At 40.5% G+C, this 72,089-nt stretch overlaps 2 protein-coding genes across 12 annotated transcripts in view; both read right to left on the reverse strand.

Annotated features, from left to right (window-relative positions):
* Nucleotides 1-28,258: 28,258 nt before the first annotated feature.
* olfml3.S (olfactomedin like 3 S homeolog) lies at nt 28,259-38,423 on the reverse strand. 2 transcript variants are annotated; one of them, XM_018249191.2, is made up of 4 exons: nt 38,066-38,423; nt 35,698-35,977; nt 33,715-33,798; nt 28,259-32,021 (listed from the first exon to the last, which is right to left on the reverse strand). In XM_018249191.2, exons 1-4 carry the CDS (start codon nt 38,171-38,173, stop codon nt 31,234-31,236), a joined length of 1,260 nt encoding a protein of 419 aa, XP_018104680.1. In that variant the 5' UTR covers nt 38,174-38,423; the 3' UTR covers nt 28,259-31,233. The 2 variants fall into 2 exon arrangements, with proteins under 2 accessions (XP_018104680.1, XP_018104681.1); XM_018249192.2 differs by lacking the exon at nt 33,715-33,798 and having other exon boundaries at nt 38,066-38,414.
* A 27,384-nt stretch (nt 38,424-65,807) lies between these two features.
* hipk1.S (homeodomain interacting protein kinase 1 S homeolog) overlaps nt 65,808-72,089 on the reverse strand; it is a 51,584-nt gene continuing 45,302 nt past the window's right edge. For 9 of the 10 annotated variants that reach the window (XM_018247956.2, XM_018247958.2, XM_018247955.2 and 6 more), the window contains 4 exons: nt 72,007-72,089; nt 70,872-71,116; nt 70,308-70,444; nt 65,808-69,828 (listed from right to left, as the gene is read on the reverse strand). The exon at nt 72,007-72,089 is cut by the window's right edge and continues 130 nt beyond it. In XM_018247956.2, the coding sequence (XP_018103445.1) occupies nt 69,328-69,828; nt 70,308-70,444; nt 70,872-71,116; nt 72,007-72,089 (966 nt within the window). In that variant the 3' untranslated portion in view covers nt 65,808-69,327. 10 annotated transcript variants of the gene reach the window in all.

Consider the following 72,089-nt stretch of genomic DNA (forward strand, 5'->3'; position numbering starts at 1 on the left):
GTCATTCCCTCCTCAGGCATAATATACAATACTATGTTTAGGACTCTGATCGTAGGCATTTATGTGGGGGGAAATCAAAATTTGGTGTGGCTTTTAATTTTGTAAAATGTAACCACTTGGCTTGTAGTGTTGTCCTTCATTATATTGAGAGGGGAGGCTCACAGGATTGCTGAGGCACGCAATGTGAGTATTGAAGCATTTTCAAAATCAACTCAATTTGTAATACCTATGGGATCATGCCACTGAATTAGCTGTGCAGTGAGGATGCTGTATAGTATTGAATTATACTGGAATGCCCTAGTCACATTGATACAGGAATCTAAAAGTCACTGTTAATTCTGTGTAATTTTATCTTTCCACAGGGTAACTGCAGCTGATTCATCAGCTTATGAAAAATCAAAACATGTGCAACAGAGACAACAAACCCAACACCACCCCCTGAGAGAAAGAAAACACAATATAGATCATCAGAGATTTAAAAAAAAAAAAAAAAAAGCAGTATGAAGCAAAAGAATGACTTGGAAAGCATTATCTCATTTACTTGATTACTTTAATTGATTTGACCTTCAGTCAAAACTAGGGGTTGGCAGCCGAGGCATGTGCCTAGGGGACCATTTGGAAAGGGGGGCTAGGACCCTACACACATATCTGCTGCCTTTTTTAATATGGTAAAGCTGCTTTCATTGCTTTGCTGGAGCATGAGTGGGTCAGCTGGAGTGGCAAGTGTGGAATCTAGTGATAAGGCTATGCTTGGTGACAGGCAGAGGTACAGGGGGTTGAAAACTGGCCATGATCGTCAGATGGAGGTGTGACTAGCAGTAAGCATTCAAATATATCTTGGCTCAGCTCTGGTAGAATACCAGATTAATTCCCAGATAAGCTATTTTGCATATACAAAGTGAGTGGCACTGTGCTCAGAGTTATGCACCTGTTTTCAGTAGGGTTGCCACCTGCCCATATTTCACCCGGATAGCCCGGTATTTGGAAGGGCTGTCCTTGTGAAACCTTCATGTCCAAATTAGGAAATCCGGACAGGACATTGAAAATAATCATTGATTGTCACGTCATCAGTCCCACCCCTGACGTCCCCGGCCCTGCCCCTTATCCGCCTCCAACATCATCTGCCCTGCCGATTTTCCGACGCCAGAAAAGGTGGCAACCCTAGTGTATAGCGTCCTTCAGGGCCACCATCAAGAATCACAGGGCCCCATACGAAAAAAATTTCCTGGGCCCCCTGGGCTGCACCCACCACAAGCCCCACCTACAGGTCGGCCCTCCCCACCCCACAGGTGCACCCCCACCACACACTAAAAAAAAAACATTGGTGCCTATGGTTCCCACATGTTAATAAAAAAAATAAAAAAATATTGGTGGTTAGGGTCCCCCATTAAAAAAAACATTTGTGGTCAGGGGCTCCCATTAAAAAATATTAGTGGATAGGACCCCACATGGGGAAAAACAATTCGTGGACAGGGCCCCCCTCACTTGTAAGAAAATTGGTGGTCAGGGCCCCCCTTAAACGTCCATGTAAAAAAAAGTGCCCCCCCAGAAGTTTAAAAAAAATTTGATGCCCAGGGCCCCACCACACAACAGGGACCACAAAGGGTTACCTTTAGGGGGGCCTTACCATGTTACTCTTACTTCATTAGTGTGGCCCACCTGCTGTCAGTGGGCCACACAGAAGGGAGGAGGGGAGCACAGGTGGCTGCATCTTCTTCCAGTGACAGCATTTTCTTCCCGTATTGGTCACAGAATTTCAAGTCCTGGTAAAGCTGCATGGTGATTGGATGAACTGGAAGAGAAGTTCAAACGTCAGCTATCCAATCTCTCTTGACTTAAACTCAATAAGGGAAAGGAATGGACAGAAGATACCTCCCCTTGTGCTTCCGCCCTGCCTTCCCGAAGTCAGCATCTCTCAGAAAGCAGGGGGGGCCCGGCTAATCAAGAAAGTGCGGCGTGGCTGGGCCCCCCTTTCCTTCTGGGCCCTATACAACTCTCCCCCCTGTCCCCCCCCTTGGCTGCCCTGGCGTCCTTCATACACAGCATGGTAAGATTAAAGTTAAGCTAATCAACAAAATGCAGGGTTGGACTGGGCTGGCCGGCCAGTGGTAAAAATCCAGTGGGTCTGGCCCAGGCCCAGGCCCGCTCCCCTGATCGACCTACAGAGTTAAAGAAAAGGATGGCAGTATAGGACCTGACACAACATCGACGTGACATTTTGCACATGTGCGTGCACTGGGATGTTGGGAGGAGGATCCTGGTGTTGCAGCCCAACTCCCCTGATCCAGCACTAGGCAATGGTGAAAGTATTTCCATCAAGGTAAACTTCAGAATACAATATTGAACAGGTAGGGACTAAAGTGAGAAATTAGGTTCAAATAACACTTGTAATCATCATAGCACAAAAACTAAAAAATTTCAATAAAAACTCAAATATTTAGACGATACATTTAAAATGTGATGCTTCTTTAAATAAATGACCACATTTACATTTTGAAGTAAGTTTGGCTAATGTTACAGCAATGGCTTGGGTATTTTTTCCTGGAACACTAGCCCTGGCTGACATTATTTAGACCACTTCCAAGATAAACTAAAAACAGCAGGGATTTCAGTTAACTAGAATGTGGGCACAGAGTGAAGTGCTAAATAACAAATAATATACAACAGTGCCACCTGCAGATTTTTTATTGATACCGTTTCTGACTGCCCACAAACATTTCCATCAGTGATTCCAATTAACTCCTTGTGCTGCACTTCCGTTTTTTTTCTTTGCTTTGTTTTCAAAGTTCCATTTTCTCCGTTATTTTAAGCCCATGGAGAAATTGCACAAGCAGAAGGGTAGGGCTTACTCACCTACACAACTTTGAGTTCTACACCAGTAAAGTGCCAGCAATACAGTACTTGTTTCTCAGTATGCTGAGCACGTAAATTACTGTAATTTGCCCTTTGCAGAAGTGCTTTTAAGTATTTAATTTTGGAGTTGAATATGTTAGCATATATAATACAGGACCATTGCAAACCTGTAAAGTATAAACATAACATTAGCTATGTTTATGCCAATATTGAATAACCCATTCACAGAATGGCAGCTTCTTTGTGTAGCAAAATGTTGTGATTATTGTAAAATGTATCATCAGGGCAGCCCCATTCTTGCAGACCCAGAAACAAACATTACAGGACTGATGTCAAGGCCACAGCTTTCATTTATCCAACAATAGTGAATAACAGTAAGGTATATAAAATGGTAACCAGCTCCCTAGAAAAGCTTGTCAACAAAAAACTCCACAGGAGTGACTGGGTGACCCACAGTGCCAGTCACTAGGAACAACAGTGCTTTAGTGGGCAAGTAAAAGCAGGTAAGTCTCCCCCTGCACCACTACCTTTTAGGATCACTTCCACTTGGGACCACTACCCAAGGAGCTACTAAAACACACTCCAATAAGCAGGGGAATACGAGTCCCTTCCCACCTCCCACCTAACAAGTATTCCTTTCCGAATACTTGTCAAGAGTCAAATTTATCAGGAGCCTATCAACCTGCCTGTATGTTTCTGGAGCTTTTAACAGGTTTTAAAAAGGTTTGTAGTGCTAAAGGTACAGAAAAATGTACAGATGTGACGAGAGAAAAATTAGGGGTGAGAGTTGAAGCAAAGGAAAAAATATAGCATTGCAGGAAAAACAACAAGGCAAAAGTTGAGAGCTTTTAAAAGGAGGAGGAAAGCAGAATGTGGATTTTTTTCTCTTCTTCTGTTACTGTCCCTTCTAATCTTCAGCTATGACTGATCTTGCATTTCTGCCTCTGTGACTTTTTAGTTAATCATCCCCTTTCTACATAGTGTCAACTGGCTATTTTCCATGACCAGTCTTTGCACGTCTCATTTATTTCACAACACTGAAATCCATCCTGTTTCCCTGTTTCATACTAACACAGGCTCAGTGTCCCTTCCACGAACTTTGCGTAATTCCAGCCAAGTGCCTGAAGGGTCATGTACCGAATCTATCTGAATTATTCAAATCTAAAATTTCCTATCCACTTTCTGAACCCTCTGTGAATGCTTAAAAGAAATGCTGTAAATGCTTAAGCTGTAAAGCTTAAAGCAACAGTAAATTATTCATTGTGTTTTAATATAACAAAGCTTTGTCTGAAAAGTATAGGCAGTAACAAAAATAACAGAAGATCTTAAAATGATGTGCTGCATACCAGTGTGCAAACATTGTGTGTTTGCTTTACAAGCTTTAGTATAATGTATAAAATTATAATCTTTGTAACAGTTTAGACTAACCTGTAAACATTTGTGATAATTACTCTCTTTTAAAAGTCGCAAGTGTGGGAGGAACTACAAGCGTATGAAACCATTGCTTAGGATACCTTAGATCATGGCAACCTCTCCCCTATAAATGCTGTGGCATGGGAGAGGATCAAGCCCCGGTAGACCAGTGCTTTGGTGGTGGTCTGGGCAATAACTTTTTTTTTTTATTTTAGGGAGGAAGGGCAAGCCTGTTAAAAATCATTGCTTTGGTATTAGCAACCTCTCCACTTCATGCTACTGGCATGGGGGAGAATCAAGCCCATTTAAGCCAAAGCTTTAGTCTGGAGCCACTGATCCCAAGACATGCTACTATGCAGGGAGGTGCCAATCCAGAAAAAACTTGACATAGTATCAACATGGTTATAAATATTATGATCACAATTTTGTTACTAAAAACCCCCTGTTTTGCAAAATACATGCATTAGCATAGCTATTAAATTACTTGTGAAACAGGGGACCAGGGACATCCCCATCAAAAACTGTGGGTGCTTGCTGCATTCCTCCTGACCTCCCCTGATTGTGGCCACAAAGGACAGAAAAGGTACATCAGTTGGAATGGAGGGGAAAGAGTTGCAGCCTCTGGATAAGCTCAAAACTGGGGTGGGACCCTGAGGGGTGTGGGGGCCCCTAAGTTGGCAGCCCTGATGGGCCCTGGACTCCCAAGTCAACCCTGAATTTAATTTCGTATATACAGTGCCCTCCATAATGTTTCGGACAATTGACTTCACAGGTGTTTGTGATTACTCAGGTATTTTGCATTACTTCATTCGTGCAGGGATAAGACAACCAGATTGCTGATGTTGCAAACTGGAGAGCTGCTGAATAAAAAGCTAAATAACGCAAAAAAACACAAATAATAAAACAAATTAAGACCAACCACAAATTGTCTCAGTTTTTACCCTCTACATCATGCTAAAATTTAACTGCAAAGCAAAAAGTAGTGTTCCGGCTATTATGTTAGACATCCAGTCACTCCAGCCTTTATAGATTACATTTTTGGCTCACTAACTATATTAGATTTTTTTTTTATTTTGCACAGCCTATTTACCCAGTTTTTATTTTTATCCTGAACTGTTCCTTTAAGATTTCCTCTTCTCAATCATTCCTTGCACTGAAATAACATTTGACCCAAAATGATAGACTAGAACTAGGATTAATTAAAATTTGATCAGGACACAGTTTTACCTAGAGACGTTTGCATTTGTTATTTTGGTAATAAAGTCTACACAATGTGATATAGACTAAGGCTCACATTTGTGGCAAGGCCAAAAAGACCCGGGCCAAGGGCAGCAAAGTTTCAGGGGTGGCATGCCGCCCACTTGCCATATTGATAGAATAGCACCGGGGACTGGACCAACTTTAAAAATCCCTGTATCTCCGTTGTGGCTCCTGTTTTTTAGGTGGGATGAGATGCCCAGTGCGTGAGCGCATGCATGCACCAGGTTGCACGCGATCACAGTCTTGCCTAGGGACACACTGATTTGAAATCCGGCGCGGTATAGACTGTAATAAGCATAAAATAGGTTAAGAGCCTCTGGGCTAAATTATGTTTTACAATTTATGGTAAGACAAGCAGACAGACAAAGCAAAGAGGAACAGAATAAAAGCAATAAGCACTTACCCTATCTACACAGATATTATAATTGTATAAATAAATGCTGTCTGGCTTTTAAATTAACAATAAGGAGGTACCCAGTGACACTGGCCTTTAAAGGAACAGTTCAGTGTAAAAATAAAAATTGGATAAATAGATAGGCTGTGCAAAATAAAAAATGTTTCTAATATAGGTAGTTAGCCAAAAACGTATTGTATAATCGCTGGAGTGCCTGGATGTCTAACATAATAGCCAGAACACTACTTCCTGCTTTTCAGCTAACTCCGAGTTAGTCTGTGACTTTACATAGTAACATAGTAAGTAAGGTTGAAAAAAGACACATGTCCATCAAGTTCAACCTTTTTTTTTTTTTTTATCTCTGCCTAACTGCCAGTTGATCCAGAGGAAGGCAAAAAAACCCATCTGAAGCCTCACCAATTTGCCTCAGAGGGGGAAAAAATTCCATCCTGACTCCAAAATGGCAATCGGACTAGTCCCTGGATCAACTTGTACTATGAGCTATCTTCCATAACCCTGTATACCCTCACTTGCTAAAAAGCCATCCAAACCCTTCTTAAAGCTATCTAATGTATCAGCCTGTACAACTGATTGAGGGAGAGAATTCCACATCTTCACAGCTCTCACTGTAAAAAACTCCTTCCGAATATTTAGACGGAACCTCTTTTCTTCTAATCGGAATAGGTGACCTTGTTTCAGCTGGAAAGACCTACTGGTAAATAAAGCATTAGAGAGATTATTATATGATCATCTTATATATTTATACATAGATATAACATCACCCCTTAAGCGCCTCTTCTCCAGTGTGAACATCCCCAATTTGGCCAGTCTTTCCTCATAGCTAAGATTTTCAATACTTTTCACCAGCTTAGTTGCCCTTCTCTGTACCCTCTCTAATACAATAATGTCCTGTTTGAGTGATGGAGACCAAAACTGTACGGCATATTCTAGATGGGGCCTTACAAGTGCTCAATACAGTGGAAGAATGACCCCCTCCTCCCGTGACTCTGTGCCCCTTTTAATACAGCTCAAGACCTTATTTGCCCTTGATGCTGCTGACTGGCATTGCTTGCTACAGCCAAGTTTATCATCTACAAGGAATCCAAGGTCCTTTTCCATAATGGATTTGCCTAGTGCAGTCCCATTAAGGGTATAAGTGGCTTGGATATTTTTTCATTCCAGGTGCATGACTTTACATTTATCAACATTGAATCTCATTTGCCACTTAGCTGCCCAGATTGCCAGTTTATCAAGATCATGTTGCAAGGATGCCACATCCTGGATGGAATTAATTGGGCTGGATAGTTTTGTATCATCTGCAAAAACTGATACATTACTTACAACACCCTCCCCTAAGTCATTAATGAACAAGTTAAGTAAAAGTGGACCTAATACCGAGCTCTGGGGGACCCCACTAAGAACCTTACTCCAAATAGAGAAGGTACCATTAACAACCACCCTCTGTATCTGATCCTGTAGCCAGTTTCCAATCCATGTGCAAACGACTTCATTAAGTCCAACAGACCTTAGTTTAGAAAGCAGTCATTTGTGGGGCACAGTATCAAATGCTTTGGCAAAATCCAAATAGATCACATCTACTGCCCCCCCACTGTCCAGCATCTTACTTACCTCAACATAAAAAGCAATCACATTTGTCTGACATGACCTATCCTTCATAAAGCCATACTGATTGCTGCTCATAATGCCATTCACTAGGACAAAGTTTTGAATTTTATCCCTTAACAAGCCTTCAAATAATTTGCCCTCCACAGATGTCAAGCTTACTGGCCTATAATTGCCAGGCTGAGATCATTATCCCTTTTTAAATATTGGAATAACATCAGCTTTTCTCCAATCCATAGGCACCATACCAGATGAAAGTGAATCTGAGAAAATCAGAAATAGGGGCTGGTCTAGAACTGAACTAGGCTCTCTTAGAACCCGGGGGTGTATGCCATCAGGCCCTGGAGCCTTGTTTACATTCATTTTTAATAAAGCTTTATGAATCATATCCTTAGTCAGCCACTGACTAGATGGAGCTGAGCCATTAGTGCAGCTATAAAGAGAGCCTGGGAACTCAGACTCCTCTATTGTATACACTGAAGAAAAGAACTGATTTAACACATTTGCCTTTTCTGTATCTGTTACAACCATACTGGTACCATTATTTAATGGAGCAACACTATATATATTTAAAAACGTTTTAGGGTTAGTTTTCACCTCCATCGCAATTAACTCTTCATGTCCTTTCTTTGCCTTCCGGATGCTGATTTACAACATTTATTACAGTGTTGATATTCATTAAATGCAGCTTCTGTCCCAACAAATTTGTAGTTTTTAAATGCCTTTCTCTTCTTTCCTATTAACTTCTTTATTCTGTATTAAGCCACATAGGATGATTCTTAGAGCTTCTACATTTACTTCTTAAAGGAATGAATTGAGAACAGTAATGATTTAATATAATTTTAAATGACAACCATTTCTGTTCTGTGTTTTTAGCTGAAAACTTAATGCCCCAATCAATACTCTGTAGGGCAGCCCTCAAGGCACTAAAATTAGCTTTTGCAAAAATCATGGTTTTTGTTGCCCCAGTGTATATTTGTTTTTTGCACCAGACATTAAGTTATATAACATTATGGTCACTATTACCCAGGGGTTCAATGACTTGCACATTTGCTATAAGTTCTGGGTCATTTGAGATCACTAAATCCAGAATAGCATTTTTTCTGGTAGGCTCCTCAACAACCTGTGCCATAAAATTGTCATGCAACAAGTTTATAAATTTGTTCCCATTAACTGATCTGGCAGTACTGTTGCTCCAGTCAATATCTGGGTAATTAAAATCTCCCATTATCATTACTTTACCCAAACTAGCAGCCTTTTCTATTTGCATAAGGAGCTTCGCCTCCTCCTCCTCACTTACATTAGGGGGTCTATAGCATACGCCTACAATTAATTTGCTGGACTCTTTACAATTGGTGAAGAACTCCACCCATAAGACTTCTGCCTCCTCATTTTCTAACATAACTTCCTCCTTTATATAAGCTTTTAAATGCTGCCTAACAAACAGACATACCCCTCCTCCTTTTTTTATTGCCTCTGTCCCTCTGAAACAAAGTATAGCCACTGATATTTACTGCCCAGTCATGTGACTCATTCAGCCATGTTTCAGCCACACCAATCATATTTTCCCTCCAGCACCAGCACCTCCAGCTCTCCCATTTTACCAGTCAGACTCCTTGCATTTGCAAACATACATTTAATAATGGTACCATATTGAACATATGACATGTGGTCCTCCCTATCCTTAAGGGGGCCACATGGAACATAACTGTTCAGTGAGTTTGCAATTGATCCTCAGCATTCAGCTCAGATTCAAAAGCAACAGATATGACCCATGTGGCCTCCCCTCAAGTCTCTGATTGCTTACTGCCTGGTAGCCATCAGTGGAAACCAAGAGAGCTGAAAAGCAGGAAGTAGTGTTCTGACTATTATGTTAGACATTGAGTCACTCCAGCCTTTATACATTACATTTTTGGGTCAATAACCATATTAGAAACATTTTTAATGTTGCCCAGCCTGTCTATTTAGGCAGTTTTTATTTTTTTACTGAACAATTTCTTTAACAGACACTGCTTTTGTCCATGTATGCACAAGTTTTTCTATAATAATTATTCATAATGCATTATGCTTTGAGGGCTGTAGTAGTCATTTGCAGTACATTAGAGTTGTTTTTATGCAAGTTAAAAGCAGAGTGAAACAGAAAGGCCATTAAGGTTCACTAAGTTAGAATGCAAATAGCATTTAAAGTAGAAAGTATAGAGTTAAAGACTTAACACAAAAGGTAGAAATAAAGATAAAGAAAACATAAAGATGGAGTAAGAAACTCAGTTAAAAGCCTACTAATGCACCATACAATCACCTGGGAACTAAGACTGTAATTGTAAGAGAATAAAAGTAAAACTGTCAGTCTAATTTGAAAACAATTGCTGTGATCTGTTTCTTTAAGAATAGTTCTCAGGAAAAAAAAATTGTAATTCACATATAATTTTATATCAGTAAATGAGAATTATACCAAGATGGAAATTACAATTTCTACCTTTTCATATGAGGCACTTTAAAGGCTTCTGGTTGATCCCATCCAATATATTGCAGTACAAGTAATTGAGGATATAGAGAAATATAATTAAATTAGTTATTCTTATTTCTCTGTATTATATTGGGTGGGATTAAGGAATAACTGTTGGTAACGTACCTTGTTTGCTGATTACAGATTGAATGATTTTAATTTCCTGCTTTCTTTGAATATCATACACATTTTCCATTAGAAGGCTATAACTAAAGCCTCCTTATGCATAATTTATTAGAGAGGAGCCCCTTCCCTATTCAGAGAGACTATGAATTTCAGCAAAAAAACAAATGTATTAGAAAATATTAAACTGGAACCCAGGTTAGATCTGACTGGATGATCATGGTGGGAAATCCTTACGTGCTGCACCTTTGTGGTCCTTTGGAGTAAAGACCTACAGTAATCTAATTATTGTATATATCGATAAGGTATATCCATAAACAGGATCGAGAAAATACAATTTTTTCATCCATACAAAGAGGCAGATCTTAAAAGAACAGTTCGGTATAAAAATAAAAACTGGGTAAATACTGTAGATAAGAAGTGCAAAGTAAAAATGTTTCTAATATAGTTAGCCAAAAATTTAAACTATAAAGGTTGGAGTGACTGGATGTCTAACATAATTGCCAGAACACAACTTCCTGCTTTTCAGCTCTCAAACTCTGAGTTACTAAGCGAATTGAAGGTAAACCAAATTGGACATAAATGTTCAGTAAGTTTGTAATTGATCCTTAGCATTCAGATAAGATTCAAAAGCAGTTATGACCCATGTGGCCACCTCTCAAGTCACTGATTGGTTACTGCCTGGTAATCAATCAGTGGAAACCAAGAGAGCTGCAAAATAGGAAGTAGTGTTCTGGCTATCATGTTAGACATCCAGTCACTTTATACATTACATTTTTGGCTAACTAACTATATTGAAAACATGTTTTATTTTGCATAGCCAATCTACAGTATTTACCCAGTTTTTATTTTTACACTGAACTGTTCCTTTAACAGGTTTTAGGTGTTGTATTTTGGATGGTTAAGTGTTCTCCTATTCCAGTTGCGTGTTGATGTGGTCAACCCATGTGTTAAAAGGGATGCCCTGACTATGATAAGGGGCAAATTCTTAGGTCCTTAGTGTGTTAAATCAGAGGGCAAACTAGACAGTGATAGAGTATTGCCCTACTGCCGACAGTCTTACTGTATATGGGAACATACAGGTATGGTGGTACATTATGGTTATTGTGCTGACCTTGTTCATATTTCCTCATACAGTATTTATACAGTATGCATCACTATATTAAATTTGATCAAAAAAACTCTTGTCCCCAGAGTTATTTTTCCATTCAGCAGTAAACAGTATGTTGTCCCTGCTCCTTGCAGTATGGGATATTTTTGTGTGCATGAAGTCTCTAACGCTCATTGCAACAGGTAGGAGAAAGAATGCACATAGTGACATCAGAAACTGCCCAAGCCTTACAATTTTATTTCAGTGCAAAATATATTTTTGAAAAATGTACTTCTTACTTCTGTAGCATTAAAACATCTTACATAATACAGCAAAAGGTTTCCAGAGATAAATATAAAAAAAATAAAGCGCGTGTCTCAGTGGGTCAGGAGCCAAAACAGTAGGCTTAGCCTAGACCCAAGAAACTATGGATATCCCAGTGGGGCTGGAGCTGTGCTGTACAGTGCCTCCTAAATATGACACAGATATACAGTATTTAAAAGATCAGTCACCTCTTGCTGGTGATCGATGTGATGCATACAAACAACTCTGCCATGAGGATGTAGCCAGGCTACTGGAAGGAGTAGATTGAGTAAAACATAGTGGAAAAGAACACTAATGCCACCCAATCTAAATGTGCTAGCTGGAATAGTGTTTTATAACACATGTGGCCACATTAAGGAAAAAATGCTGCATTACGGGAAAAAAAGAATCCTTTCTGAATGTCAGCCCAGAATGCAATGCAAAGGTTAAAAGAAAGCACAACGTGGATTTTGGTTTAGACTAAAACCACATGTGAGAAAGGAGCTCTTTCCATCATGTGGGAGTTAAATGACTTTCCAGCTGTTCTGCATATGGGCAAGATGCAACAGATGCTCCAAAATAGAAAAGATATGAAACATTTTTTCAGCTGGTGGAAATGTGACTCCTTTCATGCACAGTATATATTTTACTATAGGTTAAGTAAGAACGTCTATGAGATGTCAGCAAAGCATGTATTAGTGTAGTCTTTACTATAAATATATAATAGCAAATTGAGAAGTGATATGTCTAGGAATAAATCATTGATAAAATAGGTTCAAACTTGGTTCAGCACACGATAAGGAATACGTATTGTATGCATTGTATGTAAGTATTATTGCTATATAGCAAGCTCTATGGAGCAGTGACCTCATTTTCTGTGTGTCTACAATTTTAACACATGGCTCTTAATCTTTATAACTGTATATTTTCATTTTTATTTATTGCAGTATTTGTTCCAACAATTTGTATTATTCATATATTTTAAAAATGTACAGTCCTGTGTACAGTATATAGCGTTATAGAATGGTACTGGCTGAGATAACTTGCATTACTCATGAAATTTAATGTTTTAACCTGTATCGGAGTCTCTCTATGTAATAATTTACATTTAGTTGTATCCTACAGAACCCTAAAACCTGATTGGACAGGTGGGCTGGTATAGTCAGGGATTGATATTTTGCCCACAAAATGTAGCTGTTGAATTTCTCCTGTATCAGAATAAAACACAGGAGGGTGATCCAAAGTGTCCAAACACATAAATATCAAAGCCAAAAACAGATAGAATCTTATATATAAGATGGGTCGATTGAAACCAAATTTTTTTTTTTTTATTAACAATTTTTGCAATTTACAATTATTTAGTGAAAGGAAAGAAAGAAAAGGGAGGAAAGAAGAGAAGAAAGGAAAGGAGAGGAGACTGCGGAGACTCTATGGCACAGCAAATTAGCAATAGGTTTCCCTTATTCTCAGGTGGTTTTAGGAGAAAAAAGTACGTTCATACAGGTCCATCCTGTTGATTTCAGCTTGTATGTGTGCAAGATGCGGGAGACTGGTCTGTTTCCAATTTCGTGCCAACAAACTTCTGCTGGCTAGCATAAGTTTTGTAATATTCCTTTGTGTTGCTGCGTCTCTTAGTACCGTCTCATAACCTAAGAGGGCCATTGCCGGGCTAAGGACAGTTTGGTCGCCTGTAATGCCTCTTAGAAGAATATTTACTCTCCCCCAGTATTCCGCTGCTATGGGGCAGGCCCACCATATATGAAAGAAGGTTCCTTCGTTCCTTCGACACCTCCAGCAAGTGTTGGGAGTATTAGGGAATGCTTTATGGGTTTTTGCAGGGGTCATGTATCATCTATACATTAACTTAACAGTGAGTTCATGGTAGTTAAGCGCCCGTGAATGCTTAATTGTGCGTTGGAAGAGCCAGCACCAGACATCCGTGGACAATGGTATTTGCAATTCTGACTGCCAGTGTTTCATCACCAGTGGTGCGTTATCAGAGTCTTTCTGTTCTAGCACTTGATATAGTTTCTGTGTTCCTTTCTGTTTCCCGGATTGTGACCAACACTTAGTTTCAAATAAAGTAGGTTGGTGTAGACCGTTTCACTTGCGCGCATGGAGGTAGTGTCTTAATCTGATATAAGTGTAAAGTTGCGAGTTCGGTAACTTATATTTGTTTTGTAAGGTGGGGAAAGTAGCCAGACTGTCCTGATCGTATAAGTATAATTTTAAAGAACAGGAGCACTGGAACACTGGAAGGGTTTAAAGAAATAACCAATAGAGATGTATGAGCTGAAGAAGATTTTTTAGTGAGCATTACAGTTACCAGTAGCATATGCCACATTGGACTAAAGGATGTAAAAGAAGTGTAGAAACAGGGAGGTGTAAGAGTGATTACACTAGTATATCTAGCACAGAAAAAATATCCCCCCTAATATAGGTGTCTACAGCATCCACCAAAACTGACCACTATTCAATGAGTAATGGGGGAATGTAATGCAATTGGTAGGCAATTTGTTCGCGATGCGAATAAATGTTTGTAAAGTGAAAAATTTAGAATTGCGAATTTTATAGTTTGCGATAGTGTGCAGTGTATGTAATAAAACTTCTTAAATGAAAAAGTTGCTATGTTTGCCCGAAAGTTTAATAGTAACCATGTAGGCACCTCCACGCAAGTGTTAAAAGTTCACAATGTGCAATTAAGATTTGCAATGCAATAAATGCCTAATGAAGAATGTCACATTGCGACCTGCACATTTTTATTTGCAAATTTGTTCTTTTTGCGAATTTTATTACGTCTGTAATAAAGATATTTATATCAGCAAGCCACTCACTGCTCACATTTTACTGCACAAAACACAAAAAATGCTATAATAAAGGCTCCGTCATTATGCCATAATCCTGTAATATGTTGGCCCAGAATGATTCAATTACCATATCAGGTCTTAGGGAACTCTTTGGATTTCCCTGTACTTATAGCCCCAGCACTTGGAGTGGCAGCTCTATGGATATAAATCACTGTGCCACGAAATGCCAAATGTACTGCATACACATAATAGAATGATAGAGGAAAAACCGCAGAGCTTGCCACTAGTGTTTCCAATTGCAGAAAAATAAAATCTACAGGTATTACTCCAGTTTAGGTTCATGAAAAATCCAAATAATACCCATTTATAGTGGAAATCTGGGGTATGAAAAGCATTAAACATTAATTAAACCCAATTGGATTGTTTTGCCGCAATTAAGGGATCACATCCAATGTACCGTTTTAAGATTTCTAAAAAATATCTTTAATATTTCTTAAAAATATAAATTATATTATTAAAATGTAGTCTATGAGAGATGACCTTCCCATAATTTGGAACTTTCAGGATAACACATTTCCGGACTCTATATCTGTACCCTGAGGCTAACATTCACGTGATGTGCTGCAGTAGTATTGTAAACAAATGGAACCCAAACACAGAATATTTGTCTGTCATGATACAGGCCTGTAATAGTTAATAAAACAAGCCAAGGTATCATGAGAAATATTTCTACCAGCATCTAAATCAGACACATAACAGGCCTCTTTTCACTATGGTCAGAGGGGTCAGAGCTGTAATGCCCTCCTCCATGCCCGGGCTGATAAGAGCCATTTCATGGGGAGGGGGAAGCCCAAGGAGTGAAAACTTAAAGTTCCCAGCAAGACCCTCAAAGGTGAAGTAAAGGTTACATATAATGTATATTCAAATATATTTATCCTTACAGAACCTATACCTGTTGTATGAACAGTATAAAAAACTGGTGATGGGTTCAAGGCAATTTCAGATTTCAAATGAGTCCAAACATGACTGGGTTTGGTACTCTGTATATCAGGTGTGAATATCTGGGCAGGGGCAGGTCACACAGTATTGATTTAATAACCAATAAATATAATATCATCTCTCTCCTATGTTCCTATAGGGAGTTATGGTCATTATATTCTTGGTCCAGTTCCTACTCACAGGAGCTCATAAAAACTCAATCTGTGTCCTGCTAGGCCACGCCCCTTGCATTCCTGAGGGAGGGGGGAGTGTGCAGTTACCTGATGCCCAGAAATCACTAATAAATAGTCAGCTCTTCTGACTAAACTTTGGATTTACTTTGGAGGACAAATTGCGATTGGAAGTTATCCCGTTTGTATCAGGCTTACCGGAGTCTGGAACCAATTAGCTGATGGAAGGCCTCTCTTACAGTACCCCACGAAGTGTATCCTCAATATGCACAGAGGAGAAACTTGTAGGGGAAGGTATGAGAGCCGAAATAATGATGGAAAATGAAGGACGACTCTCTCACTGTAGAGAAGAAGTAGAATGGTCAGGCAGGCCGAGTCAGGGATGGTAGAGATCAGCGTAGTCGGGGACAGGCAAGGTCAAAACCAGAATGTAGCAGAGTTCCAGGCATCACAGCAGGAAGGAGGTTCAATAGACGTGGTCAGGAAAGTTCCGGAGTCAAACACAATCAGGATTTCCAAAAAGTTTTAGGTATTAGCCAAGACGATGTCTGAGCAAAGTCCTGACCTTGAAGGCAGGTTTAAATAGGCCTCAGCGTCCAATGGTGACACGTAACGACGCCTGTGTCACGCCACTTGCGCCAGCGTCGCGGCGCCGGCGTCAAATGCAGACGCGATGCGTCACGCCGTTACGTCGGACCCGGACATGCTGCGTCACGACGTGGATTCTGCCGTCTGCGCCAAAGAGTAGCGCCAGAACCATTGGAATCCTGACAGTTTGTTTCCCCTTGCCTCCAGGACCAGGAATTCTATATGTTTGGAGTTTAGGTTTTCCATGTTTTCCCTTTTATTTTATAAACTGTTTGTAATTGTATTATTGAATGTATGTCTCTTTTTGTAACATCTTTTTGTATATTGCACTGTTATACCTTTTATAATATTAAAGAGAATTTAATAAGATTGTCTTTGGTGCTCTAAACGAACTTAGCCTGAAAGAGTGTAACTGTGAGCCTTAACCCTCTGCATGCTGAAGTACTTGTTGAATCAGTAAGAACTAACTGATTATAGTGAAAGAGTGTTTAATGCATTGGTGTATTGTGAGTTATTACCTGTTAGAGAGAACAGGGGAATAGTCACATTAGGTTTCTATCGCCTGTGAATGATAGATGGTGGCAGCGAATGAGTTTTGTGGGTGTTGGTTTCTGTTTGGGGTACTTTTGTGTTAGTCTAACCTGTGTGCAAGGCGGGTGAGAGACTGAGTGAGTGACCCCTGATAGTCACACCTAAAGTCACGTGCAGTTGGAAGTACCGTGTCCGTGACATTGCCAAACTGAAAAAATTCACATAGCCATGTGGAAACAGGTATGGTATCTATAATCCAAAATGCTTAGGATCAGGTCTTTTTACAATTTGGATCAACATACCTTAAGGCTTCTAAAATTCATTGAAACATTGAAACATTAAGTAAACCCAATAGGATTGTTTGCCACCAATATGGATTCATGCCGCATGAAGGAAATTCTAGAATCTAGAATTATATGCTTATAATGGAGTGTATGGCTCTTTCATATTCCATAGCTTTCTGGATAATGGGTTTCCTGATAAGGGACACATACCTGTACAAGAAGTGAGTATTTATGGTTAATGAGATTTAGTAAATGATACTAGTCTAACTCATAGGAGAGCTCAACATCAATTCTAAATGAAAAAAAAAATTGAACAAAAATGAAAAAAACATCAGTGAGAGTAAGGATAAAGAAAGGGGCAAAAGATTAGGTTGCAGTTATAAAAAGTACGTTTGCCAGAATTCTATGGGGGTTATTTACTAAACTCCGAATGCAAAAATCATGAAAAATGTGTGATTTTTTTTTATAAAATCAGACTTAAAAAATCCAACATTTTTCGGAAAAGTCAGAATCTGAAAATCCGGCATCTCAGACCTGTTGAGGTTGCATAAAGTCAATGGGAGAAGTCCCAAAGCTTTTTTTATGTGCACTGGGTTTCGTGCAGTACCCTGAAGTTTTCGGGTGAAAATTCCGAAAAAAATTGAAATTCAGATGAAAAAATTAAAAAAAAAGTGAAAATCTGATTTTTTTCCCGCAAAGCAAATTTTTGGGAAAATGTGATAATAAATAAGTGTAAAAAAACCGAGTGGATTTGACCGGAGTTTGTAGCAGAAAATATTGAGATAAATTCGGATAACCCCCTAAGTGTTCCTTTGGTGGGGCCTTCTCTGCTTTTCCCTCATTAGTCTTTAATAGAGGCTTTGAACCTTTGGGGCTTCATCTGTTGCTGGAAAGTGTTGGAAATGTCTTCCTACTCCTGACCTATATCACACAATGCTTTGACTGCTTGTATCCATTTTAACGGTAACTAACAGGCTGCAGACCTTTACTAACACTTGTAAACTTAATCACATTCTGAAAAACCACAGTCATTAACAGGGCCGGACTGGGAGTAAAAAGCAGCCCGGGCAAAAAAATCAAAGCAGCCCACATGTAAACACAATGGTTTTGTACTCCACAGATATATTGGAGTAAAACTGCAAAAATGATGTGCATAAAAAGCTGCCTTTCTTAACTGTAATTAATGTGAAATATTACAGTTATTAATTAACTATTATTATTAGTTACCCAAAGGGCATACCTAGATGTATATAAAGGGCCCACTGGCGAGTAGTTATGCCACTGGAAGTCAGTGACACCTTAGGGTGAGGCTCTATACATGCACTATATATATTTATATATATATATATATATATATATATATATATATATATATATATATATATATATATATATATATATATATATATATATATATATAACTTCTCCTTAATCAGTTAACCATTCAATGCTATCCCAAAACTCCTTTTTATATCATTTTAATTTTTGGCCGGGGTTCTTTCACACACACACACAGTTTTCTATCTTTCGCTGAATGCCACCTTTACAGCCCCAGCCAACAAAAAAATGTAATAGCAGGCAGTTCTACTGACCTTTCAGCTATCAGTCATGTACAAGAAGAGTTACTTATTGTAAGTGGCTAGCCAATTCCCTGGTTGTATCCAAGTTGTCAGGACAAGTCCAGGCATTGGGGGGAGCAGTGCCGGACTGGGGCACCTGGGACTCACCAAAAGACCTGACTCAGAGGGCCCCCTGCATAACTATATAAGGTGATAGCTGACTATGAGGTGTAGTATTTAATGTCCAGTGCAAATGGCACGGCTGTCTCAACAATGTCCTCTTTATCATGTACCTTTCTCCATTCAATTTGAGACTTTCTTTAGCCAGTAATGAGCATTCCTTAATCCAGATATGCCAGTATGGTCACTGCAGAAAATGCATTTGGAGAAGCAAATCAAAGCAGTGCTGTTCCTTTAAATTAATATTTATTGCTTCTAACTTGTCTTGCTGGTCATTTTATCCTCTTCCCTGTGCCTTTTAGGAATGTGCCTACCTCCCCTGCTAGATTTATTACTTGCTTGGCTGTTTTTTCATTTGTCTTGCTCATTGCACATCACAGGCAGAGAGCTCCTTCAGAGAACTGGTGATCAGCTGAGTGATTGGTTAACGAGCAACGTGCAGACCCAGTGTGTCTTATCTGATCGCCGGTATTTTGACGGAACTCTCTGCACTGATATGTAATGAGGAAAAAAAGAGAAGCTAATACCGGAGAGCGGAAGGGAGGGAAAGTGGCAAGTTCCCTAACCTAACTAGAGTTAGGGAATTGCAGGGGTGGTGTTCGAGGCTCTCTCCCTTCTCATTTGCTGCCCCCTCCCTTTCGTCCTCTGCCTTTAGCCCCACCTCTCTCACCTCGCAAAATCAGCCAGCTCTGGGACAAGGCTCACGTCACGTGAAATCCCGCTCCTCACCTTCCAATTCCGTGTCTGTGGTAGCAGCTATCACGGCTCCGGCAGGCCCCTGGTAGTTATGTTACTGCGGCCCAATTGTAAAAAAATAGAGCGGCCCCACGGGATTTTGCCCGAACTGACAAATTGCCAGTCCGGGCCTGGTCATTAACATATGACTAAATTATCTAGATAAGGGAGTGAAATATGCATATAAATATAGCACCAGAATATTGGATTGTTTCAAGCCAACCACCTCATTTTGCAACTCTCTTTTATGTCATAATTGTTCTGACCCCTTTCCAAATTTTGGAAATTAAAATTATTCTTTTTTTTCCCACCAGGTCCATGAAGGCATAGACACAACATAAAATATAATAAAGGTGTTGCTCACCAATTGCAGGAATATATTTCTTACAAAATCTTTAATTTTTCTGTAAAACATGTTGCAAGGGATCTTAAATGGTCCTAGTTTATTAATGTGCGTGCAATGACCCAAAATGAAGACGATAAAATGGACATCTATGGTTACTGCACTGATGCAGATTTGCAGCACTCTTAGCAGAAGAGGGCCACTGTTTCAATTGCCCGCTTGTTCGAATGAAGTTTTGTGATGACATGATTAAAGTCTGTGCTTTGTGTTTAATATTGTGCAACAACCAAAGCCTAATGGATGCATTAATGTAGGGCAGAATCACAAAACAAACAAAACCTATTAAATGAATATTTACAGTAATGAAAGACATGTTTAACTGTAAAATACTTTACAAAATGTTTTTGTTTATGTACAGGAAAGCGTTTTCCAATTTTCCCTCAAGGGAGAGAAAAAGTGCTTCTTGACTCAAAGTGGTTATCGGGTTTCTTACTGGATCAACATTCTGGCTCCATAAACTTTTGTTTGTATTAAGTACACAGTTCCCTGTGAAGAGCTCTTTCCATTGAAACTTACTGTAGTTTCTACTTGCCCAGAAGTAAAAACATGTTTTGAGAAAAATGGTACAAAATAACTGTTCTTCAGTATTAAAATATCAGATATATTCAATAAGAACAGTTGTACATATATTTTCAGACCTAGAAATGACCACTAGGCAAGACACTCCCTTTTTATAGAACTGTACGTAGATACATATTATTTAATTATTTTTTTTCTGTGCAGTTATTTTAGAATTGATCATCAAATATATTTTTCTGCAAGTGTAGAGCCTGATAAATCAACAGGCAGCCATCCACAACTAATATCAGCTGAAATAGTGATATGCATCTGGAATCCAGATGGACCTCATTTAGACACTGAGCTTTCTTCATTAAGGATAGGGATGTCGCGGACTGTTCGCCCGCGAACTAATTCGCGCGAACATCGACCGTTCGCGTCCGCCGAATGTTCGCGAACGTCGCACGACGTTCGCCAATTTGGGTTCGCCTTAGCTGGCGCTTATTTTTGCCCTCTCACCCCAGAGCAGCAGATACATGGCAGCCAATCAGGAAGCTCTCCCTCCTGGACCACCCCCACACCCCCTGGACCACTCCCCTTCCATATATAAACTGAAGCCCTGCAGCGTTTTTTCATTCTGCCTGTGTGTGCTTGGAAGAGCTAGTGTAGGGAGAGAGCTGTTTAGTGATTTGAGGGACAGTTGATAGTAACTTTGCTGGCTAGTAATCTACTTGATACTGCTCTGTATTGTAGGGACAGAACTCTGCAGGGATTTGAGGGACAGTGAGTTTAGGTTAGTTAGCTTTGCTGACTAGTACCTTCTACTGCAGTACTCTGTATGTAGCTGCTGTGGGCACTGCTTCTGATCTCATCTGCTGACTGCTGTAATAACCCAATAGTCCTTGTAAGGACTGCTTTTATTTTATTTTCTTTTTTGTTTTTTTACTTTGCTACTATAAGAGCCCAGTGCTATTAGTCTAGCTGTGTTGGGGAGTGGGACTGGTGTGCTGCTCCTAGTAGTTCAGCACCAACCAGAGTAATTTTTTTTTTTAATATACATATATATATATTTTTTTATTTTACTTATCTTACTGTTCTTTAACGTGTCCAGTGCTGTTTGCTGTTCTTCATAGTAGTGCACCAATAGTAGTGCACTTGCAGGCATTGTTTGCCCAGTGTGTTCTTCAAACAACTGCCACCTAGCTGTGTGAGCTTGTTCACATTCTGTCTAAATATCAATAATAATATCGTCTCCAGAAACACCACCTGAGTGACGTTTTCCAAACAGCAATAATATATTCCGTATCCACTGCTGTAGTGTATACGTTGACCTTGCAGGCATTGTTTGCCCAGTGTGTTCTTCAAACAACTGCCACCTAGCTGTGTGAGCTTGTTCACATTCTGTCTACATATCAATAATAATACCGTCTCCAGAAACACCACCTGAGTGACGTTTTCCAAGCAGCATTAATATATTCCGTATCCACTGCTGTAGTGTATACGTTGACCTTGCAGGCATTGTTTGCCCAGTGTGTTCTTCAAACAACTGCCACCTAGCTGTGTGAGCTTTTTCACATTCTGTCTAAATATCAATAATAATACCGTCTCCAGAAACACCACCTGAGTTGTTGTTGTTGTTTTAAAAAAAATGCCAGGCAAAGGCAGGCCGCCACGCAGAGGCACTAGGGGCCGTGCTGCTATGCTATCCTGTGGCCCTAGGAAATTGCCCAGTTTTACAAAGGCAATTACCCTGAACTCCCAAAATGCTGAAGAGGTAGTTGACTGGCTTACACAGCACACCCCATCCTGAATTTAATAGTCCAACGTTTTGTCTCGAAGTACCCAGGATTCCAGGACATTCTCAGGCAGTCCAGGAAGGTGTCGGCCCATTTCAGACGTTCCTACACAGCCATGGCACGCCTTGCTGACATTCAGCAGCGGTACAACATGCCAGTCAGGCGTTTAATTTGCGACAGCCAGACTCGCTGGAATTCAACGCTCCTCATGTTTGAACGTCTGCTGCAACAACAAAGAGCCATCAATGAATACCTGTTTGAACTGGGTGGTAGGACTGGATCTGCAGAGCTGGGGATTTTTTTCCCCCGTTACTGGGTGCTTATGCGCGATGCCTGCAGGCTCATGCGCCCTTTTGAAGAGGTTACAAACATGGTCAGTCACACCGAAAGCACCATCAGCGACCTAATACCCTTTGCTTTCTTCCTGGAGCGTGCCGTGCGACGAGTGACAGATGAGGCTGTAGACCAGCGTGACGAGGAGCAGGAAGCGCACGATTTCTGGTCGGAATCACCAGAACGAGCCCAGGCACCAGCTGCAACGCAGGGAGAGGTGTCAGAAGTGGAGTCAGAGGAGGAAGGTGGCTTTGTGGAGGAGGAGGACCAACAGGAGCAGGCTTCCCAGGGGGCTTGTGGTGACCTTTTGGGGACCCCTGGTCTTGTACGTGGCTGGGGGGAGGAGACCGTGGATGATATAGTCATTGATAACGAGGAAGCGGAGATGGATACCTCTGCATCCAACCTTGTGAGAATGGGGTCTTTCATGCTGTCATGCCTGTTGAAGGACCCCTGTATCAAGAGGCTTAAGGAGAAGGACCTGTACTGGGTCGCAACGCTACTAGACCCTCAGTACAAGCATAAAGTGGCAGAAATGTTACCAACGTACCACAAGTCCGAAAGGATGCTGCATTTACAAACCAGCCTGCAAAACATGTTGTACAATGCTTTTAAGGGTGATGTCACTTCAGGAACTCATCAACATTCCAGGGGCAGAGGTGCCAGTAATCCTGCCACGAGCGCACCTGCAAGGACAATGCACTTTGGCCACTCTGTAACGTCAGACATGCAAAGGTTTTTCAGTCCAAGGCAGCGCCAGAACCCTTCTGGATCCACCCTCAAAGAACGCCTCGACCGGCAGGTAGCGGACTACCTGGCATTAACTGCAGATATCGACACTCTGAGGAGCGATGAACCCCTGGACTACTGGGTGCACAGGCTTGATCTGTGGCCAGAGCTGTCACAATTTGCCATGAACCTCTTGTCTTGCCCCGCCTCAAGTGTCCTCTCAGAAAGGACCTTCAGTGCAGCAGGAGGGATTGTAACTGAGAAGAGAACTCGCCTAGGTCACAAAAGTGTGGATTACCTGACCTTTATTAAAATGAACGAGGCATGGATCTCGGAGGGTTACTGCACGCCGGAAGACTTGTTCTGACTCCCCATGCAGCTGTCCTTCTCTGCACGCCGCATGACTCCACACACAGCTGTCCTTTAGCGTCCTCCTCCCTCCGCCACCGTTACAAACTAGGGTGCAAACCCTACTGGTTTCATTTTAATCAAAACTTTTTGGACAGGTAAATCCTGAGTTTTTCTGGCCTCTGTGCTTCAGTGGCTGCAACCAAAAATATATATATTTTCAGCATTTATGTGGCATATTTTTTCTGGCCTCTGTGCTTCAGTGGCTGCGACAAATTTTTTTTTATATTTTTAGCATTTATATGGCATATTTTTTCTGGCCTCTGTGCTTCAGTGGCTGCGACAAAAAAAAATTAATATTTTCAGCATTTATATGGCATATTTTTTCTGGCCTCTGTGCTTCAGTGGCTGCGACAATTTTTTTTTATATTTTTAGCATTTATATGGCATATTTTTTCTGGCCTCTGTGCTTCAGTGGCTGCGACAAAAAAAATTAATATTTTCAGCATTTATATGGCATATTTTTTCTGGCCTCTGTGCTTCAGTGGCTGCGACAAAAAAAAACATAATTTTTCAGGAAAGTACACATGCCTAATTTTTCAGGGTTCTGCAACAGTGGCAAAATCGCATCTTTTATGGTCACCGCAGGTGATCAATAAAGTAGACCAAAACTGGGCCCACACTGCAGAATCAGTGTTTTTTGGTTCACTTCACTGTACATTGAATTACCTCTGCCTGACCGTGCACGTGCGCACAAGCACGGTGACTGCTAAACACACCACTACAGAAATATTGCCACCAACAGGACGAACATCCTGGAGGTGACAAGCAACTAGTAATTAAAAACTATTATTTGCTCACTTGACGGTATCATTCATTAAAGCTCTTTGGGTTTTTTTGCGTTGCAGTAAGCGCCGCGTTTTGTCTTTGCGTGTGAACAGGCTGTAACCTTTACACGACTTGATTGGCATGTAGACGCCGGACGTTTTAAAGCAGTTTATTACACAAGTTTAGAAATGTAGTGTGATTTCTGCCCTTTACAGAACTCTGCAAGGATTTGATGGACATTTTAGGTTAGGTAGCTTTGCTGGCTAGTAATCTACCTTCTACTGCAGTGCTCTGTATGTAGCTGCTGTGGGCAGCTGTCCTGCTGCTGATCTCTCATCTGCTGACTGCTGCCTGTAACCCAATAGTCCTTGTAAGGACTGCTTTTATTTTCTTTTTGTTTTTTTTACTTTGCTACTGTAAGAGCCCAGTGCTATTAGTCTAGCTGTGTTGGGGAGTGGGACTGGTGTGCTGCTCCTCCTAGTAGTTCACCACTACCAGCACCAACCAGAGTCAAAATTGTTACAAAGTATCTTATTTGCACCTGTTAGCTGTTCTGAGCTCTCTGCCAAAAGCTAATTAAGTTAGAAACTGTTTTTTTTCTGGCTGTTCAGTTCAGAGAAAAGAGGGACTGGTGTGCTGCTCCTCCTAGTAGTTCACCACTACCAGCACCAACCAGAGTCAAAATTGTTACAAAGTATCTTATTTGCACCTGTTAGCTGTTCTGAGCTCTCTGCCAAAAGCTAATTAAGTTAGAAACAGTTTTTTTTCTGGCTGTTCAGTTCAGAGAAAAGAGGGACTGGTGTGCTGCTCCTCCTAGTAGTTCACCACTACCAGCACCAACCAGAGTCAAAATTGTTACAAAGTATCTTATTTGCACCTGTTAGCTGTTCTGAGCTCTCTGCCAAAAGCTAATTAAGTTAGAAACTGTTTTTTTTTCTGGCTGTTCAGTTCAGAGAAAAGAGGGACTTTCCAGTACAAAAGAGGGACAGGGGGTTGAGTGGTCAAAAGAGGGACAGTTGGGAGGTATGCAAGTGCCACCTAGCTGTGTGAGCTTTTTCACATTCTGTCTAAATAACAATAAAATTCCATGTCCGTAAACATCACCTGAGTGATGTTTTTACAGCAGCAATAATATATTCCGTATCCACTACTGTATACGTTGCCCTTGCAGGCATTGTTTGCCCAGTCTTTAACCAAGTGCCACCTAGCTGTGTGAGGTTTTTCACATTCCGTGTCCAGAAACATCACCTGAGTGACGTAGTGTGATTTCTGCCCTTTACAGCACAAAACGCAGCGCTGTGTCAACAATGTATTTTTCAGATACATTTTTGCCCTTGATCCCCCTCTGGCATGCCACTGTCCAGGTTGTTGCACCCTTTAAACAACTTTAAAATAATTTTTCTGGCCAGAAATGTCTTTTCTAGCTTTTAAAATTCGCCTTCCCATTGAAGTCTATGGGGTTTGCGACGTTCGCGAACCGTTCGCATTTTTGACGCAAGTTCGCGAATATGTTTGCGAACATTTTTTCCGCCGTTCGCTACATCCCTAATTAAGGACTATTTTGTTATATAATGGCTTTTCACTTTAGAAAAACCATAAGCCATACATAGGTCACGACTCTAGTAGGCAACATTTGAATTGGCCCATTTTTCTACAATTCCATGGGGGATAACAGACTATGGGGCAGATTCACTAACGGGAGAACTTTCCCCAGCATCAGCTTCACACCCCTCGCACCACTTCGCCAGCCGCAAACGCGCTACAAATACGCTAATTCACTAAAATGCAAAGTTTCGTCCCAGGTGTCAAGCGCTAGCAACTTTTCATTTGTGCCTACCAAAAATTCGCTGGTGATCTTGCGCTTAGGTCAATTTGCATACGGCGGGAAATTTAAAGCTTTATTATAAATGTTGGTCCAAATGCTTGAAGTTACCACCTTTTTGTTACACATGTCCAGGGAACCTTAATAAAGGCAAGAGAGTTAATATAATGCCCTACACATGAGCCCACTGTAAAATGAATGTTCCATATTTTATAAAATGTGTGGAGAAAACCGGTTACCCAAAAAAAGTCTAAGGACTTTTGCAGCCAATCACGCTTAAAAAAAGGAAAAGTCGCCAGTGTTTTTTTAACTTTAATGCATTTTTGGCACACAAGATATGATGTTAGTGACAGAAGATTGAGGAAGAACTAGCTTCTTTTTAGCACTTCGTCTGGTCTGAGGTGGTGAAGTCAACTCTGGAGAGGTAAAGTTCAGTAAAATCTGTACTTGAGTGAATTTACAGAGTAGCACCTGTTCGCCAGAGCAAAAATACGCCTGCCAATAGGGTCCAAAACTGTGCTAGTGACGGTCAAGTTCGCTTGTGAACTGGCCAGTGGCGTAACTAGATGTTGCTGGGCCCCACAGCAAATTAATTTTAGGGCCCCCAACATATCCAGTGTTTGTCCTGTTTTACCAAAATATGTTCAAATTGCTCATCAATGAGAGCCTCATGGGGCCCCCTGTACCTCCTGGGCCCCCCTGCAGCCGCAGGGTCTGCTTCCTCTGTAGTTACGCCCCTGGAACTGGCGCTTGTGCCTGTTAGTTAATTGGCAATGTCCCTGCGGGTGGAAACATTATCGAATTTTCCCTATCGTTAGCTACTTCGCTCTTTAGTAAATCTGCCCGATTGATGGCAAGACTTGCCACCGAGCTGTTGCGGCACAGCTGCTCAAGTTTATATTTTATACACATATTGAGCTTGGAAGGGATGGTGAATTTAAATTTCCTGTTAGTGCAGACACAAGAGTAAAAAAAAAACAGTCCCTTGTGTCCATAGCGTCTGTGTCAAGGTGCTTCATCAATTTTCATATCCTCCCAGTGGCTGGAATCTCAGGTTACTGGGGAAAACTCTCAAATTATTTTTTAAGCAACCGTATTCATGTCAATGTACCTTTCCAAATTTTTGCTCCCTACCAGGGGTTGAATCAAATTAATTGTACTGCCCAGCTTAGTAGATTTACAGCACTGATATGAAAAGCATAAAGATGGCCATAAACTGACACATTTTGGGTCATTTAGACCGATTTGGCCGTTTATCTGCCTCTGTGTGGGGACCTCTGATGGCCACCCCCCAAAATCTGACCAAAAATCAACCAGATGTAGATCCGGCAGACTCGTTGGATCAGGGATCGCATTTACTAGTTGATGCGGACCTCACTTCAACCTATCATGTACCAGCCATTGAAATCTGATTGTTTGATCATACAAACAATGATCGGATTAAAGCACAATATCTTAGTTGGGCAAATCAGGGAAAGGTCTGCTTGTTAGGTGACCTCACCAAATGAAATGAGCATTCATAAAAAATAAAAAAAAACTTTACCAGTATACAAGTATGGGACCTGTTATCCAGAATGATCGGGACTTTGGGTTTTCAGAATCTTTCTGTAATTTGGATCTCCTTACCAAAATTCTACTCAAAAATCATTTAAATACAGGTATGGGATCAGTTAACCCGGAAATCAGTTATCCAGAAAGCTCCGGATTATGAAAAGGTCCAAGTACAAGGTGCTTGTTAATTGTTATAGAGAAAAAATCACTTTGAAAAAATTTCATTATAATGGAGTCTATAGGAGTCTATATATCTTTCTGGATAACAAGTTTCTAGATAATGGATTTCATACCTGTATGTTAATGTTATTTAAAGTGCAATTTATGGAACCAAAATCCTTTTATTTATAGTGTATATTGTCTATCTCTTTTTTTTATTAAAAATCTCTATATGAAAGCAATAGAAAGCATGTAAGTTTAATGAGAGGTGTGGTTCTATGGTACTTACAAATGCAGCTATTCATGTAAGGCATCGATAATTGTAGCCTGGGCAACGAAAACATTCCATCAAACAAGCATAATGACAGAGTAATTATGACTGCAATATTTTATTTAAAGCTCATTGAATGCCAACCTTCAGAGAGTAATTACCTGTTTACACACATTGTCATTATGTTTTGAATAAATCTATTCTGATATACAAAGATATTGGCTAGCAGCATGGGTTCTATCATACTGTAAATCCCACTGATCTGCACTTCACAGCTTGTATAGGTTATATCAGAAACGACCCCAATACTGAGTGCTAGTAGAAGTAAATGTATCAAATAAACAAGGCCAGTGCATAGATCTGATAAATATTCTGGTGAATACATATATGTAGACTGCAGATACATTTATAAGCAAAATAACAGTTTTTGTTTCTAAAGGGCATTGCACTGCAAATCTGCCTTTAAAAAGCAAAAGTTGAACAAAATATTTCATGTAACTTTCATATCAGTCTCAATATATAACAGTGCATCAGCTTTTATCTTTGTATCTGAAATACAGAGCTTAGCATGCTCACTTCAATAAACACACACCTACTGGCTGAAATAGCAGTGGCTTTTTCTATCGGTGCAGCCACAAGGCAAAAAATATTTTTATTTTCATAAAGTAAAAATAAAGTATCACGTCACTGATCTCCTGAAGACTCATGAAGCTGCCCAGGGGCCCATACATATATAATAAATTACAGTCTCTGAGGTGATGGCACTCACAGGATTTGAACAATGAAAGGCAAAAGGTTTATTCATCCAACATTTCGGTTCCTCACAGGAAGTACAAAATATACAGCCAAAGAGAGGCTAGGTGATTAAAAGAGCCCGCCCACCTTGATGGCTCATAGTAGTGGAAAACACACCTGTGAGAATAAAATGATGGTCAATGGCCATACACTACGGGAGCCTGTAGTTGTGATTAAGAAAATGTCTAGCCACCGGCTGTGTGACTTGGCCCTCTTTGAGGGCTTTGCTGATAGCTGAGCGGTGATCACTGATGCGCTCCCTTAACGTGGTAATAGTTTTGACTAGACATTTTCTTAATCACAACCACGGGCACCCGACATTTAAGTGTATGGCCATTGACCATCAACCACCACTAAGCAAGGGTGGTGATCGAAACAACGCCCTCCTCCGCAGAGAAGCACTCTGGATCTTCAAGTTGGATAAGCTTGCTCCCAGGGGACTCAATGAATCTCTACCGTTGCTTCATTTAGAACTGTGCCAATATTTTACGGGGGGCCAATTGTGTAATGCCCTATATAGAATCTATGGACGTTTATTATGCTATGCTCACGTTCACTGGATAATTATTGACTGTATGGAATCATATCAATATTTTCACTTATGTTCTAGAATTTGCTATGCCCTTATCTTACTGCTCAGACTTTGTTTTTACCTTCCCTACCCACACCAATGTCTTACCTGATGCACTGGTTTAGGACACATGTAAGAGACTCCTGATGTTGTTTTAGGTCTAGGCACTCCTCATTGATGCTGGGAGCATGTTGCTTTGTCCCCAAGACAGATATGTGGCTAGGACAGATGGCAAATGCACTTTACACATTAACCTTAGCCCTGGGCTTATGCATAAGGGAGGGACTATCTGGAAATTCGGCTGCAATCTGTTCAGTACTCCCCTTATATACCCACGCCAGTTTATGCAACCAGTTGACTCGGACAAAGCGGCTATTGGTCTATTATGTCTCCCTTCAAGTTGGGATTATCTAAAGCATATTGCCCGAGTCTAAGGGGTTATTATGGTGACCGATCCACCTCTACTGTAGTTTATAAGGATACAGGGACATGGCCAAGCGACTTACTTGCTACCCCTTGATCCCACGACTGATGTGGGTATGTGTATAGGAGTTGGCCTATTTGAAAGCTACAAAATACAGGAGCCCATTGTTACAATGGGCCATTTTATTCTCACAGGTGTGTTTTCCACTACTATGAGTCATCAAGGTGGGCAGGCTCTTTTAATCACCTAGCCTCTCTTTGGCTATAAATATGGTACTTCCACTCTGCACCGTGTTTCCTTGATAAAGGTTCCTGTGAGAAACCGAAATGTTGGATGAATAAACCTTTGTTTTTTCAACACCTTTTGGCTTCATTGTTCAAATCCTGTGAGTGCCAGCACCTCAGAGACTGTATTTATTTTTAACGCATGAGCACCCAGGTTTCAATTTCTTACTCAGGGTGTGCGGCTCGTATATAGGAAATTATATACAGATAGATATTCTAACAGAAAAGCAAAATAACTGTTACCCTTCCTTTGACCCATTGTTCAGGGTTGTTATATTATTGGTCTAGCACCTTTATGATAATGATAGCAGATATTAGACTCTGAATTGCAGGAAGGCATCTCCCATAGAGAGAAATAAATCTAAGTTTTAAAAATGATTTATTTTTTCCTCTGTAATAACAAAACAATCCCTTCTATTTGATGGTAACTAAGCTGCATGAATCCACATTGGTGCAAAACTGTCCCTCTGGGTTTAATTAATATTTAAATGCTATTTAGCAGGCGTAATATTCTTGATAATAGATCCTTATTTCAGAACAGATCACACAGTTACAGATTCTAATAACTCAGCAAAGCGGAACTGGGTTTTGGCACATTATGTGCTTGGCTTAGAGATGGGGGTGACATTTTTATTTGGGATGTATAAAATTACTGTGCTCTCTGCAGAAGGACTTTTGAGGCCAATATTTGGTCTTGTTGATGGGGGGGGCACAAATACCATCAGTGATTTAAAATGAGTGTAAAGAATGCTTCCTTATATGCTGCATTATATAGGGAAATGCATTTTACAGTTAAAAACACATTTAAAAGTAACGAACTAAGTGTGTACAAGGTCAGAAATACAAAGCTAAGAAGAAGAAGAATCACAAGTGGTGGCACTTAAATTTGAAGACAATGTCCTTTTTAAACTGCAAACATATTCAACTATGCATGTCACAGAACAGCAATAATGAAAATGGATAAATGGACAAAGGTAAACAACAGAAATATTCTGATAGCCATCTAATTAAGTTCATCTCTATGTTTCATATTTAGTTTATATATCATCTGGTAGCCATCATCCCAAGCATAAATCTGTTTCTCCCTAGGGTTGTATTTCATGCTGGAATGGGATCCATACCTCTTTGGAAAGTAAACAATGGGTACATTTTCACTAGATATGGTACCACTGACATCAAACACACACTGGATGCGTGAACGACTTGGAAGCTTTGTGTTGTACACTACATAGAGAGAACCACAGACGACAAAAGCACTTTCAGCATTTTCTATGGGGCATGGTGTGTCCCACATCTGCTCAATGCTAAGGCTACTTGGATCCAGTTTGGCTAAGCAAATGTTTTTCTCGTTCTCTTTAGTGGCATAAATGACCCAAAGCCCTTCTTCATCAGCTACAATGTCTATGTAATTAAATTTTGATAGACCATACACTGGGACTTGCTGTTCAATTGGTAAAACAGCGCTATCAATAATAGTTTTGTTGGCCAAGCTGAACTTGATGACCTGAAATTCATTTCCTTGCCGGATATAGTAGAGGTTGCCATCATAAACTATATGTCCTGTGCCAATCCAAGGAAATGGAAGCTTAATCTTAGCTGCCTTGCGTGTGGTTGATGAAAGGGTAAATTCTTTCATACGGGGAAAAACATACACCGTGTCATTAAAAGCCCCATCAAAGACATAGATCCGATCTGAATTGCCCGCTAGGTCCTTGGTCCAAAGACCTGCAGAGCTCCCAAAGCGTTTCAAAATCTTCATGGCAGTAACTTGAGATATGGTATCACTGCAATCTGAGGAGGCAAAAAAGTGGCACACTTTTAGTTCATCATGAATTAGTGTCATAAAGATTTTGTAATTCAGATATTTTAGAAATACAATACTCTCTCTGTTTCGTTCATGGGGAACCTTTCCCAAAATGTGTGTTGAGAAAGATTAAAGGACGCTAAGCTCACTCACTAAATCATATGCAATAAAGTACAATAACTTTATGGCGCTAATTGATTTGACGTTTCACAATACAGTTTTTTAAAAGCCTTGCAAGAAGTAGTAAAAATGTTATGCAGGTATGGGACCTGTTATCCAGAAAGCTCAGGATCTTGGGTTTTCCAGATAAGGGAAAAGTGATAAGGGGAAGGTGATAAGGTTTTGTTTTATTATTACAGAGAAAAAGGAAACCATTTTAAAAAGTTTTAATTATTTTATTAAAATAAAAAATAATATTAAAATATTTTTGGTTTTATTTTGCTCTACTACGGAACACTGGGAGGCCCATTTACTAAAGGTCGAATTTTGGTGGTATTAGAGCTTTTTAAAACCACAAACTCTATTTCTCTAAAATCACGAATGCCATGCAAGTTGTTAAAAGATCCGAATTAAAATAGAACAAAACGAAAAAAATGCTGAAAAATTCAGTTTTCAGACAATTACTAGCACAAAAATATATGAAAACCTTGAAAAATCTAAATGGTTAAAAAAAAGGTGCAAAATTATCAGCGCAGGTCTCAGTGACTTCCAGGGGACCTTGAATACTTTTACTTGGCGCAGTTTTGTATTCGAGTTTTATGTGTTTTTTACACCTAATAAATGTTGAGGAATGAAAGTCGTTTCATACTTGGGGGTACTAAATGTTAGGCATCCCCAAGTGAATGTAGTTACTTACCTGAAACCCCGGGCCGGTGCTTCTATCAGCAGAAAACTGCACTGTCCCAGGGTTATTCCAGCGAGCACCACGGAGCAATCCTCTTCCGGCTTCTTCTTTCTTCAAATTTCCTGGGGCAGACGCATGAGCAGTAGAATGAAATAGCCGGCTTTTTAGTTAAAGTTCTGTTATTGACTCTAATGCGCATGTGCAGCCATGAGAAGCAAGAAGAAGCTGGAAGGAGGTTTGCTCCATGGTGCTCACTGGAATAACCCCGGGACAGTGCAGTTTTCAGGTAAGTAAATTCATTCACTGGGGGCTGCCTAACATTTGGCACCCCAAGTGTGAAACGACTTTCCTTCTCCTTTAACAATTAGCTAATTATGCCATTATATACCTAATAACATTTTAAAAATGATGCAAATTGCATTTAGCACGGAGGCATTTTTCACCTTATTGCTTTTTTTCTGGGTCCAGCAACATATTTTCAATTGACTATTATCATACTAATATAGAGTCTGCCGGATGATATAAATAAAATTGGTGGAAGAAGAGAATTAATGAGGCAAGACACTTCTCCGGTAATTCGGTAAAACCATTATAAAGAACAGTACTCGCTTAGTAGCCCTTGAAAATAGTGTTTGGCTAAATACACTATCCTGGTTGTTTTATCAGTTATCATTCTAACATGGAAACCTAGAGCAATTCAAGAATTGTTCTCTTGAAGGATACAATCAATATGATTATGAATGGAGTATCAGTTCACAGGTGTATTAGTAACTGACTAACCTTTAAACATGAAACTAGCTTTAAACTCTTTAAAGGGGTTAATGGAACCTACTTACAAGGTTTTCGGGGGATTGGAGGAATCAGCGTCTCATCTGTCCCCTCTGTCTCCTCTTTTCCAGGAATATCAGCCGCAGGGCAACCTGTCATGAGAATGTAGGTTCCACTAAGCCAGGGATTTCCAACCTGTGGCTCTCTAGGTTTTGGTGAACAAGAGTTCTCACTTATCAACAAATGGAAAACTTAACTCATGCACTAATCCCTTTATATATTCACGAGTTGCATAAATGCAATTTCATCTCTGTAGAGAAGAAAAACTTCCTGCCATACATATATATAACTTGTGGTTTTTTTTTTATTAGTTGCTAGAAGGGACATCCTAGTGTAGTCTTGGACTTTGTTAGGTAAATGCATTTTCAGCAGCCTGAAGCATATAACTATCATGAGAATATTTACCATTCTGTAGTTCCAACCTATAACCCCCAAATAATGGGGTTTTCAACCACCTCATACTAGACAGTGCCTTTAACATGCCTTACCATTAAAGGAAAGCTATTTTGAAAGAATCTTGAAGTGCCTTTCTGGACCTAAAATATTGTTGCAGAACCACAAACAGCCCAATGTGTCTTAGATATCTAAGCTCAGGTAAGGTTTAAGTTTAGTATAAGGACAGGTGGAGGATTCCCCCATCCTTTTGTAGTTACAAAATTGACCTGGGGGCTGGTAAATATTAAGGTTTTAAGACAACCACGCAATGTGTGTATGCATTTTTGTTCTTTTTAATAAATGTTGATAATTTTGATATTTTGATATTACCCAACTATGTTCTACATTTTTTCAGTTGTTTTGGTAACTTTAAAGGGTCAGTATCCTCTCTTGTTTAACACAAGTTCAACTAATAAAGCTTGTGCTGACCATACTTAATTATAAACAAATGTTTTTGGTATTTATTGAACAAACCAGGAAGACTGAAGCTACTCCATGTTTTTTCTTTGCAGGGTAGATAATTAGATTTCCGGTGCAAAGGAAACCCCCCCCCCCCCCCCCCACACACACACACAAAATGGTCTTCTGCTGATCTGTAAACCAAAACAGTCACAAGAAAGGATGAATGGAGGGGGTTAGTTTCAGTACAAATACAAATAGTGATCAGAACATCCCATAGGCTATAAACTAAGGTTAGTAAAATATTACTTCAAAGTAACAGACAATGTGTAACAGACAATGTTAAGTCCAATGTGAGTTTGGCTGCTGTGGCATGCAGCTATTAAATAAGCCTCACAAATTTTTGTTGACATCTTGGAGAGGTTCACAGAGATTGGTTTTGTGGTTCTCACTAAGAGATAAGTGCATTAAAAAATATTTGTAGTATTGCCCTAATACCACCTAAGGGAGCTAGCACAAGGGCAGATTCGGGAAGATTTAGTAGCCTGGTGACTAATCGCCTCTTCTGCGGGGGCAACAATCTCCCCAAACTGCCTGCCGCATGCTATAATGAGAAAACACCAGCGCCAATGCCTCAAGAGGAAACTTCAAGCGACTTCAGAAATCAAAGCGACGCGAGTGCATTGGCGCTGGCATTTTCTCATTATAGCAGGTGGAAGGCAGGGGGAAGGCAGTTCAGGGAGATTGTTGCCCCACAGAAGAGGCGGTTAGTCAGCAGGCGACTAAATCTACCCGGATCTGCCCGTGTGCTTGAACCCTTAGGGATAGGCAGTGCATTTAATGAAAGCAAGGAACATGGCTTAAGAATGTAGAATTTCAAAGGAGCATAAAGCTCTTACGATGTCTGCTATTGTATCACATTGGTAAGATTGCATGGTCTGACTCTACCTCCCATTTTAACCTCTTACCTTAAAAGACAATACAATGGTACGAGGGAAGCTAATTGAGCTCAACATCTTTAATTGTATTACAGAGAGAGTGGTAATAAAGAATTGTTCCTCTTGTAGGTTTCATTGACAAGAAGGATTTTGTAAAAACAGGTGCATATCGCCCTTTTGTTGGAATCATTAAGCCTATATATTCAGAGAAATGGTCACCTGTTATCTTCTCATATTTTTCTTTCTTCTTTTTCTTGGCATCATGAAGCTCTGTCAACTTTTCATCGATCTCCACACATGTTGGCGCAGAGTTCTGCGTTTCAAAGTAATCTACCTCTCTCTCCAACCGGTCCACCCGAACATTGGAGTTCTCCATCTCATTTCTTAAACTTTCCCGTTCCTTTTCAATATTCTCGAGCATTTTCAGAACTTGATTTTTGAAGTCTCGAAGCTCTCCACTATATCGACTACTCTGGTCATGCCACTGTGCTATTCTCTCCTGTGGGAAGAGTTTGTAAAGTGTGTTGTGAGTCATTTTTATACTGCCAAGCGAGGAGAAACTGCACACCTCACACCACTTGACCAAGCGATCAATCCTGGTGCCCAGCGATAGAGGAATCGGATAGAGGTAGTCAATTAGAAAAATTAGCATATGATTAAACAATTAATGAAATGAAAAATAATTAATGAAATGAAAAAAATTATTGCAATGGAAAAAATTCATAGACTGAAAAAGATATTACAAAAATCCTGAAGTTATTTACAAAAAATCATATAGACCAATAGAAAACAGTCCAGAGGGAAAGTAGTCCAATTGAGTTGATTAAAACATCCTCATTGAAGTTAACCACTGTTTTCTATTGGTCTATATACATTTTTGTAAATAACTTACAGATTTTTGTAACATCATGAATTTTTTCCATTGCAATAATTTTTTCCATTTCATTAATTATTTTTCATTTCATAAATTGTTTAATCATATGCTTATTTTTCTAATAGACTACCTTTAAAATGATGTCTGCACTACTTTGCACTATGTTTGATAAAGGGGCGTGGTCCCGAAACGTTGCACATTACACTGCATTAATAAAATTGCAAGGGTTCATCCAGCTACCTTAAATCCCGCATGTCAGTGAATTTTCTCTTCTCATTTTTATAGTGGACACACATTTAGGTAGCCTGCTTTTTAGTATTGTTCAATTGGCATACACTTCTATATTGATCTTTTTATTGTACGGCTCATTTTCTACTTTAGATGCAGTTGGCAATCACAACCAGTCAGCAACTGAAGAAATATTAAATATTAAATCAAAGATCTGCTCTGGTGCAATATCTGTAAACATCATGGCCTGGAGGAAATGTAATCTATTAGATGATTAATGTTCTGTAGGGCTGATTTACAAACCCAGGTGCTAAAATGCAAAAGTGCAGTTGCCAGTAGCAATAAATAATTTCTTTGCATGCATGTTCCAAACGAATGGCTGATCAGTTGTTTTTGGCACTTGTGCAGTTTAGCTACTAAAAGTCAGTTCAGCTACTAAATCAGACCCTCAGTTTCCATTTTGTCATTTTTACCAGCTATTACATAATTATTATCTTTCTTTGTTACAATTCTTGTTATCTCAGACAAGGCTTTGATCATGCATAATCGTGTTTTTTTTTTTATTTTTATTCATTGGGGTGTTTGGACTGCTTTGGTGCAGAATACGATGGCATTCAAAACAATACCAATTGCCATTACAAACCACATTTTCCATTCTCCATTTTCCAGTGGCCGCCTGTCACCACCAGTGTGCAGAATGCTGTTTTCCATACTTTGATGTAGAAACAGATGGATGGACCAAGAGCAATTCTGTTTATAATACTGAGGCAGCAGTATCAACGCAGCTCAGTATAAGCCACATTATTAGCCCTCCTGAGCTTAAGCTGTGGCTAGGGGGGGACCGCATTGCTAAAAGAGCCAAATTTCCCCTAGAAAAGTGCCACCTGGGCAAGTTCACATCTTGCCTATTGGCTTCCCATGGACTAGCAAGGTGATTTTGGGCATTTCCCTCTGGAGCAATGTGGCTCTAAAATCATAAGACCTATGATTTTCCTCTTCTAAGCCTTTCTGAGCATGTATTAACAAAGGACATAGTTGTCAGTTATGTAGATAGCAAAGTTATCTACAGTGTCCAAAACAAGATCAACTATTTATTGTAGTTCACGTTAACATCCAAGTCACATTTTTAATTCAACCCTGGACCCTAGCATCAAGATAGCTGTTGAATAAAAAGTTAAATCATTTTTAAAAATCGCAAAAAATAAAGGCCATACATTAATTTAAAGGTGCACTACCCTTTTAAGGTTTGTTTGGCATTAAAAATAAAAGGCCTCTGAAGTATGTGAATTTTAGAAATGTTTCTTTTGCCTAAAAGAAAATTACAGCCTAAACAAGACTCTAACTACTACATAGGGCACTGCCAGTCTTATTTTATTTTAAAGGATAGATTGTTGGAAAAAAAGCTAATGTTTCCTATTTCATTCACCATTGCGGTTATCGCACTGATGCACGTTCTTTACTGTCCTGCTTACATAGGGCACTTACCTCCAGAACACCCATCCTTCCTTGTATATACTCCAAAACTGCTTGTGGCTGGGCAGTGATCACAGTGACAAATCCAAGAAGGATGCAGGCCACAATCCCAGCCATCATTGGCTCTATCCCGAGACTGTTAAGGATTTTTATTCCAAAATCTTGTGCTCTTGGTGATTGTGGAAGAGACTCAGTGCTGGACTCCACAGCAATTCTGTTGTTCTGCGCTGGTTCCAGCTCACTGCTTTGGAATGCTTGGCCACTCTTCTTTGTGGGAGGGACTTCAGCTTGATCTCAGCCTTTCTCTGGCTTTATTAGAGCCAGATGTAGGACAATCGCTCTATATTTTCAGCAACCCCTTCCTGGCTGGAGGGTTGAATGTAATAGAAAAATATGACAAAAGAAAACTAGACTTTACATGAACAGACTAAATTGTATTGGTGGTTAGACTAAGGATGATTAACTAGGGACCACTTGTCGGAATTGTAGTTGCAAGGTTGCAAAATGAACATTAGTATTGCTATAAACATTATTTATTGCTAAGCATTCTAAAGATATGCTCAATTATATCAATCCATTCAATGGTGAAGCTTGCGATCTAACAACCCTACTACAGTCAAACTATGGTCAACTTCATGAGAATTGCTTTAGTGTTCCAGTATGTTTTATGACTCTGGAGGTAATCCATCAACATGGTGAGAACCGACACACACGCACGCACCATCAAGTCTTCATTAAAGCTTGAGTAGTTGGCAGAGTACAGTAAGGGCATGGGAAGTGTCTTGTCTCAGTCTTGAATGGATGAGGTGGCATAGTTAAATATACCATCTGTCCTATGAATTCACATAATTTAAGGCATTTTGCCGTATTATCATTGAATATAAATAGCATATCCAATATTTAAAAAATAGGCTGAAGCCAAGTCACCCATATGTCTTTTCTGCTATAATTTTCTAGATGTTTAAAAGTTTATTAAGATAGTAAACAGATTTTGCACCCAAACTGACACCAAATTTTTGGGCAAAGCAAAACGGAGGAGAGATTAACTCATCTTTCTTCAAAATTAGGCCATCTTGGTCACCTTGTACTAAACCTTTAGAAACCAAGCTGAATTGCCGAGTGCTACACATTAAGGAATCCATTATAAATGTAGTGAGGTTCCAGGTGTGGGCAATCTAGATAAGGGAAAAACTAGACTTTAGAAGTAAGCCTTAAGGACGACTATTGACCACTGAATTATATATACATTTCTAGTTATTACTATAAAAAAAAAAATTTCATTTAAAAACCTGAGAATACTCCATATTATCCAAATAAACAAAATGTTTAAATATTATTTCCTTTTTCTCTGTAATAATAAAGCAGTAGCTTTTACTCGATCCAAACTAAGATATCATTAATCCTTATTGGTAGTGATGGGCGAAAAGCAAATTTTGACGTCTGCGTCAAAATATTTTTCACGCCATCGACAATGCCGACACCGGCAACAATTCCGATTCTGGCGACAATTCTAATGTCTATTAAAGTCAATGGATTGTCGTCAGAATTGTCGTTGCCAGCTAATTTTCTTCATGAATTTATTCACCGACGGCAAAACGTGGAAATTTGCAGCAAATTTGCACCTGGTGAATAAATTCGCCCAGCAAAACCAGTCTATTGGGTTTATTTATTGTTTACATGATTTTCTAATAGACTTAAGGTATGAAGATCCAAATTACAGAAAGACCCTTTATCCGGAAAGCACCAGGTCCCGAGCATTCTGGATAATAGGTCTCATACCTGTACAAATGTTCGTCAAGTAAAAGCATTTGAGAACCCATAAAAGTCAATTGACTTTTTGTTTTGTTTTTTATTTTTTAGCCATTCAGATTTTAGAGGTTATTTTCACTAGGAATTGTCCAAAAAACCTACATTTTTATAAGTTTTCATATTTTTTAACACTTAATTTAGGGTTTTTGAAAAAGATTAAATACTTTTTATATTTGGATCTTTTAATGAATTACAAGGCATTCTTGATTTTATAGAAATACAGTTCAATCATAGTTAAACAAAAAAAGAAAAATCTCTAAAATTACTAAAATTAGAGTTTTGGCAAATGGGCCTACCAACTTCTATTTCACGCTTATCCAGGACTGAATGGCCTTCCATAGAAAATCACAGGCCCTGGTAGTGCAGAGGAAAATTAGGAATAAAATTCCTTCTCATCTTATTCACTGTGTGTGTGTCCTGGCAATGCTCACAGAGACTTTACAGGAGGGGCAACCAGCATCTCTAGGCATCTTTCCAATCCATATACAGTGAAGGATAAAAGGTCATGAATCAAAGTCTTCCTGTTCCAAACCAAAGTATGCCACATCAAACACTTTTATTTTATACACTATAGCAATTCTATAGAATTATAAGTTATGTTATTCATTTAAAATAATGTTATCATTTCTAAAATAAATATAGCTGTTGGCTTATCAGGCAATAGAAGGATCCCCTTGGGATAGGAAATTCTTTTTATGTTCTCCAGTGATCTGAAAGATCTGTTTCTAAAAGAAATGAAAATAAAAACATTTCTGCCTGAGAGCTAGGATCCAAATAAAGTAAGATCTTATTCAACCTGCTGAAATTTTTGGTGCTTGATCATGAGTTGTCCATTTAAAGGAGAACTAAAGCTTAACTAAAGAAGGAGGCTAGAAATGTTGTACATTATGTACAAGGCAACCAAATCCTTTTAATAGGGAAGAGCTGAGACGCCCCTGTAATTCCCCATCTTCTTTTGAGTTCCAGGATCATTGCTGCAATTGAGAAGCTGAAACTTTAGGCTGGAGCAGTAAGTTTAGTTTATAAAATATAGCATTTGTAGCCAGACTGGCCCTCCAGGGTACTGGGAAAAATCCTGGTGGACATGGGAATGCTGCCCACACTGCTGCCCACTCGGCTCTTTGGCTAAAGTGTTCAGCAGCAGGGATTGGTAGACGTGAGCCACAGTCAGAAGGGGTTGGAGCAGCTTGCGTAGGATACGAGCTCTGTGGCTGTCTGTAAGGAGCCTTAAAATTTGGATCCCTAGTAGACTCAAAATACTTCAGTTTAACAGGACTTCAGGGTAAAATTTTCTCTTCTTTCAAGCTATTTACTTCCCAAACACTCATATATATGAGTAGAGATTAGGGGGATACTTTTATGTTGATGGTATATTTTTCTTGCTGTTGATAGGGATGTCGCGGACTGTTCGCCCGCGAACAAGTTCGCGCGAACATCGGGTGTTCGCGTCCGCCGAATGTTCGCGAACATCGCACGACGTTCGCCAATTTGGGTTCGCCATGGCTGGCGCTTATTTTTGACCTCTCACCCCAGACCAGCAGATACATGGCAGCCAATCAGGAAGCTCTCCCTCCTGGACCACCCCCACACCCCCTGGACCACTCCCCTTCCATATATAAACTGAAGCCCTGCAGCGTTTTTTCATTCTGCCTGTGTGTGCTTGGAAGAGCTAGTGTAGGGAGAGAGCTGTTAGTGATTTGAGGGACAGTTGATAGTAACTTTGCTGGCTAGTAATCTACTTGATACTGCTCTGTATTGTAGGGACAGAACCCTGCAGGGATTTGAGGGACATTTTAGGTTAGGTAGCTTTGCTGGCTAGTAATCTACCTTCTACTGCAGTGCTCTGTGTGTAGCTGCTGTGGGCACTGCTGCTGATCTCTCATCTGCTGACTGCTGTAATAACCCAATAGTCCTTGTAAGGTCTGCTTTTATTTTCTTTTTTGTTTTTTTACTTTGCTAGTTGCTACTATAAGAGCCCAGTGCTATTAGTCTAGCTGTGTTGGGGTGGGGAGTGGGACTGGTGTGCTGCTCCTAGTAGTTCAGCACCAACCAGAGTAATTTTTTTTTTTAATATATATATATTTTTTTTTATTTTACTTATCTCACTGTTCTTTAACGTGTCCAGTGCTGTTTGCTGTTCTTCATAGTAGTGCACCAATAGTAGTGCACTTGCAGGCATTATTTGCCCAGTGTGTTCTTCAAACAACGGCCAGCTAGCTGTGTGAGCTTGTTCACATTCTGTCTAAATATCAATAATAATACCGTCTCCAGAAACACCACCTGAGTGACGTTTTTCAAGCAGCAATAATATATTCCGTATCCACTGCTGTAGTGTATACGTTGACCTTGCAGGCATTGTTTCAATTTGTTTGCCCAGTGTGTTCTTCATTTTCAAACAACGGCCAGCTAGCTGTGTGAGCTTGTTCACATTCTGTCTAAATATCAATAATAATACCGTCTCCAGAAACACCACCTGAGTGACGTTTTTCAAGCAGCAATAATATATTCCGTATCCACTGCTGTAGTGTATACGTTGACCTTGCAGGCATTGTTTCAATTTGTTTGCCCAGTGTGTTCTTCATTTTCAAACAACGGCCAGCTAGCTGTGTGAGCTTGTTCAGATTCTGTCTAAATATCAATAATAATACCGTCTCCAGAAACACCACCTGAGTGACGTTTTTCAAGCAGCAATAATATATTCCGTATCCACTGCTGTAGTGTATACGTTGACCTTGCAGGCATTGTTTCAATTTGTTTGCCCAGTGTGTTCTTCATTTTCAAACAATGGCCAGCTAGCTGTGTGAGCTTGTTCACATTCTGTCTTAATATCAATAAAAATACTGTCTCCAGAAACACCACCTGAGTGACGTTTATCAAGCAGCAATAATATATTCCGTATCCACTGCTGTAGTGTATACGTTGACCTTGCAGGCATTGTTTCAATTTGTTTGCCCAGTGTGTTCTTCATTTTCAAACAACGGCCAGCTAGCTGTGTGAGCTTGTTCACATTCTGTCTTAATATCAATAATAATACCGTCTCCAGAAACACCACCTGAGCGACGTTTTTCAAGCAGCAATAATATATTCCGTATCCACTGCTGTAGTGTATACGTTGATCTTGCAGGCATTGTTTCAATTTGTTTGCCCAGTGTGTTCTTCATTTTCAAACAACGGCCAGCTAGCTGTGTGAGCTTGTTCACATTCTGTCTAAATATCAATAATAATACCGTCTCCAGAAACACCACCTGAGTGACGTTTTTCAAGCAGCAATAATATATTCCGTATCCACTGCTGTAGTGTATACGTTGACCTTGCAGGCATTGTTTGCCCAGTGTGTTCTTCATTTTCAAACAACGGCCACCTAGCTGTGTGAGCTTGTTCACATTCTGTCTAAATATCAATAATAATACCGTCTCCAGAAACACCACCTGAGTGACGTTTTTCAAGCAGCAATAATATATTCCGTATCCACTGCTGTAGTGTATACGTTGACCTTGCAGGCATTGTTTCAATTTGTTTGCCCAGTGTGTTCTTCATTTTCAAACAACGGCCAGCTAGCTGTGTGAGCTTGTTCACATTCTGTCTAAATATCAATAATAATACCGTCTCCAGAAACACCACCTGAGTGACGTTTTTCAAGCAGCAATAATATATTCCGTATCCACTGCTGTAGTGTATACGTTGACCTTGCAGGCATTGTTTGCCCAGTGTGTTCTTCATTTTCAAACAACGGCCAGCTAGCTGTGTGAGCTTGTTCACATTCTGTCTAAATATCAATAATAATACCGTCTCCAGAAACACCACCTGAGTTGTTGTTGTTTTAAAAAAAATGCCAGGCAAAGGCAGGCCGCCACGCAGAGGCACTAGGGGCCGTGCTGCTATGCTATCCTGTGGCCCTAGGAAATTGCCCAGTTTTACAAAGGCAATTACCCTGAACTCCCAAAATGCTGAAGAGGTAGTTGACTGGCTTACACAGCACACCCCATCCTCTACCGTTTCTAACTTTGCCACAACATCCTCATCCTCCTCCTCCTCTGCTATGGGCACCCCACGTAACACTTCCTCCACCACCGGCGCCCCTTCTTCACTGGAGTCAGAGGAGTTATTTACACATGAGTTTCTTGAACTGAGTGATGCGCAACCATTATTGGCAGAAGAAGATGAAGGAGATGAGGACGTTACACCAGATATAATTCTGGCAGAGAACACGACAGAGATGGACATAATGAGTGATGAGGAGGTCCCCGCTAGAGATGTCGCGAACTGTTCGCCGGCGAACTTGTTCGCGCGAACATCGGGTGTTCGCGCTCGCCGGAAGTTCGCGAACGTCGCGCGACGTTCGCCATTTTGGGTTCACCATTGTTGGCGCTTTTTTTTGCCCTCTCACCCCAGACCAGCAGGTACATGGCAGCCAATCAGGAAGCTCTCCCCTGGACCACTCCCCTTCCCTATAAAAACCGAAGCCCTGCAGCGTTTTTTCACTCTGCCTGTGTGTGCTGAAGAGATAGTGTAGGGAGAGAGCTGCTGCCTGTTAGTGATTTCAGGGACAGTTGAAAGTTTGCTGGCTAGTAATCGTTTTGATACTGCTCTGTTATTGGAGGGACAGAAGTCTGCAGGGGTTTGAGGGACATTTTAGCTTAGGTAGCTTTGCTGGCTAGTAATCTACCTTCTACTGCAGTGCTCTGTATGTAGCTGCAGTGGGCAGCTGTCCTGCTTCTGATCTCATCTGCTGACTGCTGCAATAACAGTAGTCCTTGTAAGGACTGCTTTTATTTATTTTTTTGTTGTTTTACTACTACTACTACTACTACTACTACTACTATAAGAGCCCAGTGCTATTAGTCTAGCAGTGTTGGGGAGTGGGACTGGTGTGCTAATCTGCTGCTCCTAGTAGTTCAGCAGCACCAACTTTAATTTTTTTTTTTTAATATTCATTTTTTTTTTATTTTACTTTTTTTTATTTTACTACCGCTGTAGTAGTGTATAAGTTGACCTTTTAGGCATTATTTGCCCTGTAGGCATTATTTGCACACTGTTTTCTTCAACCCGCCATCTAGCTGTGTGACCTTGTTCACATTCTGTCTAAATATCCATAATATTACCGTCTCCAGAAAAAACACCGGAGTGACTTTTTTCAAGCAGCATTCATATATTTTACGTAATCCGTATCCACCGCTGTAGTAGTGTATACGTTGACCTTGTAGGCATTATTTGCACAGTGTTTTCTTCAACCCGCCATCTAGCTGTGTGACCTTGTTCACATTCTGTCTAAATATCCATAATATTACCGTCTCCAGAAAAAACACCGGAGTGACTTTTTTCAAGCAGCCATAATATATTTTACGTAATCCGTATCCACCGCTGTAGTAGTGTATACGTTGACCTTGTAGGCATTATTTGCACAGTGTTTTCTTCAACCCGCCATCTAGCTGTGTGACCTTGTTCACATTCTGTCTAAATATCCATAATATTACCGTCTCCAGAAAAAACACCGGAGTGACTTTTTTCAAGCAGCCATAATATATTTTACGTAATCCGTATCCACCGCTGTAGTAGTGTATACGTTGACCTTGTAGGCATTATTTGCACAGTGTTTTCTTCAACCCGCCATCTAGCTGTGTGACCTTGTTCACATTCTGTCTAAATATCCATAATATTACCGTCTCCAGAAAAAACACCGGAGTGACTTTTTTCAAGCAGCCATAATATATTTTACGTAATCCGTATCCACCGCTGTAGTAGTGTATACGTTGACCTTGTAGGCATTATTTGCACACTGTTTTCTTCAACCCGCCATCTAGCTGTGTGACCTTGTTCACATTCTGTCTAAATATCCATAATATTACCGTCTCCAGAAAAAACACCGGAGTGACTTTTTTCAAGCAGCCATAATATATTTTACGTAATCCGTATCCACCGCTGTAGTAGTGTATACGTTGACCTTGTAGGCATTATTTGCACAGTGTTTTCTTCAACCCGCCATCTAGCTGTGTGACCTTGTTCACATTCTGTCTAAATATCCATAATATTACCGTCTCCAGAAAAAACACCGGAGTGACTTTTTTCAAGCAGCCATAATATATTTTACGTAATCCGTATCCACCGCTGTAGTAGTGTATACGTTGACCTTGTAGGCATTATTTGCACACTGTTTTCTTCAACCCGCCATCTAGCTGTGTGACCTTGTTCACATTCTGTCTAAATATCCATAATATTACCGTCTCCAGAAAAAACACCGGAGTGACTTTTTTCAAGCAGCCATAATATATTTTACGTAATCCGTATCCACCGCTGTAGTAGTGTATACGTTGACCTTGTAGGCATTATTTGCACACTGTTTTCTTCAACCCGCCATCTAGCTGTGTGACCTTGTTCACATTCTGTCTAAATATCCATAATATTACCGTCTCCAGAAAAAACACCGGAGTGACTTTTTTCAAGCAGCCATAATATATTTTACGTAATCCGTATCCACCGCTGTAGTAGTGTATACGTTGACCTTGTAGGCATTATTTGCACAGTGTTTTCTTCAACCCGCCATCTAGCTGTGTGACCTTGTTCACATTCTGTCTAAATATCCATAATATTACCGTCTCCAGAAAAAACGCCGGAGTGACTTTTTTCAAGCAGCCATAATATATTTTACGTAATCCGTATCCACCGCTGTAGTAGTGTATACGTTGACCTTGTAGGCATTATTTGCACAGTGTTTTCTTCAACCCGCCATCTAGCTGTGTGACCTTGTTCACATTCTGTCTAAATATCCATAATATTACCGTCTCCAGAAAAAACACCGGAGTGACTTTTTTCAAGCAGCCATAATATATTTTACGTAATCCGTATCCACCGCTGTAGTAGTGTATACGTTGACCTTGTAGGCATTATTTGCACAGTGTTTTCTTCAACCCGCCATCTAGCTGTGTGACCTTGTTCACATTCTGTCTAAATATCCATAATATTACAGTCTCCAGAAAAAACACCGGAGTGACTTTTTTCAAGCAGCCATAATATATTTTACGTAATCCGTATCCACCGCTGTAGTAGTGTATACGTTGACCTTGTAGGCATTATTTGCACACTGTTTTCTTCAACCCGCCATCTAGCTGTGTGACCTTGTTCACATTCTGTCTAAATATCCATAATATTACCGTCTCCAGAAAAAACACCGGAGTGACTTTTTTCAAGCAGCCATAATATATTTTACGTAATCCGTATCCACCGCTGTAGTAGTGTATACGTTGACCTTGTAGGCATTATTTGCACACTGTTTTCTTCAACCCGCCATCTAGCTGTGTGTATTATCGTTTCCAGAAAAACCAACTGAGTTTTTGTTGTTGTTGTTGTTTTTTAAAAAATAATGCCAGGCAAAGGCAGGCCGCCACGCAGAGGCCGTGCTAGGGGCCGTGCTGCTATGCAATCCTGTGGCCCTAGCAAATTGCCCAGTTTTAAAAAGCCAATGACCCTGAACTCCCAAAATGCTGAAGAGGTAGTTGACTGGCTTACACAGCACACCCCATCCTCTACCGTTTCTAACTTTACCACAACATCCTCCTCATCCTCCACTGCTATGGCCACCCCACGTAACACTTCCTCCACCACCGGTGCCCCTTCTTCACTGGGGTCAGAGGAGTTATTTTCCCATGAGTTTCTTGAACTGAGTAATGCGCAACCATTATTGCCAGAAGAAGATGAAGGAGATGAGGACCTTACACCAGATTTAATTCTGGCAGAGAACACGACAGAGATGGACATAATGAGTGATGAGGAGGAGGTCCCCGCTGCTGCTTCCTTCTGTGATGTGTCAGAAGAAATTGATGCATCTGAGGAGAATGATGATGAGGAGATTGATGTTTTGTGGGTGCCTAGTAGAAGAGAGCAAGAGGAGGGTAGTTCAGATGGAGAGACGGAGAGTCAGAGAGGCAGTAGGAGAATAAGACTTAGAAGAAGCAGGGAGGACAGCCCGCAGGGATCAGTAGGGCAACAACATGTATCGGCACCTGTGTTCAGCCGGCCAACGCACCCGCCATTGCCGCCAATGCCGCCAACTTCTACTGTTACCGCCAGATCGCACACTTCCAAAAAGTCAGCAGTGTGGGATTTTTTTAATGTGTGTGCCTCTGACAAAAGCATTGTAATTTGCAATGAGTGCAGTCAGAAACTGAGCCTTGGTAAGCCCAACAGCCACATAGGTACAACTTCTATGCGAAGGCACATGAGCGGCAAGCACAAAGCACTTTGGGAGCAACACCTCAAAGGCAACAGGCAAACTAAAAGCCACACTCCTTCTGGTCCAGCATCTTACTGCTCTACCTCTGCTCTCCTTGACCCGTCTGAACCACCCTCCACTCCGCCTTCCACCTTGACCACCTGTTCCCATTCCCAGTCATCTGCCACCAGCCAAGTTTCTGTGAAGGCCATGTTTGAGCGTAAGAAGCCAATGTCTGACTGTCACCCCCTTGCCCGGCGTCTGACAGCTGGCTTGTCTGCACTCTTAGCCCGCCAGCTTTTACCATACCAGCTGGTGGACTCTGAGGCCTTCCGCAAATTTGTAGCAATTGGGACACCGCAGTGGAAGGTACCCAGCCGCAATTTTTTTTCTAAAAAGGGAATACCACACCTGTACCAACATGTGCAGAGCCAAGTTACCGCATCTCTGTCACTTAGTGTTGGGCCAAAGGTCCATATGACTACTGACGCATGGTCCTCCAAGCATGGTCAGGGCAGGTATGTCACCTACACTGCCCACTGGGTGAACTTGGTAATGGCTGGGAAGCAGGGAATGGGTAGCTCAACAACAACAGTGGAGTTGGTGTCACCGCCACGGATTGCACGCGGTTCTGCCACCACCTCTACTCCTCCATCGCTCTCTACCTCGTCTTCTTCTTCTTCTTACTCTGCTGCTGGGTCCTCCTTCTCCTCCTCCACACCTGTGCACCCCCAGCTCCCCCTAGGCTATTCGACGTGCCAGGTACGCCGTTGTCACGCTGTCTTGGGGATGACGTGCCTGGAAAGCAAAAACCATACCGGATCTGTACTCCTGTCATCTCTGCAGTCACAGGCCGATCGGTGGCTGACCCCACACCAACTGCAGATCGGAAAAGTGGTGTGTGACAATGGAAGCAATCTGTTGGCAGCGTTGAGACTAGGCAATTTAACACATGTGCCCTGCATGGCACATGTGTTAAATTTAATAGTCCAACGTTTTGTCTCCAAGTACCCAGGATTCCAGGACGTTCTCACCCAGTCCAGAAAGGTGTCGGCCCATTTCAGACGTTCCTACACAGCCATGGCACGCCTTGCTGACATTCAGCAGCGCTACAACATGCCAGTCAGGCGTTTGATTTCTGACAGCCAGACTCGCTGGAATTCAACGCTCCTTATGTTGGAACGTCTGCTGCAACAACAAAGGGCCGTCAACGAGTACCTTTTTGAACTGGGTGGTAGGACTGGATCTGCACAGCTGGGGATTTTTTTCCCCCGTTACTGGGTGCTTATGCGCGATGCCTGCAGGCTCATGCGACCTTTTGAAGAGGTGACAAATATGGTCAGTCGCACCGAAGGCACCATCAGCGACCTAATACCCTTCGCTTTATTCCTGGAGCGTGCCGTGCGACGAGTGACAGATGAGGCTGTAGACCAGCGTGACGAGGAGCTGGAAGCGCACGATTTCTGGTCGGAATCACCAGAACGAACCCAGGCACCTGCTGCAACGCAGGGAGAGGTGCCAGAAGTGGAGTCAGAGGAGGAAGGTGGCTTTGTGGAGGAGGAGGAGGAGGACCAACAGGAGCAGGCTTCCCAGGGGGCTAGTGGTGACCTTTTGGGGACCCCTGGTCTTGTACGTGGCTGGGGGGAGGAGACCGTGGATGATGCAGTCCTTGATAATGAGGAAGCGGAGATGGATAGCTCTGCATCCAACCTTGTGAGAATGGGGTCTTTCATGCTGTCATGCCTGTTGAAGGACCCCCGTATCAAGAGGCTTAAGGAGAAGGACCTGTACTGGGTCGCAACGCTACTAGACCCTCGGTACAAGCATAAAGTGTCAGAAATGTTACCAACATACCACAAGTCCGAAAAGATGCGGCATTTACAAACCAGCCTGCAAAACATGTTGTACAATGCTTTTAAGGGTGATGTCACTTCAGGAACTCATCAACATTCCAGGGGCAGAGGTGCCAGTAATCCTGCCACGAGCACACCTGCAAGGACAAAGCCCTTTGGCCAGTCTGTAACGTCAGACATGCAAATGTTTTTCTGTCCAAGGCAGCGCCACAACCCTTCTGGATCCACCCTCAAAGAATGCCTCGACCGGCAGGTAGCGGACTACCTGGCATTAACTGCAGATATCGACACTCTGAGGAGCGATGAACCCCTGGACTACTGGGTGCGCAGGCTTGATCTGTGGCCAGAGCTGTCACAATTTGCCATGAACCTCTTGTCTTGCCCAGCCTCAAGTGTGCTCTCAGAAAGGACCTTCAGTGCAGCAGGAGGGATTGTAACTGAGAAGAGAACTCGCCTAGGTCACAAAAGTGTCGATTACCTGACCTTTATTAAAATGAATGAGGGGTGGATCTCGGAGGGTTACTGCACGCCGGAAGACTTGTTCTGACTTCTATGCAGCTGTCCTTCTCTTCAAGCCTCATGACTCCACACACAGCTGTCCTTTAGCGTCCTCCTCCTCCCTCCGCCACCGTTACAAACTAGGGTGCAAACCCTACTGGTTTAATTTTTTCTGGCCTCTGTGCTTCAGTGGCTGCAACCAAAAAAACTGGGCAAACAATGTCTACAAGGTCAACGTATGGCAAAAAATGACTATTTTCAGCATTTATATGGCATATTTTTTCTGGCAACTGTGCTTCAGTGGCTGCGTCCAAAAAAATGCATATTTTCTGCATTTATATGGCATAATTTTTCTGGCCTCTGTGCTTCAGTGGCTGCAACCAAAAAAATGCATATTTTCAGCATTTATATGGCATAATTTTTCTGGCCTCTGTGCTTCAGTGGCTGCAACCAAAAAAATTTATATTTTCAGCATTTATATGGCATAATTTTTCTGGCCTCTGTGCTTCAGTGGCTGCAACCAAAAAAATGCATATTTTCAGCATTTATATGGCATAATTTTTCTGGCCTCTGTGCTTCAGTGGCTGCAACCAAAAAAATGCATATTTTCAGCATTTATATGGCATAATTTTTCTGGCAACTGTGCTTCAGTGGCTGCGACCAAAAAAATGACTATTTTCAGCATTTATATGGCATATTTTTTCTGGCCTCTGTGCTTCAGTGGCTGCGGCCAAAAAAACTGGGCAAACAATGCCTACAAGGTCAACGACGTTGACCTTGTAGGCATTGTTTGCCCAGTTTTTTTGGCCGCAGCCACTGAAGCACAGAGGCCAGAAAAAATATGCCATATAAATGCTGAAAATAGTCATTTTTTGCCATATACGTTGAGTCAACGTATGGCAAAAAATGACTATTTTCAGCATTTATATGGCATATTTTTTCTGGCCTCTGTGCTTCAGTGGCTGCGGCCAAAAAAACTGGGCAAACAATGCCTACAAGGTCAACTTTTTTTCCGACGTTCGCTACATCCCTAGACTCCCCGCTGCTGCTTCCTTCTGTGAGCTGTTAGAAGAAATTGATGCATCTGAGGAGAATGATGATGAGGAGATTGATGTTTTGTGGGTGCCCAGTAGAAGAGAGCAAGAGGAGGATAGTTCAGATGGAGAGACGGAGAGTCAGAGAGGCAGGAGGAGAATAAGACTTAGAAGAAGCAGGGAGGACAGCTCGCAGGAAACAGTAGGGCAACAACATGTATCGCCACCTGTGGTCAGCCGGCCAACGCACCCGCCATTGCCGACAACTTCTACTGTTACCGCCAGATTGCCAGCTTCAAATAAGTCAGCAGTGTGGGATTTTTTTAATGTGTGTGCCTCTGACAAAAGCGTTGTAATTTGCAATGAGTGCAGTCAGAAACTGAGTCTTGGGAAGCCCAACACCCACATAGGTACAACTTCTATGCGAAGGCACATGAACGGCAAGCACAAAGCACTATGGGAGCAACACCTCAAAGGCAGCAGACAAACTAAAAGCCACCCTCCTTCTGGTACAGCATCTTACTGCTCTACCTCTGCTGTCCTTGACCCGTCTGAACCACCCTCCACTCCGCCTTCCACCTTGACCACCAGTTCCCAGTCATCTGCCCCCAGCCAAGTTTCTGTGAGGGCCATGTTTGAGTGTAAGAAGCTAATGTCTGCGAGTCACCCCCTTGCCCGGCGTCTGACAGCTGGCTTGTCTGCACTCTTAGCCCGCCAGCTTTTACCATACCAGCTGGTGGACTCTGAGGCCTTCCGCAAATTTGTAGCAATTGGGACACCGCAGTGGAAGGTACCCAGCCGCAATTTTTTTTCAAAGAAGGGAATACCACACCTGTACCACCATGTGCAGAGCCAAGTCACCGCATCTCTGTCACTTAGTGTTGGGGCAAAGGTCCATATGACTACTGACGCATGGTCCTCCAAGCATGGTCAGGGCAGGTATGTCACCTACACTGCCCACTGGGTGAATTTGGTTATGGCTGGGAAGCAGGGAATGCGTGGCTCAACAACAACAGTGGAGTTGGTGTCACCGCCACGGATTGCACGCGGTTCTGCCACCACCTCTACTCCTCCTTCGCTCTCTACCTCGTCTTCTTCCTCTGCTTCCTCCTCCTCTGCTGCTGGGTCCTCCTCCTCCACACCTGTGCACCCCCAGCTCCTCCTAGGCTATTCGACGTGCCAGGTACGCCGTTGTCATGCTGTCTTGGGGATGACGTGCCTGGAAAGCAGAAACCATACCGGATCTGTACTCCTGTCATCTCTGCAGTCACAGGCCGATCGGTGGCTGACCCCACACCAACTGAAGATCGGAAAAGTGGTGTGTGACAACGGAAGCAATCTGTTGGCAGCACTGAGACTGGGCAATTTAACACATGTGCCCTGCATGGCACATGTTCTGAATTTAATAGTCCAACGTTTTATCTCGAAGTACCCAGGATTCCAGGACATTCTCAGGCAGTCCAGGAAGGTGTCGGCCCATTTCAGACGTTCCTACACAGCCATGGCACGCCTTGCTGACATTCAGCAGCGGTACAACATGCCAGTCAGGCGTTTAATTTGCGACAGCCAGACTCGCTGGAATTCAACGCTCCTCATGTTTGAACGTCTGCTGCAACAACAAAGAGCCGTCAATGAATACCTGTTTGAACTGGGTGGTAGGACTGGATCTGCAGAGCTGGGGATTTTTTTCCCCCGTTACTGGGTGCTTATGCGCGATGCCTGCAGGCTCATGCGCCCTTTTGAAGAGGTTACAAACATGGTCAGTCGCACCGAAGGCACCATCAGCGACCTAATAACCTTTGCTTTCTTCCTGGAGCGTGCCGTGCGACGAGTGACAGATGAGGCTGTAGACCAGCGTGACGAGGAGCAGGAAGCGCACGATTTCTGGTCGGAATCACCAGAACGAGCCCAGGCACCTGCTGCAACGCAGGGAGAGGTGTCAGAAGTGGAGTCAGAGGAGGAAGGTGGCTTTGTGGAGGAGGAGGACCAACAGGAGCAGGCTTCCCAGGGGGCTTGTGGTGACCGTTTGGGGACCCCTGGTCTTGTACGTGGCTGGGGGGAGGAGACCGTGGATGATGTAGTCCTTGATAACGAGGAAGCGGAGATGGATACCTCTGCATCCAACCTTGTGAGAATGGGGTCTTTCCTGCTGTCATGCCTGTTGAAGGACCCCCGTATCAAGAGGCTTAAGGAGAAGGACCTGTACTGGGTCGCAACGCTACTAGACCCTCGGTACAAGCATAAAGTGGCAGAAATGTTAACAACGTACCACAAGTCCGAAAGGATGCTGCATTTACAAACCAGCCTGCAAAACATGTTGTACAATGCTTTTAAGGGTGATGTCACTTCAGGAACTCATCAACATTCCAGGGGCAGAGGTTCCAGTAATCCTGCCACGAGCGCACCTGCAAGGACAATGCACTTTGGCCACTCTGTAACGTCAGACATGCAAATGTTTTTCAGTCCAAGGCAGCGCCAGAACCCTTCGGGATCCACCCTCAAAGAACGCCTCGACTGGCAGGTAGCGGACTACCTGGCATTAACTGCAAATATCGACACTCTGAGGAGCGATGAACCCCTGGACTACTGGGTGCACAGGCTTGATCTGTGGCCAGAGCTGTCACAATTTGCCATGAACCTCTTGTCTTGCCCCGCCTCAAGTGTCCTCTCAGAAAGGACCTTCAGTGCAGCAGGAGGGATTGTAACTGACAAGAGAACTCGCCTAGGTCACAAAAGTGTGGATTACCTGACCTTTATTAAAATGAACGAGGCATGGATCTCGGAGGGTTACTGCACGCCGGAAGACTTGTTCTGACTCCCCATGCAGCTGTCCTTCTCTGCACGCCGCATGACTCCACACACAGCTGTCCTTTAGCGTCCTCCTCCCTCCGCCTCCGTTACAAACTAGGGTGCAAACCCTACTGGTTTGGTTTCATTTGAATCAAAACTTTTTGGACAGGTAAATCCTGAGTTTTTCTGGCCTCTGTGCTTCAGTGGCTGCGACAAAAAAAATGACTATTTTTAGCATTTATATGGCATATTTTTTCTGGCCTCTGTGCTTCAGTGGCTGCGACCAAAAAAAATGACTATTTTCAGCATTTATATGGCATATTTTTTCTGGCCTCTGTGCTTCAGTGGCTGCGACAAAAAAAATTACTTTTTAGCATTTATATGGCATATTTTTTCTGGCCTCTGTGCTTCAGTGGCTGCGACCAAAAAAAATTCATATTTTCAGCATTTATATGGCATATTTTTTCTGGCCTCTGTGCTTCAGTGGCTGCGACAAAAAAAAATTATATTTTTAGCATTCATATGGCATATTTTTTCTGGCCTCTGTGCTTCAGTGGCTGCGACCAAAAAAAATGACTATTTTCAGCATTTATATGGCATATTTTTTCTGGCCTCTGTGCTTCAGTGGCTGCGACAAAAAAAATGACTATTTTTAGCATTTATATGGCATATTTTTTCTGGCCTCTGTGCTTCAGTGGCTGCGACAAAAAAAATTCATATTTTCAGCATTTATATGGCATATTTTTTCTGGCCTCTGTGCTTCAGTGGCTGCGACCAAAAAAAATGACTATTTTCAGCATTTATATGGCATATTTTTTCTGGCCTCTGTGCTTCAGTGGCTGCGACAAAAAAAATGACTATTTTTAGCATTTATATGGCATATTTTTTCTGGCCTCTGTGCTTCAGTGGCTGCGACCAAAAAAATGACTATTTTTAGCATTTATATGGCATATTTTTTCTGGCCTCTGTGCTTCAGTGGCTGCGACAAAAAAAAATTATATTTTTAGCATTCATATGGCATATTTTTTCTGGCCTCTGTGCTTCAGTGGCTGCGACCAAAAAAAATGACTATTTTCAGCATTTATATGGCATATTTTTTCTGGCCTCTGTGCTTCAGTGGCTGCGACAAATTTTTTTTATATTTTTAGCATTCATATGGCATATTTTTTCTGGCCTCTGTGCTTCAGTGGCTGCGACAAAAAAAACAATTTTTCAGGAAAGTACACATGCCTAATTTTTCAGGGTTCTGCAACAGTGGCAAAATCGCATCTTTTATGGTCACCGCAGGTGATCAATAAAGTAGACCAAAACTGGGCCCACACTGCAGAATCAGTGTTTTTTGGTTCACTTCAATGTACATTGAATTACCTCTGCCTGACCGTGCACGTGCGCACAAGCACGGTGACTGCTAAACACACCACTACAGAAATATTGCCACCAACAGGACGAACATCCTGGAGGTGACAAGCAACTAGTAATTAAAAACTATTATTTGCTCACTTGACAGTATCATTCATGAAAGCTCTTTGCGTTTTTTTGCGTTGCAGTAAAGTAAGCGCCGCGTTTTGTCTTTGCGTGTGAACAGGCTGTAACCTTTACACGACTTGATTGGCATGTAGACGCCGGACGTTTTAAAGCAGTTTATTACACAAGTTTAGAAATGTAGTGTGATTTCTGCCCTTTACAGCACAAAACGCAGCGCTGTGTCAACAATGTATTTTTTAGATACATTTTTGCCCTTGATCCCCCTCTGGCATGCCACTGTCCAGGTTGTTGCACCCTTTAAACAACTTAAAAATCATTTTTCTGGCCAGAAATGTCTTTTCTAGCTTTTAAAATTCGCCTTCCCATTGAAGTCTATGGGGTTCGCGACGTTCGCGAACCGTTCGCATTTTTGACGCAAGTTCGCGAATATGTTCACGAACATTTTTTCCGACGTTCGCTACATCCCTAGCTGTTGACAAACACAACATACAGTATTGCGGATCTCATAGGCAGCAGTATTATCACTATCTATTCATTACCACATTCCAAAGCACTGTACAATGAAAGGAGGTACCTCAAAAGTACAAATTACATGCAAACACTGACTGATTTAGGAGGAAGAGAGGGTTGTGCAGAGAACTGTGTTGTTTAAACACAGACAGAAGAATCTGAAATCCAGATACAGGGGTGCTTGAAAATGTGTAAGCTTTCACACCAGGAGTAAGGAGTGTAATAATCTGTCTGATTTCAAAGAAACCCATGCTAACATTCATGTAACTAAAGGCATCTCATGCATTGGCAAACAATGTTCAACATCAGGAGAACATTGATTGGTGGTGTGCATGACTGGGTTGCAAGGGTAAAGTCACTACTATCCAAAAAATAAATAAGTAAACAAACTGCCGGCCTTTTACAGTCTGCCAATGAGCATGTGGTTAAATCAAAAGGCTATTGGAAGAATGTTCTGAGGATTGATGGGACCAAAATTGTTGAGTTAATTAATGATGTATACCCGAATGTTGACTCTGCCTACAGACAAAATAAAGTGGACAACTTAAATGAAAATATTTGAACCAATTCAAGCTAATACTCTTACAAACCCCAAGTCTTTGAAGGCAAAAGAACTGTAATCACATAATGGCTCATGTTCCCATAAAAATGCGTAATTCTATACCAAAAAAGTATCAATTTGTTGTAAAATTATATATTGGTCTATAAAGCTATCACTAAATCCCAGCCTTCCCTTTGGTGCAAATTGCATAGGTAAGGTCTTTTGATGGCCAATTTATAAAAGTGTGACTCATTTAGCCATAAATTGTGGATTAATAGATTGGGTGAAGGCCACTGTTTTGTATGAAAACAAAGCTGCAGAAATTTACTAAACTTGCATAGGAACTGCTAAATGTGCAAAAGATATTTGTATTTGGTTTCTATGCAAGTTTCTACTTTTATGCTTTATAAATATGTTGCCCGTTACACGGCAAGGACAATGCTGTTTAAACAATAGATTACTTAAAATTGAGAAATTCTCAGAAAAATCACTAATCATTCCCAGCTACCACTTGGTGGCAGTCTATGCTCAAAGAGGCTACAGTAGAACTAAAAAAAAGATTCAGGCAGAAAAAGTGGCATTCAGTGCTTCCTTTTCTAAAGGAGAAGGAAGGATAACAACACTGTTAAGGTGGCCATACACGTGGAGAGGTTTCGCCAAACGAGTGGATCTCTCTCCGATATGCCCATAGCGGGCTGATCCGATCGTGGGCCCAATGATCGGATCATAATGTAGGCAAAACGGGTGGTCGGATTGCGGAACCACATCAATAAACAGATGCAGCTGCGATCTGACTGGATTTTTAACCCTAACGATCGACATATGGCCGACTTTTTGGCCAGATATCGATCGGGGAAGCCAATAGGAGAGCCCCACGCACGGACCGATAAGCTGCCAACTCATTTTGTCTGCAGCTTTTATCGCCCCGTGTATGGCCAGCTTTAGATGTCAAGTAATTCTATCTTAAATTCTACTCCAGGCCGCCACTACTCCTTCAAATAATACACCAGGGTACTACTTGCTTAGCACCGCCACAGTCAGCAACAAACAGGAAGGCAGAGCACTCAAAAAACAGTACCCTGGACTGGTGTGGTGTTCATTATAAAGATGATAAGCAAATGATACATCTTTTCTACTCTTTATAACTAGTGCTGCCATGCAACTTGTTACACCTCAGGTACAATTGCTCCCATGTTGGCACACACTGTAAAAACTTCCAGCTGTCTCTCTTGAAGATTCTCAGGTGCCCCAGACTCAAGCTCAACATGCTGTAACCTTATCTGGGACCTTATGTCAGAGTCACTACCCCACTAACTCCCTCTTTGAAGCAATGGCTGGCAGTGATTACTCGCTGAACTCTCTCTCATGTGAGTGCCGTCAATGCCATACCTCCTAATATTTGAATATTGTAAAGAGGGACAAAAACATCAATGCGTGCATAGAGCAGCAACATTTTGACCACGCCTAATTTGTGGCCGGACCCCCTAATTACCAAGCAAATTTTACAAAATTTGTGAATATGAAAGTTTAAACACATTTCTGGGAGTTTTAGAACCATGTTTTGTGTGTTATTACAGTTTTGCAATAAAGGTGAAATTGCCCTTTAAGCTGCAAGTCTCAGTTTTCCCAAGTGCAGCTGCTGTGTGTTCTGGCTATCTGCCAAAAGCCTCTTATTTTAATGAAATTTCAAAAACTTTGTTTCTTATTTTGGCTTTCGTGCAGATCAAAGAGAAACCAGGACTGCAGGCTGAGCTGTCAAAAACGCAACAGTTGAGAGGTATCATCAATGTTACCCTGCAGATGCCCATGTTAATATCAAAGTTCAAGCCTTTGTAAGCAGCAATTAGACCTCTCAGTTCACTAGAAACATGTAGGAGAGCCCTAATCAAGAGCCAACCATATGGATTGCCAATGAAAGTGGAACGGATGCTTAACTACATATAGAATAGTAAGGTTAATGTTTGTCCTGTAAGAGGAGTGGTGCTTTACTAAAAAAAAATCTTGGTCCTGCAGCTGAAAATCTTTTTCACTACAATCGAAGTAGTAATGTGCAGGCAGACTTCCACACAATGTTTGTGGGCTAACCTTTAGCCTGTGTCCACCATGCCTTCTAGTGCCCCACTTAAACCTAAAAGTGCTCCTTTTATATACTTGCGGATGTGTCCTGCCCCTCCCGTGACATCACATTGGGGCTGGGTATATAAATAGGAGTGTGCTGCAGGTCAGGGTCGGATGCATGTTGAGTTTCACAACCTGCACATCACTAAAGCCAAGCTATCTTCCTGCGTTTCTCAGGTCCAGGGCCTGAACATTGGGCTACAGTGTCATGTGTGTAAAGCTTCTTGTACCAGAAAAACTAGTGTGGAGATGTACTTGTAGCCTTGAGAGATTGTTCATGTTTTCTTACAAGTTTCTGTTGGTTTAGTAGTCTGGAGTAGAAAGACATATCTTGCCTATTTTGAATGTCTGTTTATTTTCAGAAAATTTCACAAGGTAAATAGATCAAGGCAAAAATTTGTGTATCCTAAACAAATAAAAACCCACTGCTTTCTGGTGTTGTGCTTTGAAATTTTCAGTAGTGTACAACAGCTGTGGTTTAAATCTAATAAATCAGCTATACACACTTAATATTGATGCACTTAGCAGACAGGTATTTCAATATCTATCTCTATATTATAAAAAATATATATTTTTATTGAAGAAATGTATAGTCGTATTTAGAAAGTTTAGGTTGTTCTGAGTTAAGTTAAAATAAAATTTTCCAAAATAAACTTAACATTGCCCCCCCCCAGGAAATAGCACTAGTGAAAAAGCAAAAACCTCTGAAAAACAGTTCCTTCCACATCATGTATCTGCACTGATAAAGTCTCCAGCCTACGCGCAAGTATACGAAGCGGAGATCGGTCTGAAAAACACAGGCATTTCAAACCATCCTCTACTCCCTGTTCCTGAACTCAGGCGGAAGTTGTACTTCTCGGTGCAGGTGGAAGGGAGCTGATCCTCTTCTCTTAACTTGCAGAAGAAATGCAGGCTGAGAGCAGCAGAGCCAATGCTCTGGGTGTCCTCAGCCTAAAGTGAGATAGCAAGATCTGTATTAACAAACCCTAAGCTAAAGCCTTTAAGATAAAGAGCAGCTCATTAGACAGATGGCTCATCTGTGGACTTTTAATTTGTTTCCCCTTCCTTTCCAAACACTGACTCAGAAGAGCCAGGAAGTCCTAAAGAACTGGTGGTCTTGTCTAAGCAAATTTTCAAACGGTCATCATTATTTTTTTTATATATTTTTTAAATTATTTGCCTTCTTTTGACTCTTTCCAGCTTTTAAATGGGGGTCACTGATCCCAAAAAATATTCTAGAACACTACAGATTTTTGCTACTTTTTATTACTCCTCTTTCTATTCAGGCCCTCTCCTACTCATATTCCAGTTTCTTATTAAAAACAATGTATGGTTGCTAAGGTAATTTATACCCTAGCAACAAGTTCATTGACATTGCAAACTGGAGAGCTGCTGAATAAAAAGCTAAATAAGTGAAAAACCACAAACACAAAATGAAAGCCAATTGCAAACCGTCTTAGAATATTACTTTCTACATTATACTAAAAGCTTACTTAAATGTGAACTACCCCATTAAGTGCAACAAATACAAAGTAGAAATATTTCCTAATTATAGTAGTGAAACTATTGTGGACAAGTCATATCCATTTAGCTCCTCTTGCAAAAGAAAAAAATCTTGCTTCTCCCAAAGTTTTATTTAAAGGGGGAACTCAAGACAAACATAACAGGCTTTTTGAAAAGTAAACAAAATTTCAAGCAACTTTGCAATATACATCATTTAAAAAATATGCAGACTTTTCATGATTTTTAATGGTTTCTGACAGTTCGATAAGCCTAGCCCCCCTGCTCTTCTGCTGATCTGTCTGACTACTTTGCTGAGCTGGCTGACTACTGTTACTTTGTATCAGCAGCCAGCTGTCCTGAGCCTGCATCCTGCAAACCCCACAAATCCCTGCACACATGATTTTAATAAGGAACGGAACATCACAGTGCAATGCATTGTGGATTATGTAGTTCCTGCATGCTGCCTGTAAACTGTGAAGAAGTTGTTACAATTTGTGTTTAGTCCCTCCTTCCCTGCCAGGATTTCAAATGATGCAGAAAGAGAAGAACTGTTAACCAGCTGGATTGCAACATAGAAAATGGCATTTATTCATACTTTTTGAAGAAACAGGTAACTGTGATGAGTATATTAGGGGTTTCTGTGCTATGTGGGCCTCTTTATCAAATTTTGGTTTGGAAGCCCAAGAGTGAAATAAAAAAAGATATACCGCAGACAATTGCAAAAGAAAAGAAAATTACCCCTCTTTATTGATGCATTTCAATTAATCTACATTTTGCCATATGATGTAGAAAATACATAAAATACAAGCTACTTTGTAGAACCAAAGACAAACATTGAATTGAAAGATATTCTAGGTTTTCACGAATATATTTTTCCATATAGTCAGTCATCATTTTAAAGTCTACCTCTTTTTTTTTTGTGTAATCCCCTCCCTCCCCCAGATCACCAGCAGTACAAACACAGATCAGTTATTCCCATAGATGTTATATAGCTGCTTGGAGTAGGGAAAAATAAAATAAAAGCACAACTACAAAATGGGCATTGGTCTTTTCACACAGCAACTATCATATCAAATATATCTAAAACAAAAGTCATTGCAGTTATCAATGGAACATAACACTAACACTAATATTACATACCAATGTACTGCCAAATATAGTGATAAACATTAAGCCAAAATTAATAAGGGGGATGGTGGTCACCTGCCGTATAAAGGTAAGAAACAATGGACACATGCACTGAATCTTTTATTTTTTTTATTTTTTTTTTTTAAATTCAAATCCACCTGTGTTTGCACCTTCAATTAAAACACACTAGTGAGATTGTTACACTGCTTTAATCATGCTGGTTTCAAAAGAGATTAAACAAGAGTATTCAGCAGTAGGCTTGGAGTTACATAGCGCCAACTCAACTAAGAAAATATGAGCGTTTCAAGCAAGGTTTTTTTTGTTGATGGGAGTCATTATTGCTTGCATTAGGACACTGATTGAAGCACATTTAAACAGGACAGCAGTTAGCATTACCAGTTAATATGGATCAAAATACTTTAGCTTCAGTTAAACTTAAATAAACAAATACATAAAGGATATATTGTAACATAGCAGGTACTTGCATTCTGAAGTTAAATCAGGAAGAAAGGCTCACTATACAGTCTATATATTGATTTGCAGGAAGGAGAATACAATTTGTATAAGTATGTACACCACATAAGCAAATAAAATAGGGGAAATGCGTAAAATGACCAAAGAAATAAAAGATGTGACTAAAAATATATGTACAGCTTAATGACAAATTCTGTTGTCTCTTCTCTCAGTAATGCTAAGGCCACAGAACCCACTTGTTTCATCTCAATGTTTTATACATAGATTCCATGTCCCCTGCCTTCTAATGACGAACGTTTCCACAATTATATGTTGCGGAGTCAGAAGAAAGGAGGCTTAGATACAATATGAATAGGAATGGTAGCCCACTGTATACCCCAAATGAAAGTCAAAAAATAGAAGCCTCTGCAGTTTTGCTACTTTATGCTATATATCAATGGTCATAGCACTCTAGTATAACAATTCATTCTGACACGACCCACTCAACTGACAAATGAAGCAGAGCAGGGGCGATCCTGGTAATTTTGCCGCCTGAGGCGACCTTCCTTTTGCTGCCCCCACCCCTCTCTACGGCACTCACCTCTTCAGTGCCCGAGGGGGTCGGGGGCGGTCCACGTTGCATCGGAGGTGGTAAACATTGCTAATGCAGAGAACACAATTGCGCTCTCTGCACTAGAAGAGCCGAATTTCCAGGTTGAAAAGCGGAAATTTGTTACCAAGAGAGCCATTTTTGCTGCCCCTGGCAAACAGGGGGGCGCTGCCGCCTGAGGCGAGTGCCTCAACTCGCCTCATTGGTGGAGCGCCCCTGAAGCAGAGTGTCATATCAAGCTGTAACCACTGTTCAGTTCTCAAGCATTATATTGGACCCATGGGTTAATGTTGACCACAACCATGGCTTAATGCTGTTCTAGGCTAAAGAGGTCTTCATGCCTGTCCGTTCAGTATCTGAGCATGCAAATAGACTGTTGAGGTAGGGTATTGGTTCGGGCCTAATTATCCATTAACATCTACTCTGGGTAATAGGCATCCCTTAATGTAACAGTAACACCAAAAAATGAAACATTGTTTTAAAGGAAATTACAATATAATGTAGTGTTGCCCTGCACTGGTAAAACTGGGGTATTTACTTCATATGAAATAGATGTTTACCGTATATACTCGAGTATAAGCCGAGGTACCTAATTTTACCAACGAAAACTGGGAAAACTTATTGACTCTAGTATAAGCCTAGACACAACTACAGCCCTGTCTCCCAGCAGCGCACATTCTGCCAAAGCGACCCCCCCAGCGATCAACCGGACTTCTTTGCAAAGTTGATGGTGACAGAGAATTGCCAAACTGATTACTGTGTGCACTGTCCCACTACCATGTGCAGAGGGTGCTGTGTGATATTGCCATCACTGTTAATCCTTCATATAACCAACAGAGGGCGCTGTCTGATATTGCAGTCACTGTTATTCTTTAATATAACCAACAGAGGGCGCTGTGTGATATTGCAGTCATTGTTATTCTTTCATATAACCAACAGAGGGTGCTGTGTGATATTGCAGTCACTGTTAATCTTTCATATAACCAACAGAGGGCACACTGGTATTATTTCATATAACCAACAGAGGGTGCTGTGTGATATTGCAGTCACTGTTATTCTTTCATATAACCAACAGAGGGCGCACTGTTATTCTTTCATATAACCAACAGAGGGTGCTGTGTGATATTGCAGTCACTGTTATTCTTTCATATAACCAACAGAGGGCGCACTGTTATTCTTTCATATAACCAACAGAGGGCATTGTGGGATATTGCAGTCTCTCCCCAAGTGAACTGTTGGTATAGGAATGATTAAAAGTGACTGCAATCTCAGCTACTGCCCGCTGACCCGAGTATAAGCCGAGGTAGACTTTTTCAGCACATTTTGGATGCTGAAAAACTTATACTCAAGTATATACGGTAAATATAACATTGCGATTTTCTCATAAATCAACATTTAAGTAATATTTTCCATGGAACGGAATGCTAACAATACTTTCATGGATTTAGAACTTAATGGGACAACGTCACTAAAAGTAGACCTCGCATAAGTAAAGTATGAGCACTCCTGAGATATCGGGTAAATTCTGAAGAATCTCATTGTATATACTACAGAGTTTATCTATCATCTGTTTTGTAATCTGTGCCTTTTCTCCAGCTTGAATAGCTGCCCACCATGGCTACACAGAAGCTTGTTTCTATAAACTATTGTAGTCTTTGTAAACAAACACACCAGTTTTAACAGTTCAGGGCAAAAGGTACATAACATTGTCACTCCTTTAAAACAATTACATTTTTTTGGTGTTACTGTTCCTTTAAGATGATGAAACTATAGGAGAAACTCCATTCAAAAAACACAAGTTCTGCTCTTGTAGGTCTTAAAAAGTAACATTTTACCCTTACTCTCGTTGTTACAAGACTAATCCTGGCTTAGGCCATGTATATCTCCATAAGGTCACCTTCATGAACCCCACAGCAATTTGTGGGCTGTACACTTGTGAAGCATCTGATAGTGGATGAGCATTCCTCTACTCCACTATGACAGCAACTTCTTGAATAATTCGATTTTATCTAATCTTAGGTCTGAACATTTACTGCACTGGGGTCCAAGAGTCTGCCGTGGCCAAATTATTATTATTATTTTACTTGCTTGTTGGCAAACAGGCAATTCTATTAAACAAAGAGATCCATTGACTTCTGCGAATGCTAGGAGCCAGTCAAACAAGTTTCTTGGTGGGCTAGATCCGTGTGGCTCACATTACACAGCCCTGCTCCAATTTGACATAAATACCATGTTATTAAAGCTTAGTAGAACTACAATAAAATGGGTTATGTTAGAATTTCTTCAACATTTTCTTAAGAGAAGAGTATTTTATGATTGTTTCACAAGTAGATTAGAATACCATCTTAAATAAAATGCAGCTGAAGGCTTAGGTCACATGGGGTAGCAGCTACTAGTTTTTGCGGGTTAGCATGGGTTTTGTTACTAGCTACAACAAAAAAGTAGCAGTTATTCTGCATGTATCATACACGCCTTAAAGCTAGGGGGAACAGAAAGGAAAGAATATTCAAATATCACTGTATACTCAGTAAACAAGCAGACGTAACAATCTTTCTTAAAAAAGATCTTTCCAAGAAAGATTGTTCATTTCAATACACACGTGTAGAGCTGAATTGACAGATATACAGGTAGAAACAATAGAATTCTACCTGTATCTGACGATTCAGCACTAAAACAATGGCTGATGTTTGGGTGCCTTCAAAAGGTACCCGATCAAAATTTTCGATCCAGCCCGATCGATGAACCGACCGATATCCAGGTCTTCTGACGATATCGGTCGGTTCTTTTGCCACCATACACTCACTGAATATCGTCCAGAAAATTTGTTTTGTGCGGTATTATCTGTGCTTCTATGGCCACCAGTTCATTCTGTAATATAGGGAAATCATTTCAATAAGCTTCTTTTGATGGACACCAGTGTGCATGAAGCAGGGAGAGCCCAGTTCATGTTAAAGCACTATGCCTTGGGGATGTAAGATTTTATATGACACTTTTTAAAAAGGCACAGACAAAATTCAGTTTCCCTTTAAGACAGCTTGAAGTTAAGCAGAGGCATTAACAACTCAATACGGTATTACAGCAGAGATGTACTATGTATGGAATTCATCACTGGTTTTCGCTATAACACACAAGTTCCAGTATACATAACTGGGTGAGAACATAACCAAGGTGCCTGTTTAGTATTACATCAGTTAAACAGCAAAAAAGACAAGTGACTGCAAAGTACCACAGACTTGTATTAGATAGGGAAAGCAAAATACATTTGAAAAGCAGAACAAAAGCCTTGTTGGACAAAATAACATATAGTTGATTGACAGCTTAGCATACTCAGAGGAAACATTAAATAGTTTGGTGTGACACTAGATCATTATCCCGTGACGGAACCCACCATGCTGCTTCCCAGTACAACAAATGAACGAAGCTAAACTTTCTTTGGTATAAACATCCTAAGACTTAACAAATCATTCACAAGGAATGTTTAGGGTTCAACAATCACAGAAAAAGATAGGCATGGGGAATTGCACATTTAAGAAACGGTTTAGAAACTATAAATCGTTAGATATTCAATATGTGTTTGACAAAAAAATTTGTGGACAAAGGATTTAAGCAGATATTGCTTAAAGAAAAAAAAAACACGTCAAAAGCAATATATAAAAGCAATATGGCAACTCCAAAATAGCCCAAAAGCATTGTTATTTACATTTCCGTTTATCTAGGTTTTAGGGAATTGCTTATATTAAAGGGGCTTGCTAGCCCTATTATAAGGCAAGCGTACTGTAAACTAATTACTACATTAGCATTTAAGGCACTACATTAAGTGAAAAATACATGAACGATCACCATACATACCTGTGCAAAACAAATCAGAAATATACAGTTTACCCACATTAAAATGAGAGTACATATCAATCTCTTTATTTATATATATATATATATATATATATATATATATATATATATATATATATATATATATATATATATATATATATATATATTCATATATATTTATATTTATCAGTGCTACAGTGATAAGTCCTAAAAACTTATTTTAACATACATTCTCACAATTCATTTTGGTTTAAAAACAAATCAAGATGGGAAACAAACCTAAGGACACACAACACTAATAATCAACTTCAACCATTTTTTTTTTTTTTTTTAAAGAAGAAAAAAAAACAAAAAAAAAAGCTGAAAGCACATAGAAAGATTCAAGTATCAACACAAACAGTTTGATGCATTACAGTATGGTCCTTCTGGTGCTATCTGGAGTGACCAGCAAAGCATTATGGGCCACTCTGGATCTGAAAGCATTGTTTTCTTTGTACACTCATTCAAACATTGTGTAAAATATTAAAACACCACAATTACAAAACCTCTAAAATAACTTGAAATTCTATAAGAAAATTTAAAATCTTTTTTTTTTTTTTTTTGCATGTTCTTGACAAGGATAAAATGTGACAAGCTTTTTCCATGCAGATGTGAGTACACAATATTATGCACACTGTGACTCCAAAGCAGAGAAAGGTGGTGTGCTCTAGAGAAGACTATATTCCATGTGCCTCTGCTTACCAGGTCCAAAAAATATTTGTAAGCCTATATCATGTATATAATGGATTTTGTGCTAGGGAATATACAGCTAGATAATTGTACTACAGGTAACTTAAAACACACACAAAAAAAAAACGGTGGTCAATATGCTCCAAAAATAACATCCTAAAAGCCTTTGTATATGTCAAATGTATTGCACAAGGTAATGTATAGCCAATTAGTGCTACATTAGATGCAGTATAGTTTGTAAGGTTTATATACTTAGTATTATTACTATTGATGTGTTTTGTTAAAAATATAATGGGTCCTGAAGAAATTCTAACTACAGTTCCCAGAGAACAGATTGGACATTCATGGTTTATGTTCCCTCTATGCCAGGGTACCAGTACGTGTTAAAGGACCATTCTTGTGGACAGTTATGACAGACACAAGGGATTGCCACCTAAAAACACATATGCCATTCTCAAAGGGACATATTGCTGCGGAGACTGTTTTTTTTATCCTCAATAAAATGTTGAGTTTAGCAGTTAGAACTGATGTGTTCCATTGCTCTACTGCGTCAAAACATGGAAAAATGGGAAATACAGTCACGGAAGTAACTTTGTATTCCTAATTAAAAGGGGTAGTTAAGCATCCAAACACTTTTTTTTGTAGTTCAGTTGTTTTTAATAACCAAAATTATACTTCAACTGCTATTGTTATTTACTTTACTATTTTAACAATAAATGTTTCCTCTCTATGACATATCCCAGTAGCAACTCCTTTATGTTGCTCCTAGTGCTTATTTTTGAATTCCTGGCTTGGAGGCAAGTTTTGGTTGCATAAATATAGAGCCTCTTGTAATTTGTCATATAGAGCCTCTTGTAATTTGTCAGTCCACATGGGGGGGCTACCAAATAGCCATTAACGGCCCTTATACTGACACTCCCAGGGACTTTTATCATGTTTGGGTTGCTCTCTGACTCTTTACATTTGAATTTGGCTCAAGGGTAAATAATGTGGACATTCTTCTGACACTGCTGTGAACTGTATCATCTAATTTTTCCACAAACAAATGATTTTAGTAAAGCTCATGCCAAGAACACAGCAAATCTCAAATTTTAACACTGACATAAGTCAGAAAGCCCAACCCCCAAACTGAACTGCTCCTGAAAAAGGGTGAAAAAAATAAACCACTGAACTTTTAGGTAAAGGGCACACAATGCAGAGAAAAGTGGATCATCCTTATTGTGTGCCCTTAGCCTAACTGAACAATTCGGTATTTCTGGTGTCCTGTTTGAAAACAACTGAACTAAAAGAGTTTAGTAGGTGTGGGTTAACTGCACTACTACACTAATAATTCATGGATCTGCGTCAGACTAGCAGGTGTAATGACTGTTCATTTAAAAATGTTCCTTTCATCTTAGAAGGAACTGAAATAAGCAACTCCAGCAATAATCTGTTTAAAGTTAGCATATCTCATACCCTGTTAAGCATCTTTTTCTGAATGATTCAAGATATTAGGCTCTATGCAAGCAAAGAAAAATCAAATATGATAAAGAAAATGTCCAAAAAAGGAATATAAAAATGATATATCTGCCAACACAAAACACACCTAAGAAATAATTGAAAAAAGTAATTGCCAGTATCTTGTTTGTATCAGTAATGCAACAAAGATATGGCAAAAATGATAAATCCTTTAAACTAGGATAACAAGGAATGTAGTTAAAAAGCTTAAAAATGGGAAAAACAATAAAAAAAAAAATTTAATTTGTTAAACATTTTTAAAATTACCAGATATAAATGAGTGAAAGAAATTGTTAATGAATCAAACCAATAAATGGAAATACTTAAAATAATATCAAACTACTAGGACTGTCTTTCCACTACTAAGCAGAAATATGTTAAAATGTTATATAAATAAAACAAAACACAGCAAGAAAATGGTCCTTAAAGGGCAAAGATAATCATCTGCAGGAAAACCGGACCCTAAATCAATCCAATCTCAAACTATGATTTAGCAATGAAAGAGGGTACTCTAAAGTCTGAGATACATGAAACCACAGAAAATGTTAACACTGAACAAAGCTTATGTGACTACTACAATGCAGTCAATAGTAATGGAGAGAAGCCCCTTTATTCAGGCTTGTTTCACGGGAATTCTGCCAGGTAACAGTCAATCCTGAAAAAACCTGCAGATTATGGACTATAGATAGGAGTACTGGTTGATGTTGGTTGGACTAAGAGGATATCCAGTGTATATTGCAGAACCCCTGGAGGCACCAATATACGACGGAGTCGCAAATTGGTGAGGGTATTGTGCAGAAGCCACGTTGGCAGAGGTCAGCAGGCTGGGTCCCACACTGACAGGGACTTGGTGCACCAGAGTGCTAGGGTGAGTAGAAAATGTTGTATGCCTTGAGGAACCCTGAGGGGAGAACAGATGAGCTATTGATGTAGTTGACCCCAGAGACGCAGCAGTAGTTGGGGCATATGTGTACATGTGAGGCTGGCTTGTCAGATGGCTGGTGGCTGATGCGGCTGCTGCTGCAAGATGAGGATGCACAGTGGAATGTAAGGGGCTGTTGTGCTGGAAGGTGAATGGTGCCTGAGAGATTGAAGGGATAGGAGCCACATAAGCCTGCTGTCTTCGAGAACCTGGGTTCATGCTTCTCTCCTGGGTTCCCACCAAAGCAGACTGCTGGTTCTGAAATGATAAAGTATGCCCATGTAAATATTTTTTTTCCAAAGAGTCTTTGCCCTCTGCTAAAAATGCTATACAAAGCAAATAAAGTTCATACAGGGCTGATTAATAATCACCACTAGTAAATGCCATGTACCAAAATCTAAATTACTAATCTGAATATAACTTCAATGGGCTTGAGCGTCAGCACAATTTAAGTGCTGTGAATGTGAAGCTACCGAGGTGATCTTCAAACTGTTGTGACCTTGGGAAGCTAAAGACGCCAACATTAAGAGCTTAATTCTATGTTGATAGACTTGAAGCTTCTCCTTTCATATTGGCCAGTGAACAGACTGGAAATCAGAAGTTGCAAGTTCCAGTACCATCACATCACAAAGTGAGGTAGGGGTTAAATGACTCCTAAGAATGGGTGTTTATTATTTGGAATTTTATTTGGGATTTTGTGCAAAAAAAATTAAATAAAAGTATTTGAACATAACTACCTGGCTGAGGTTGAGTGGCTGTACTCCATTCAGCATGCGATGTGAGCGATACCCGGTTTGTGTGATGCAGCTGCTTGAGGATTGTCCATTAGTTGCAGTACAGGTTTTATTTATCTTGGCAGCACTGCTTAGAACACCTGTGAGGGAGAAGGGGTGAAAAGAAAATTTGAACCATATATCATGGGTAGCACATGATGCAAGATTTTAAGAATAAAATTGGTTTCCTGAAAACTGAATGTATATCATTTGTGCAGCTTTACATATACACTATATGTCATTAAAAATGTATTGATTTTAGCTATAAATTCTTATATCCAGTAAAAATGCATCAGTATCCCCTATATACAGTATCATTTCAGTACCATTTTCTATAGACTAGCAGCAGTGAAAACTGTAAAGGTAGTGAGGACATTAAAAGAGAAACATCATGGCTCAAGAAAAATGGCAGAGTAGATGTGCATTTTTCTTCACCAGGCCCTAATAAAATACATGGGTGTGAGTTAAGATGTGACCCAACCCAGAGCACTAGGCAAATTTCTGATTAAGCAGTATTGAAACAATTACCTGTTAGCTGGGTATTCAATGAGCAGTCATTAATTTGACTTTTCAGTGGTGGGACAATGATTGTACGCGAGTTTGAACTCTGGCTGTGAGCTGCTCGGTGATTTGAAATATCAAACACACCAGTCACTGCATTAACGGAGGAATGGTGATCTGCCAGGCAAGGGCTGCTCGCAGATGAATCTGAATCAGGAGAGTCATTGACAGTGACATAGCTGATAACATTGGATCGCAGCTTCATTCCAGAGCTGAAAATAAAAGTTACCTTTTTTAGACACTTAATGTAATATCTGTATATTGCCAATATCCAAAAAAAAATAAGCCGTCTGTATGTACTATACTGCATACCCCTCAGCCAGTGGTGGGTAGAGAATACCTGTTGTAAGGGTAATGATACAAGTGGTTTCAGACTTTGAAATGTGTTTGAGTAGGCCAAAATTAAGGCGCTAAAACATCAGCATGCACCTGCAACTTGCACGCAAAAGTTGCATGGAACAGCAGACTCCTGCATTTTAAGGAGAGTACTGGCTGGTATCCATTGGAACAAAACATCTTCATTAGATGTATCCTTAATCTAGGAGATAATTCTACATAACAAAGGTCAGGGAAACCATGCACCGTTTTGCAATGAAAAGGATAAATATATACATGAAAAACTTTTTTTATTATGTGGAAATAGCAAATCACAGCAATTTATTGCTTCAGCTACACAAAATATGTGGATTCAATATGCCACATGACTTTAGCCTGGTCATTTTCACAGCTTACCCAGAATTGTCCTTTATTTGCATATCTCTATTGTTACATGTAAACATTTTTATTTGTATACTCCTCTATTTACTTGACAGGATTTCCAACATAAAAGGGGAATGATGGCACAAATATAAGAAAATGTATATATAAAGAGCAATTTAAAAAGATATGCTTACAGATAAGAGCATAGATTTTTGTAATTGATTATGCACAATACCTACATATGAAAAATCTGCTTTATGTGTGATAAAAACAAATTTATGTTGCAGCTAGAAATTTAGCAATCAACAGAAAAAGTTCTAAGAATGCTTGGAAATTTTAATTGTGCACTTTTCTGTAATTCAGTTCAAGCTGCCATAACAGGCACTTGTAAAGAAATACTTACTTTGTTGGTTTATACTTGCTATCTTCCTCTTCATCGGTATCACTACGGATGGTTATAACACTCACTGGAGGGCTAGGTGTATC

This window comes from Xenopus laevis, chromosome 2S, assembly GCF_017654675.1.
Source record: "Xenopus laevis strain J_2021 chromosome 2S, Xenopus_laevis_v10.1, whole genome shotgun sequence".
Lineage (NCBI taxonomy): Eukaryota > Metazoa > Chordata > Amphibia > Anura > Pipidae > Xenopus > Xenopus laevis.

Coding starts and splice junctions, on each gene's coding strand:
- olfml3.S (XM_018249191.2), bottom strand. CDS start 38,173: ATGATGGCTGGGATTGTGGCCTGCATCCTTCTTGGATTTGTCACTGTG. Junction 35,978..38,065: donor GAAGGATGGGTGTTCTGGAG/GTAAGTGCCCTA, acceptor CTCTTCCCACAG/GAGAGAATAGCACAGTGGCA. Junction 33,799..35,697: donor AAAATATGAGAAGATAACAG/GTGACCATTTCT, acceptor TTCTCATGACAG/GTTGCCCTGCGGCTGATATT.